The 72,089-nt window shown below is 38.8% G+C and overlaps 2 protein-coding genes across 2 annotated transcripts; both read right to left on the bottom strand.

Annotated features, from left to right (window-relative positions):
• Nucleotides 1-36,366: 36,366 nt before the first annotated feature.
• On the bottom strand, nt 36,367-38,845 carry LOC145130560 (uncharacterized). Its single transcript, XM_079065337.1, has 2 exons — nt 37,445-38,845; nt 36,367-37,257 (listed from the first exon to the last, which is right to left on the bottom strand). Exons 1-2 carry the CDS (start codon nt 38,843-38,845, stop codon nt 36,367-36,369), a joined length of 2,292 nt encoding a protein of 763 aa, XP_078921463.1.
• A 20,681-nt stretch (nt 38,846-59,526) lies between these two features.
• LOC145132145 (disease resistance protein Roq1-like) lies at nt 59,527-65,413 on the bottom strand. Its single transcript, XM_079066821.1, has 5 exons — nt 64,684-65,413; nt 63,101-64,184; nt 62,340-62,549; nt 60,588-61,379; nt 59,527-60,500 (listed from the first exon to the last, which is right to left on the bottom strand). The coding sequence occupies exons 1-5, from the start codon at nt 65,307-65,309 to the stop codon at nt 59,955-59,957; spliced, it is 3,258 nt and encodes a 1,085-aa protein (XP_078922947.1). The 5' UTR covers nt 65,310-65,413; the 3' UTR covers nt 59,527-59,954.
• Nucleotides 65,414-72,089: the final 6,676 nt, after the last annotated feature.

The following is a 72,089-nucleotide window of genomic DNA, read 5'->3' as shown; positions in this document are numbered from 1 at the left end:
TTTAATTAAACATTTAATTGGCTATTTATTAAAATCCATAAGAGTTAATTGAACTTATTCAAAAAACATCAAGATGCTAAATCAAATTAAAACTATTTAATTAATTTTAAGTTATGAACCCATGAGTTGAATTTTTGAAAACTTTTAAAATTACTAGGGTTTCTATGAATTCAATGTTTCTTAATTGAGACTTTTCAACTTTTAAAACTTGAGGGCAAGTTTTGTAATTCTTGAAAAACTTTTGAACTCCATAACTTAAGGAGTTAATTTGTTTTATGAAGATGAGACTTTTCAAGTTCCATAACTTATGGAACTCTTCAAAAACATTAAAATCAATTTAAGTAATATTTATTTGTAACTCCTTAAAAAAAACTTTTTGAGTTCCAAATTTGATGACAAAATTTGTAACTCCTTAAAACATTTAGATCAAACATTAAACTAATAAAACAATCATATAATTTTATCTTTTATTAAATTGATCTAATTTTCAACTCTTGTAGCACACGATTCAAATTTTACAAATAATTACGTTTTCACAAAAAAAAGTAATTATATTAAAATTTTGGCAATTATCATGTTTTTGGATAGGGATAATCATTACCATATCAACAAAATCAGAATTTATGAACCAAAACATTTTGTGGTAATGATCCTAATCCAAAATAGACCACAAACTCGAAAAATCTGTAGTTTGGCTGCTCAACTCGACGAGTGCAATATCCAACTCGACGAGTTGACGAACATAAGAGCCAACTCGTCGAGTCCACTCATGGGACTCGTTGAGTCTATCAAACAAAATGCAACTTTAATAATTTTTCAACTTTGAAAATCAAACATTTGCATCAATATAATAGAAAACTACCCATGGCAATGATATCACTGTTCGGTCTTATGTACTAGAACATTCCTATGGTGCACATACAATCCTAATACTTTAGATCTAAGTTTTCTCTAATTATACATGCAATAAAATTTCCAAAGCATGAAGCCTACAACTAGCATACAATTCTGACATATAAATCATAAAGTAAGTTAGAAAGTTGCCTCTTTGTTGTAGCTTGTAGGAATTGGTCTTTCAAGAGCCTAGCACCTGATGTGTGATGCTTCAAATATCTTATAACAAACCAAGAACAAGAGGAGGAACTTGAGAGAGAGTTATGGAGACACAAAAATCATGCAAGGCCTATTAGACTCACTAGTGCACATTTTTGGCTTAGGGGTTACATTTATATAGTGTGTAATCCAAGAGTTAAACCCTAATCCACTTCCTTGGGCCTTAATCCAATAATCCATATGATAATCCCTTTGGACTAACTTAGTCCATTACTAATCAATATGGATCATTAGCCCAAACTATATATATATATATATATATATATATATATATATATATATATATATATATATATATATATATATATGTATTACTGATTTACTTAATTAGTCCCCGTTAATTTAATTAGTCTCTTTTGATCACTAAATTAATACCAAATTAATTCTTGATCAATACTAATTAAATAATATGATCTCTCAATTAATATATTATACTTATAATATGTTAATGAAGCACATTAACCTATTTCTCAAATATCCATCCTATCAAATTGTTCCAGAGTGTTACAACCTAAATGGACCATGCTTGTATCGGGTCAAGTACATACCAATTATAGTTATGGGCTTAGACACCAAATCCAACACCAAGGCCACTACCCCTTCCCGACCCTTGTTACTGTTTCTGCCGTTTCTTCCTCAGTAGTAGGAGGTGTCAGACATGCCCTCGATGTTCGGTGGTGGATCTATGTTACCGACAGTGGTTCCAGAAGTTTCGACAGTTCGACGGAGATTGAGAGAAGAGCAGTTGGGTATTGATAGGATTTTCTGGTTTTTTTATAAACAAGCTTAGATCGGGCTTCATAAGACATTGGTAAAGGAATGGTTTGTTGAATTAGTGTATCAACATTATCATAATTGAAGTTTAGGTTGGTGACCAATTGTTGAACCACACTATGTTCGTAGACTAGCGATCCGACTGTTAGCCCATATATTTATGGGCTCCTTTTTATCTAGACCATTAGCCTTAGGGTTAGGGTTTTACTACTTATTCTAGTTCTTGTATTGTAGCCTAATATAGTTTTCCAGTGAACATCAATCTTTTCCACTCTTCCAGTTTGAATATTGTTCAAGTAATATGGTATCAGAGCTAAGATTTGATATGTTGTTAGAGGGATTTATAGTAGTCATTTGTGTTGATCGAAATTTTTGAGGGTTATTATAGCGTATTCTTTTGACATTGCTGGTCTGCTATTGCTGTTCGTTTGCTGTTTGTTTTCTGCTTGTCTGATTTGTTGCTTCCACTGGTTTGTTGTTGTTCTTGGTCTCTGTTTTCTTGTCTATTGTTGTTGTTGCTATTGTTGTTTTTATATATCTCTTGCAAACATGACTAGAAATGATGATTCCCTTCAATCAATCAATACTCCATTAGATGGAAAGAATTACACGTATTGGATCTATTTTATGAAGAACTTCCTTAGTGGGAAGAATATGGGGCTATGTAAATAGGGTTAAAGCAAAACCATCAATGCCTCAAGCTAAAAATTTTGATTTGTTGTTTGACACTTGGGAGACTAATAGCTCCAAGGTTATTAATTGGATAATAACTTTGTTACACAATCTATTGGTATGCAAGTGGCTAAATATGACACAACAAAGGAAGTTTGGAATAATTTGGAGAGACTGTATACTCAATCCAACTTTGCTAAACAGTATCAGTTAGGGTATACCATTCATTCCCTTCAATAAAATGATATGAGTATTCAAGATTTCTATGTTGCTATATCTGATTTGTGGGATCAATTGGCCCTTACTGAAGTAAGAGTCTCTCTAAGAAACACACAAAATGCCCTTCAACAAAATGATATGAGTATTCAAGATTTCCATCTTTGCTAAACAGTATCAGTTAGAGTATGACACTCGTACCCTTCAACAAAATGATATGAGTATTCAAGATTTCTATGCTACCATGTCTGATTTGTGGGATCAATTAGCCCTTACTGAATCTAAAGAATTAAAAGATTTTGAGCCTTATATTGCTAGGAGGGAAGAAAAACGCTTGATTCAGTTTTTGATGGCGTGACATTCTGATTTTGAAGGTCTTCAGGGAATGATTCTTCATTGTCCCCCTCTTCCCTCAGTGGATTTTGTTATTTATTAGTTGATTGTAGAAAAGACTCGTATTAAGTCTCATGCGGATAAAGGGTCTAAAGTAATTACTCCTACTTCCACTCATGTTGTGTTTGTTGTTCCCACTAATCAGTCTTGACAAGCTCTAAGGGTTGGTTATGATGAGTGTGCCTTCTGTAAACATAAAAATAATTAGAAAGCTCAGTGTCCATTGTTAATTAACAAGAGTAAATATGGTCAGAATCAGTCGGGACAACAACATAGATCTGGTCAGTAGAAGTTTCAACCACGTTCTTATGGTGATCCTCTATGGACACCTCGCTCTCCACAGTTTGCTGTTGCTGCTATGCCTCCAATTGACACAAAATCTATTGGCAATATGCCACCATTTGCATTGGATCCCAAGGTTTTTGAGAGCTTTAGATAATATTTGGCCTCCAATCCTACTTCTATGTCTGCATCTATGTCTTATTCTGGTCCCATTTCATTGGGTACTTCAGGTATACCTTCATCTTCGTGGATTTTAGATTCTGGTGTAACCCATCACATGTCTCCTTATTTGTCATCATTTACTTCTTTTTCATACATGTCATATATCTCTGTTATGTCTTCTAGTGATACATATATGACATAGTAGGGTGCTGGGTCTGTTTCTATCCCTTATATTTCTTTCCCTGATGTTTATTACATTCCCAAACTCACTCTAAATCTTGCTTCGGTCAGTCAATTATGTAAGTCTGGTAATTGTGTGTTCTTTTCTGATTCAATATGTGTTATACAAGACCAACACACCCAGAAGGTGATTGGGATCGCTCGTAGGGTGGGGGAACTTTATGTCTTGGAGGTTCTCAAAGTGTCTGTCGTTGCTGCCTCCAACATTGATTTGTCTTCTTTTCTTTTGAGTCTGTTGTCGTCTCTGTTTTATATTTGGCATTCTCGTTTGGGACATGTGTCTGTATCACGTTTACAATTTCTAGCATCTAGTGGTCTTTTGGGTCCTTTGAACACTTGTGATATTTCTGATTGTAGTGGTTGTACATAGGCAAAATTCTCTGCTTTACCTTTCAGTAAAAGTATGTCTTGTTCTATTGCTTATTTTGATATTATTCATTCTAATGTGTGGAGTCCTGCACCAATATCCACAAAGGGTGGGTTGACATATTATGTATCTTTAATAGATGATTATACACACTATATTTGGGTTTATCTTATTAAACACAAATCTGATTTCCTTGGCATTTATAACAATTTTAGAGCTCTTGTTAAAACTCAACATTCAGCTATGATAAAATTCTTAGGTGTGACTTAGGGGGTGAATATACCTCTAGGGCTTTTACTTAGTTACTTGCTTCTGATGGTACCATACACCAGTCGTCGTGTATTGGCACTCCCCCAAAAAACGGTGTGGCAGAACAGAAACACCGTCATATTGTTGAAACAACCCGCTCATTGCTCTTGTCTGCGCAGGTCCTTAGTACCTTTTGGGGAGAAGCAATCTTAACTACTGTTTATGTGATTAACAGTATCCATACTTTATTGAATTCAGGAGTATCTCCTTTTGAGAAGCTATATGGTCATCTACCAGACTACTCTGCTCTACGAGTCTTTGGATGTACTTGTTTTATTCTTCGTTCTCATGTTGAGAGGAACAAGTAAGGACCGAAATCTGCTATTTGTGTCTTTTTGGGGTATGGTGTTGGACGGAAAGGATATCATTGCTATGATCATGTGAGTCATAAGTTATATGTTTCCCGACATTTCACTTTTTTTGGAACATATTCCTTTATACTCGATTCCTGCTACAGCCTAAAATGTAACAAAGTCAGATATTCTGCATATTTATGCTTTTGATGTGGATATAGAGGCTCGAGATTCATCTATGCCATCTGATTCTCCAGTTCATGCCACGCCCACGTCTTCAGAGAGTTCTTCATGTAACATTCCATTTGAAATTTAGTTAAATAAGTAAATAAATAATAAACCTTAAACCTCGAGATGTAAATTATAGTTTTAAATTATTTTATTGGAGCCCTAAGTCCATAATGATTTAGCAGGGTGTTGGTTCCGGGAGTTAAGTGAAGGGTCCAGTTAATGGTTTGGTCTAGGCTTTCATTGTATTTTGTTCAGTATGAGTCTGTAATACATTTTGTGAGTTGTTTATGTGTTTACGGTCAGAAAGTGTGTTTACGGCCGTAAACACGTTTACGGCCGTAAACCCAGTTTGCGGTCCTGTCTAGTATATATAGTGGAGGTGTAGGTCTATGTGTTTTTGTTGATGCCATTGAGTTTACAGATCGTTCCATCGAGTTGTACCTGACGTTTTTCTGAATATAAACGTGTGCAAGCTCGATTTCTTCTCTTCTTCTTCTTCTTCTATTGTGATTGTTTGTTGCTTGATCATTGGTAAAGATCCTTTTCAGGACCTCACAATTGGTATCAGAGCAAAAACCGGTGTCAAAGCTTCATTCAATCGAGATTTGGGCTGCTTAAACTGACATTCTTATCGTTTGAGATTGGTTTTAGTGTTTTCGTGTTAAAGGAACTGAATCTACTGCAAAAATGTGTTTTTGAAGACCTTCTGGGAGTTTACTGCCAACCGTAAACCCTGTTTACGGTTGTAAACTCAAGATCTTGAACAACCGTAAACTGTGAATCTTCAACAACCGTAAACTAAGCTTCATTAATCGTAAACGCTTAAACCGTAAACGTACAAACCGTAAACAGCTCAACCGTAAACTCAGTTTACGGTCGTAAACAGCTCAACCGTAAACCCAGTTTACGGTCGTAAACAGCCCAACCGTAAACCAAGTTTACGGTCGTAAACTCTTCAACCATAAACACAGTTTACGGTCGTAATCTCATCAACATCAACCGTAAACACTTTTGTGACTTTAATTTGCTTTAATTTCAAATGGAATCTCAAAGTCAAAATCATTTTCACGAACTTGATATTGTCATGGGCACTACTACGCGTATTCCAAGATTAATGTCTATAGATGGTTTTCCTGAGTGGAAGTACAAAATTGAAAAATACATTAAAATGAAGGATTTCAAAGTCTGGAGAAGCATTCTTAGAGGCCCTGTTAGAATCACTATGACAGTCGGAGGCCAAGTGATTGACAAGGCTGTTGAAAACTACATTGATGAGGAGTTTGAGAAAGTTGAAGAGCAGGAAAGGGCTTTAGCCACTCTAACCATGGCATTATCTCTTGATATTGCTCAAGGTTTCCAAGAGTATACTTCAGCTAAGGATTTGTGGGAAGCCCTAATTGAGGTATATGAGGGCAATGAAGATATGAAGGAGAGTCGCCAGGACATGTTGAGACAAAAGTTCAATATGTTCAACTACATTCCTTGAGAGACTCTTGAGGCTCAGCTGCAGCGGTTCACAACTCTCACCACTGACATGAACATATCTGGGATTTTCTTGACCAAGTCAGAGATTAACAAGAAGCTTCTGAATGCTCTTCCCAGATCATGGGACATGAATGTTGCTGTGATTAAGAAGACCAAGGATCTAAATCGCCTCACTCTTGCTGAAATCATGGCGATCATCAAAGCTTGTGATATTGATGACAAACAGAGAGAAATAAACCATGTGAACTCGTACTCTACTGCAAATCTTGGAATCTCATCCAACAATGCTCTCTCATCAATCATGACTTCCTCAGGTCAAGCTTTTGCTGCTCAACAACCTCAGATTCAAACCTTTGCTGCTGCATCATCCATTCCTCACTCTCAAAGCCATCCATTTGTCACTCCACAAGCTGTTCCCCATCCAAATGTGCCAGTTGTAGCCTCTTCCTCAAACACGAAAGACACTGATGAAAATCTGGCTCTAGCCACTGGGCTTGTTAACTACTACAATGCTTTTGTAGCTGGAGAGCTTCCACCTTAGCTGTCATTTGCTGACCTGGATCAGATTCATCCTGAAGACGTGGAAGAGATGGACATCACATGGCTGATTGCTATGGCTGTTTTCAGGGCCAAGCAGTTTGCTAAGAAGACAGGGAAGAGCAACTGGGGCATGAATACTGACAAGAAGGTGGGATTCAACAAGGGCATGCTGCGATGTTTCAACTGCCACGAGCCGGGTCATTTTGCTCGTGAGTGTCCAAAGCCAGATTGTAGGACGAACAACAACAGGACGATGGTTGCAGTGGGAAACAACCGTGCAGGTGCTGCGGTTAATGGTGAAACTGCTATGGTCGCTCAATCTTTTGACTGGGAGGACCAGATTCAGGCTTTGAATATTTCAGGGCCAGAAAATGCTCACCTAGCTCAGATTGATGATGCTTCCTTGAAGAATGATGCAGCTGATCCCGAAGCAGAAATGATAGAGCTGCAGTTTGCTCTGATGGTGTCTTCTACTTCCGAGCCCAGGAAAAGTGAGGGACAGTTGCGGAGGAATGTCGTCCGTCCTTGGTACGTCGACAGCGGCTGCTCCCGACATATGACATGAGACATCTCCCAATTGAGCAACATTCAATCTTTTAATGGGGGGTATGTTTCCTTCGTGGGCGGAGATGGTGGCAAGATCACTCAAAGAGGAACCGTTACAAATGGAGTGCTAAGCTTTGAAAATGTCAACTTTGCTCCCGAGTTAAAGCACAACTTGTTGAGTGTTTCCCAAATTTGTGACAAAGGCTATTCTACCCATTTTATCGATAAAGAATGCATGATTCTCAAGCCAGACATTGTCATCCCGGAAGAGTGGATTCTCGTCAAATCTAAGCGGGATGGGAATGCTTACATTATTGACATGAACAGTAACATCCCTGAACAAGTCACTTGCCTATTTTCAAAAGTATCCGAATAAAACGCAATGTTGTGGCATCGACGACTCGGTCATGCTAACGCGAAAAACCTGAATCGCCTTGCTAAGAATGAGATGGTCTGAGGCTTACCTGTCAGAGACTTTATTACATTTGAGAAGTGTGTGTCCTGTGCCCAAGGAAAACATCATAGAAAACCACACATGCCTAAGCAAGTCAACTCAATCAGTCAGGTGCTCCAATTGTTGCATATGGACTTATTTGGTCCGGTCAACGTCCTGAGCATCAACAGAAGCTCTTACTGTCTAGTTGTGATCGATGATTTCTCTCGTTTCACATGGGTCTTCTTCTTATCCAACAAAGCGGGGGTTGCTGATCTGATAAAGAAGTTCATTGTGATGATTGAGAACCAAACCAACAACCAGGTGAAGGCGCTTCGTACTGACAATGGAACTGAGTTCAAGAATGCGGTTCTTGACCATTTTTGCGCAAAAAAGGGGATCGTGCGTCAATACAGCTCTGCTCACACGCCTCAACAAAACGGTGTTGCTGAAAGGAGAAATAGAACGTTAAAAGACGCTGCAAGGACAATGCTTTGTGATTCTAAATTACCTGTTTTCTTTTGGGCGGAGGCGATTAACACTGCTTGCTACGTGCATAATCGTGTTCTAATCAACAAAGCTCAGATGAAGACACCGTGCAAGATTCTCTATGGACACAAGCCTTCAGTCAGCCATTTCCGTGTATTTGGCTGCCCTTGCACCCTTCTTCACCTGGAATCCAACCCTAAATTCAATGCCAAAGTCGATGATTGTTACTTTATAGGATATGCTGCGCGCACCGTGTATAGGGTTTACAACAAGAAGACTAAGCAGATTGTCGAATCCTATGACGTGCACTGGTTGGAGGAGAATGAAACAGACGCTCGAGTGGGTCCTGACTGGTTATTTGATTACACATCACTTTTTAAATCCTTAAATGTGTCTTCAGATGGATCAAATGGATCCTCTTCTGGTTCGAAGATTGTTTCTGTAGACAAAGACGAAGAAGTTGTCTACAGACCTCCAATGGTTGAGGGAGAGTCCTCTGCTCCATCTGAGGGAGAATCCTCTGCTCCACCTGAGGGGGAGTCATCTGATCGACTTGATAGTCCAGAGTCCAAAGTTCAAAATGGAACTCCTGATGCTGATGCTACACCTCTTACCCCTATTGAAAGAGAGTTCATGTCTAGAGATGCTTCCGCTGTCAATCCAACTTTTATGGAACTACTCTTTCCTGAAGAAATTGCTAATGAGTTTGTAGCAGATTCATCCAATGTGGATCAATCAGCAAATGATGGAGGTTTCAACATTCACACTCTTCCTGTTTCACTCAATGATATCAGCCAAGACATACCTTCAAAAATTCAACGCGATCATCCGATCGATAACGTCATTGGCCAGCTGGGTGACGGAGTTAAAACTAGAAGTCAGAGTGGAGATGTCAATGCATGTCTCTATTCTTGCTTTATATCTCAAATAGAGCCCAAGAACGTTGACATGGCTTTGAATGAGCCCAGCTGGGTAGATGCGATGCATGAAGAGCTAAATCAGTTTGAAAAGCTCGGGGTTTGGAAATTGGTTGAGTTACCAAAGGGCAAAAGGTCTCTTGACACGCGTTGGGTCTATCGTAACAAGCAGGACGATTCTGGTGTAATAGTGCGCAATAAAGCAAGGTTGGTGGTTCGTGGGTTTCGACAAGTTGAGGGTCTTGATTATACTGAGGTTTATGCTCCCGTGGCTCGATTGGAGGCTATTCGTATCTTTCTCGCATATGCTTCCTACATGAACTTCACGGTCTACCAAATGGATGTCAAGACTGCCTTCTTGTATGGCAAGGTGAAGGAAGAAATTTATGTTGATCAACCCCCTGGGTTCGTTAACTCAAAGTTTCCTAATCATGTCTACAAGTTGGACAAGGTGTTGTATGGGTTACATCAAGCTCCTCGAGCATGGTATGCGACTCTAACAAAGCACTTGCTCGAGCATGGATACTCTCGCGACACTATTGATCAAACTTTATTCATCAAGCATGTTGGTAATGATCAGATTCTAGTCCAGATCTACGTTGACGACATTATCTTCGGGTCTACCAGTCCACAGCTTTGCAAAGAGTTTGAAGGCGTGATGAAAAAGCGGTTTGAGATGAGTTCACTGGGTGAAATGACCATGTTTCTGGGGCTTCAGGTAAAACAAAATTCAACCGGAATCCTGCTAAATCAAGCTAAGTATGTGGAGGATATTCTTGAGAAGTTCGAGTTTGAAGACGCAAAACCTGCATCGACACCAATGGCTGAAAGACCCCTGCTAAATCCAGATATTGATGGCGAATCTGTAGATCAGACACACTACAGATCGATGATCGGATCGTTGATGTATCTTACTGCAAGTCGTCCCGACATCATGTTTGCAGTTTGTCAATGCGCTCGCTATCAGGCTAATCCTAAACTTTCACATCTTATTGCTGTCAAAAGGATTTTTCGGTATATCAAAGGCAACCCAAAATTGGGTCTTTGGTATCCGAAGAATTCTGAATTTGATTTATATGCTTTTGCTGACAGTAATTATGGAGGCTGTGAGCTTGACAGGAAATCAACATCAGGAGGGTGCCAATTCCTTGGAGATAGGCTGGTGTCGTGGCAGTGCAAGAAACAGCATACCGTCTCTACCTCAACAGCAGAAGCGGAATACGTTGCTGCATCTGCCTACTGTTCTCAAGTTATCTGGATCCAACATCAGCTGTTGGACTACGGTTTGAATTATCTAGAAACCCCAATTCACTGTGATAATGAGGCCGCAATTCAGATTACTAAAAATCCTGTCCAACATTCCAAAACCAAGCACATTGATATCAAAATTCATTTTATCAGAGATTGTTACGAGCGCTCGCTCATCCGGCTAGAACAGGTTCCCACTGCCAATAATGTGGCGGATCTGTTCACCAAGCCTTTTAACAAAGCTCGATTCGATGTGCTTGTGAGATTTTTGAAAATGATTCGTTTTGAGGATTAAATTTTTGTTATTGATTAGGTTAGGTTAAATTTGCGCATTTTAGTGATTTCATTCTCACCCATGCACAAATTTAGGGGGAGAAATAAACAAAAACCAAACAAAAATTAAAAAAATTAAAAATCCAAAAACATCTTGTTTCTGTTTTATTTTTTTTCAGAAAACATTCAAAAATCCAAAAACATTAAAAAATTCAGAAAAATCAAAAATATTGTCGCTTACAGTTTTGCTTGTTGATGTAGTACTGGGAAGTGATATTATCAAGTGATAAGAGGCAATCTGAGTCTGCGTAACGTACCCAAAGTTGAAGGGTCTATGCTCTGGGTTTGATGCGTTGGTAGGCACGAAAGATTCTAAATGGACATGACTAGGCAGAGTTGAACTTAAGGAATTCATAGACTTGACAAATCTTGACCTAGTTAGATCCGTTTAGCCTGACAATACGACGCTTGGATAGGTTGAGCAGGGAGATATATATGGGAATCTACTGGTCACATTAAAGAACCTGTACTTGGAACCGTGGATTAACTTTTCCTCGATGTGCGGATTCTGTCCTTAATTCCGGTATTGATGGGGTGACTGGTGAATTCCGATAAATTAGGTCTGTAGAAAATTGTTTTCTCTCTATCTATCTGTTAGTCATATGTTGCTTCCTTTGCGTGATCGAGAGATCTGACCTGGCCTGTAACATATGCAACTCTATTTCTCTGCATCCTCTATCTATGCAATTCTTTCTATCTGTTAGCCATATACTGTCTCCTTTGCGTGACTCACAATCCGACCTGGTACACAGTATATGCACCATTCTACTTCTCAATCCCTCTAAAAACTTCAGTTAGTCATATGTTTCACCCTTTGCGTGATTGGAAGAGATCCGACCTGGGTGTATAGCATATGCATTCTAAATCTATCTTCTCTCTTAATGATTGTCTGCTCACCCGATGTAAGGAGTATTCTGGAAGTTCTTGATTACTGGAGCATATCAGGAAGCGGGAACCATGTTCTAGTACAATTAATTGAATAGTTACAGATTGTCTATAGATCTCGCTGCTCAATTTAGGTGGACAACAATATCCCTGGTCGTCGTCAGCTGAGTGGTCCTTAAGAAATATTATCTAGGAACTTAGGATCACTCTGTCTTATAACTAATAGTATGTCCTAATTCTGTCACAATTTTTCGTGTTTAAGTGGACAACAATACCGGCGATCGACCAGACAAAGACGTGAAGATAGAAGGTACCGACAAGTGGATTAAGGCTGTCTAACAACTTTGATCCCAGTATCACAAGATAATTTTCAGTGATTTTTGAGATAACTTTTGTCTGTGTTTATTCCTATTTTATTTTTATTTTTATTTTATTTTATTTTTATAATTGTCAAAAATTTAATTTTTAAATCTTTTAATTCTTAAATTTTAGAAATTAGTTTATTTTATTTTTAGTTTAATTTTAATTTTACTTTTATTTTAATATCCTCAAAAAGTTTTATTTTTGAAAATTTAATCGGGATTTGGACTGTGCCTTACACTGTGTGGGAGACAGGTAAATGTCAAGGGAGGTATAAAAGGTGGAGTTTACTGCTGTAAACCCTTTCCACCTCCCATTTCTCCCTTTACAGCCACAAACTCTCTCTACTCTCTCTCATCCTCGAAAACTTTTTGCGAGATTTTGAAAAATCAGTTAGTCCACTTCGAAGGTATGCTAAAACCGACTGAGGATATGTGTTCTTTTCATCGATTCGACTAAAACTGGAGGATTAATCGAGGTTTTACTGATCGTCGGCGTTTATGGTTTGGGGAGGGTTTACGGTCTGAGCTTACGACCGTAAACTGTCTGGGCTTACGGTCTGGACGTTTACGACCGTAAACTCCTTTTGAGTTTACGACCGTAAACTCAGTTTACGGTCAGGTGACCACTACAATGGGTTTACGGCCGTAAACCCAATTTGGACCGTAAACTCATGTTTGACCAATACTGACCGTAAACTCATTCTGAACCGTAAACTCAATTTTTGACCTTGTTTGACCGTAAACTCCAAATTTTTGATCAAAATAATTTTTTAAGGCCAAAATAAAATTGATTAATTAAGAAAACTTAAAGCTTTAATTGTTTAAATACTTTGTTTTCTTACTTGGCCTGGTTTAGTGCAGAACAATGGCAAGTCTTAAGTTTGCTGACATGCATAACCTGACAATTGTATTGGATGACCCTCCTACTGCTCATGGAGATTTCAGGTCAATGATATACAGACTGAGAGAATGCTGCCTGGCCTGTGCCATCACTGTGAATCCAGTCATCTATCAGAAAAATGTGAAGGAGTTCTGGCAGACTGCTAAGATGACATCAGACAAAGGAGTGGTTTCCATTAAAGCTATGGTGAAAGGATGCAAGATTACTATCAATGAGCAGTTCATCAGAGAAACATTGCTGATCAATGATCAACCCGATTTTCCTACTGAAATTGGGATTGATGATGTACAAAAGATTCTCAAGAAGATGGGGTATGAAGGCATTTACCCTCCCACGGTGAAAAAGCTTCTGCCACCCTACTGGAGATTTTTGGCGCATGTGTTCGTGAGCTGTATCTCGGCCAGGAGATCAGGTGCTGATGAAATGTCGCTCAGGAACACAGGGGCAATTGTTTCACTGGCTGCTGGCATCAAATTCAACTTCTCAAAGTTTATACTGGATGAGTTCTTGGTAAACATCAACGCTATAAGCCGGGAGACCAGGGATGCATTCTTGCTGTACCCTAGGTTTATTCAGATGTTTATTGACACTCAATTTCCTGAGATGGTCAAAGAAGGAGACACACTGGATATAAAGTCATTAGGCCCACACACGATTGGTCTCATCAAGCAGAATCGAAAGGGCAAAGTCGTCTTCCAAGGCTTACATCCTCTCGTGAAATTCGGAAAATTTGCTGAGATAAATGAATCTTCCGAATCTCATGGAACGTCTGACAAGGTGTCATCTGAGCCTACCTCCTCTGAGAGAGTCATTTCAGAAGATGATGTCATTACTGTGTTCGATCGTGCTGAAGAAGAAGAAACTCCTGCTACTCATGCTCAAGTAGCTGAAGAACATGAGCTGACATCTGTTCACATTCAAAGTAATTTTAATGAGGAGTCTCCAAGGGGTAGAACAGAATCTGAGATGTATGAAGACCTTGATCTTACCGGTTTCGATAACGATGAGATCCCTCTCAACTTCGATAGCAATGAAGACTTCATGACCGGTGTAAACCTCAACACGCTGCTTGACAATATCAATGAAGTTGCTCATCCAATAACGGAGATAAGGGAAAAAGAAGACGTTCTCGAAGCCACGCCTCCTCCTACCAATCCAACGGCGGAAATAGCAATTCCTATGGTGACAGTGTCAGGGATTCCTCCCCTTGATGTTGTTTTACCTACATCTGAGCCATTGGAAAGTGATCACCCAACCACACAGGCCTCTCAACCTCCAACAAAAAGACGAAGACTTGACCCTAGACAGGGAATTCTTGACTCGGGTATACTTCAAAGTTTTACAGCTCCACCAACAACAACTCCTGTTATCGTTTCATCTGAACCCGTAAGTGAAGGTCCTAGCACCTTCCATGAAGCTGGTGGCTCTTCCTTCCCCACATGTTTCTCTCCTCCCCGGCCAGACCATGATGCTGCTTCTGTGAGGCTAGCCAGGTTTTTGGCCGAAGAACAATTCACAACGCCTCCCTCACGTGGCAAAGGAATTTCTATTGGGGGTGGCAGCTCAGGAGAAGAGAATCCTTCAATATTTGGACTTCAGAAGGAGATTGATGCTCTGAATCAGAAAAATATTGATTTAGATCAAAAAAATATTGAGCTGGATATCAAGGTCGCAGACCTTCAGACCGAAAATGCAAAGCTCAACATTCAAGTTGCCGAACTTATCGAAGATAAAGCTCTGAAGACAAAGCAAATTACTGATCTTCAGACGCATTTCGGATTGTTAACCGCCAGCTACTACGATCTTAAGAAGAAGCTGGAAGAAGATTTTGGCGACAAATTCAAGTCATCCGTTGACGAGCCAAAGATCTATCTTCCTGATCAAGATACTCCCATAGTTCCACAACCTACAAGAACGACCACCGTTGTTAACCGTTTTGAAAAAGAACCAGCTCAGGCTCCAAGTATAGTGGCATTGAAACGTGCTAAATTGGCCAATTCAGCTGAAAAGGGTCAATTACTATTCAAAAGGAGCGCAGATCATAATGCTCCCTGGGATCAATCAAAGATCACCATTACGGATCTGGGCGGACATCGTTTCAGGGACGTTTATGGTGATAGGCCAGGAATCATTTCGTGGGGATTCCATGACACTATGAATATGTGGATGGTGAGAAGAAAGAGCGGCAATACTGAATTATACAAAGATGCTCACGATTTTCATTCCTTTACTAGGATTGATCTTACGGAGCTGTCTAAAGCTCCTTTCTCAAATCCATCAAACAATCCCAGGGCGACTCAGTTCAAATCATTTTTGGAAGATCAAGTAGCTAAGGGCTTCCCTTCAATGAAGACTGCAGAGTCTATTATCAAGATTTACCCTAACGTTATTGATCCCAAAACAAGTCAGCCACTTCGGTCAGTGATGTGGCCCGCTACTGCTCAAGTAAAGCAGATCCCCGTTCTTCAAAATTATCCAGATGGATCTCTTGCATCCATGCAATACTGGGTGTTTGATGAATCTGCTGCTGCTGCTGTCATCAAGCTTAAATACGATTGTATCCGCTTGTATGATAAGAGGGATTTGCTTCAATTTGGCAAATGGGACATACATAAGCTCTTCATTCATCAAATCAAGGTGGCTGAATACTTTTTTGAGCCCGTTGCAAAGGAATACACTTCGATGGTTGCGGAGATTATCGAGAAGGAGATGTGGAACGGAGCTATGGGAAAATCTAATGTGCTGGTGGTCGACAAAAGCTGAGTCCAAGCTAGCACCAAACCAAGGGGGCGATTGAAGGGTCCAGTTAATGGTTTGGTCTAGGCTTTCATTGTATTTTGTTCAGTATGAGTCTGTAATACATTTTGTGAGTTTTTATGTGTTTACGCTCAAAAAGTGTGTTTACGGTCGTAAACACGTTTACGGCCGTAAACCCAGTTTGCGGTCCTGTCTAGTATATATAGTGGAGGTGTAGGTCTATGTGTTTTTGTTGATGCCATTGAGTTTACAGATCGTTCCATCGATTTGTACCTGACGTTTTTCTGAATATAAACGTGTGCAAGCTCGATTTCTTCTCTTCTTCTTCTTCTATTGTGATTGTTTGTTGCTTGATCATTGGTAAAGATCCTTTTCAGGACCTCACATTAAGCGTCATAATTTTAGATTTGGGGGTTAAAGTGTAATTTTCGTGGTAGTTTCGTAAAGATTTTCAGAGGTCAGGGGAGGTTTGGTAAATATTGGAGTTAATTTGAAAAAGATTTTAGTGGGGAGGGCCAAACTTGGAAAATTTAGCATATGTTTGAAAGAGCACGAGACTAAACCCACTGCCCTTCCTCTTCTCGTTCTCATTAGAATCCAACCTTAACCCTAGCCACACTTCTTCAGCCGCCGCCACTTTCGGAGCCTTCTCAGCCGCCACTGCCTTGCCGAGTCCGACTTCCTCCCTACCCTCTGCTACCTTGTCGTCCAACGCCATCGTCATATCCCCTGCTACTGCCAGTGATGTCGTGAACTGCCGGAAGAACCACCAAGAACGAAGATGAGGCTGTGAACGTCAAAGTATAGGTCCTGATCGACCGGAAAGCTCTCGGTATGGCTTAACTACAACTCATCTCTCCTCTCCTTCATTTCTTTCTGTGAGTATGAGGTCGGGCACGCCATTTTCTACCGCCACAATCTGTTGGCACCGGTTCTGTTTTATTCCAACGACTCCAGCAACCTAGTGGGTGGCTGAGTGTATATGTGTTTCACGTGTATGCGTTGTTTTTAGCATTCATGATGTTGTGTGGGTGTATCTCGACCGGAAATCAAAGAAAGCCCATCACCATCGTCGTAAGGTGGTGATTGCCACCTCCTGCCACCGCCAACCACCGTGTTAGGTGGTTGTGTACATATATGTGTGTGTGTGTTTTGGTATGGGATTGTTCATGTAGGGATTAGTGCATGAATTCTTGGAAAAAATCGCCACCACCACTGCCGTGAGGTGGTGGCTGCCGCTGTAGACCGCCGTCGACCATCACCGCCCGAGGTGGCAGTGGGTGGTGCTCTGCCTAGTGAAACCCTAATTAACCTAAAAGCTTAACTGTATATGTAGTTGGCATGTATTTGGTTTGGAAGGGTTTAGAAAACCCTAATCTTGGAGACTTTTTCTTTGGACCTGCCGGGACTCGCATTTTGGACTGTTAGTTGGAATTATGAGTGATGCCCGATCACGTTGAATGATTGATCTAGTAGAGTGAAGGACTTAATGGATTAAGTCCTTAATGGGTTAAGTAAGAACACTTAACCCTAATCTTCATTTTATGTGAAAACCCTAATTATGTTTGCGTTCTTTGTTGGGCCATCTGAGAAAGAAGTGTATGGACTATGATATTTGGAAGGGCCTTAGGGTAAGGCCCATATAAGGAGTTTGGGACCAATTTGGAAAATTAGGCCATGGTTGATTATTTGACTTTTGGTCCTTAGGAGTATGAGTTTGGGCCTTGGACTTGGACCAAGCTAGAGTAGGGGTACAATGGTCTTTTTACCCCAAGTGTGGATTTATGGTTATGCATCGAAACCCAGTTGTTAATTGGGTTTATTTCGATGTTGACAGTTCGCGAATCTATCAGCCAGCAGCCAGGGATCGTCTGTGTGACTCAGTAGTGCGAGGTGATTTTCCCTACTGGGTTTAACAGGTCGAAGGCACCATGGCCGGCCCGTGGTTTGTTATGCTTAGTATGCTTGTTGTCTACGTGACTCTTGCACGTGTTATGTATTATATGTATGTGAGTGTGGGCGGGGCCCGTATCTCATCATTATTCGAGTGTGGGCGGGGCCCGTATCTCATCATTAGCTGAGTGTGGACAGGGCCCGTATCTCATCATTACTTGAGTGTGGTTATTGGGATGTTTGGTAGGTTGTTATACTTGTTGCTTGTGTGATACTTGTATGTGTTTGTTTATGTATGTGGGTGTGTGTGGGGCCCGTTATGTGAGTGTGGGCGGGGCCCGTATCACATTGTTATGTGAGTGTGGGCGGGGACCGTATCTCATTGTTATGTGAGTGTGGGCGGGGCCCGTTATGCGAGTGTGGGTGTGGCCTGTATCTCACTGATATGCGAGTGTGAGCCGGGCCCGTATCTCATTATTGTATGATGTGAATGGTTTGTGGTATCTTGGGGAACTACTGTTTTCAGTTTATGTTTCAGATACTTCGGTTTTCAAAAAGAAGAGCCCGGGATGATTGCAGAGCACACACCATATGTTTTCCGCCTTGAATGTTTTACTCTGATTTTACAGAAATTGTTACAGTGGTTTTATGTATATGTTTGGATGTCATTAACAAATACTGTTTTATCTATTATTAAAAATGGAGTTTTTGGGACCATATTTTAGGTATGTTACAAGTTGGTATCAGAGCCTTAGTTTGAGGTATTCGGGCACACTCTCGGGTGTGTTGAACTCAAACTCTGGATTTGGTAAGGTTTTCGAAAAGAAATACATTTACTTAAGAAAAGAGTTTTCTAAAACAAGAAAAGGGTGTGGTGCATGCAATCGATCGAGGTCAAGTAAGTTTCACCAAAATACCCATACATGTTATATGTTATGCTTTGATCTGTGAATCTGTTGAAACGCATGCCAGTTAGGGCTAAGGATCTGCTCAGTTTTTGCATGTTAGAATGCTAAGAGAGATGCCTTTGTATGTCTATTGTATGAGCTTGTAGACTTGCAGGCTAGTTCTGATTAGCTAGTGATAGGTTGGCCTGATATGTGATGCCTGGTAGTCTAGGAAACATGTGATGCTGGGTTGGGTATGCGTAAGGCAATCAATAGAGGGAGTGGGAGCTCCTAGTATATGTTGTAGTAGGTTGGATTGGAGTGATAATACACGAATGCTGCTTGCTTTGTGCTTTATGGAACTCGTAAGTGATGTGAGTTAGCTATTGAGTGAATATGTCAAGTCACATATGGCAAAGGTTGGATAATCTCAGAGTGATGGATTTGACCCTATTACGCAGCTCTTGTTTGAGTCTAACCGTTGTAGGGATGAGACTGGTACTTGAAGGATTATCTAAGCTTTGTTGCATGTTATTGTGTTCATGAGGTAGCTAACTGACATTATGAGGAGTTCTTCATCAGCTGATGGCAGGGTGAGGTCGAGAACCTAGGAAAGCCTAGGGTTTGCTTCAGTAGGATTTGGTGTGTTGGTTAGCAAGTGTTGTTGTTTGGATTTGAGAAGGTGACTTAGGCCCTGTTTGATACTCGTCTGACTGAGTCAAGTCAGACATTTTTGGCTGACTCGGTCAGCTGTAGCTGTTTGATAACCCTTCTGACTAAGAAATTGAGGTCTGACCCGGTAAGTGAGAAGGAATCGGCTGACTGAGAAAGGAAGACGTCTAATTCCACTTGTGCCCTTGTGTGTATATCCCTGTACGCGTAGGAAGCATCGATCCAACACCCCTTTTGCATCTCGTTCGTAATAGGCTTACAGAATCGATCATCCAACACCCCCTTTGCTTTCTTAAAATCAATCACAGAATCGATGGACTGCCTCTTTCCACTTCGGTTCGAATTTAATTGCAGGTATGTTTCCCCTTCTCTTTTGCGTTTATATCTCCAGCAGTAGTAAGAAATTAACCATCTGAAATCACTTCCATTCATCTTCTCGCAATCAATCAACCATCTGAAATCATATCAGAATCCATATGCTCCTATGTTCTCATTTTTCTTTTGTATCTGCTAGTTGAGTAAGGAAGAAAGAAAAAAAGACATTGATTTTTTCTTGTGGGTAATTTCCTCTCTCTATGCTGCTTCTCTCCTAATCTCTCTAATTTTGCTGCAGGAGTGGTGCTATGTACATTTAAAACATTCGATGGATACACTTGGATTTTTTTTGACTACAATAGAAAGTTGTGCTATACTCAAGTCTAGATGCTCCCTCTGTTACTATTAAGCCCTTGAGATATATCATTATTTGTAAATGGCAAGGATGTGTTGTTGGTAGTTTAAAGTGGCTACAATTGATGTTTCTTTCACAAGGTTGGTGGTAATTCTCTTGCTTTGGATAATTTTGCCCTTACACAAGTTTTATCCAGAAAGGCCTTTTGCTCCCCTGTTTAGTATAGAGTTTTGTTATATTAGTTTGATGTGGTCATGATGTTGAATCTGGTTTTTATTTGTCTGTTTGTTTTTTTGTACTCCTTTGAGTGATTGCTCAATGAAACCAATCCACCAAATAGAATATGTATGTATTTTGATGTGGTCACAGAATGAATCATATGATAAAATTTTGTTTATTTCAGCTATTTTTTTTAGTTTACATATCAGTTACAGTTAAAATTTTTGAATGATGGTATTTGTTCCTTAATTGTAATCTAAACACTCAAAACCAACAAGCTTAAATATTCGATTATCATAATTCTAGATTGCATGCTGATGTTCCCTTTGTTCAAAACTTGGGGTTCTGTAAAAGCATATTGTAAGACATCCGAGTGTTATTCTAGATCCTGAACCAAATAAGCAATGCTCTCTCTGTTTGAAAATAAGTTGGATTAGGTTTATGCTTCGGTTTTCACTTACATAAGTTCTACTTCTGATACAGAAAACAATCTTCTAATTCTACATTGTAAAATTTCACATTTCTTGGTTAATTGGCGGTCAACTAATAATGCTTCATTTTTCACTTCCAAGGATGGCATCAGAGCTTTGGAATCAGCCATTCCATCTTTTGGTGATTCCGTTTGTAAGGGTATAATTTCTTGAATCTTATCAACATGGTTTCAAGGGCATTTCAGCTATGAGGATTAGGAGGACATTTACGTCTTTTTCATAGACGAGAGATCGAGAGATCAAAAATTGCAATTTTGTTCCAGCCCCAGTCCCAGGCAGTACACCTGGTTCTATCATGTCCTGTCTTGCATAACAAACAAGGCCTTAAAGCATTAGTAGACAAAAAGATTTGTTAGTGAGTTCATAATCTTTCTTTAAATGAATAGATTGATTAGATATTTTTTATTATGCTGGAAGTTATATTATTATTATTATTATTATTATTATTATTATTATTATTATTATTATTATTATTATTATTATTATTATTATTATTATAAAGAGTACAAGGGTAAAATGGTCATTTTGCATCAGTCAGCACATTCAGTCAGATGTACAATCAAACAGCATGATTTCTTACTCAGTCAGAATTTATTATTCAGACAGATCTTTCCCACTCAGCACTTTCTCAGTCAGCAACTATCAAACGGCCCCTTAGAGGATTCGGGAGGATTCTTGAGAAAAGTATGGATAGGTGTGGAAGGTAGTATTGGGCTCATACTACTGAAAGCACAGGATCCATACTCGAATCGAGAAGAGTCTTGGAGAATCTAGGAAGCCTGTGGGATGAGGATTACTGGGTATAATCAGATCTTTTGCACGTCGTTTCGGTATAGTGATGAGCACTCAAGAATGAGATTCAGATTTTGTTTTCAGCCTAGGAGCAGGTACTGAGTCGGCCGATGCGCGGTAATGGGAGTTCATCTCATCGGGTATTACTTGTGGTGTTTCGGATTGGACCTTGGTGGTCTTGGGTTTCAGTTAATGAAGGGATTTTGGAGCCCTTGGATGATTACCTTGGGCCGAGATTATTGAAGGGCAGTTAGGGGGCTCATCTGGAGCCCAAAGCTTGTGGATCCCTAGAATCCTTCAGGAAGGAGGATCCTATTGTTAGTTCCTGTCATTGGGATCGAAAGGTAGTTTTCACCATGTTCTCAGGATGGTTGAGGTAGCTCAGGAGGAGGTGATCAGGATTCCTTTAGATGTTTGTAGGTATGTTATCTTCTGCTTCTTCATTGTGGATATCGGGAATTTGTATTGCTTTGGAATTTTGATTGGGTTTGAATAAGTTATATCTCGGGTTGGTTCACTGCTATTGTCTGTTTTATTAAGGATTGTTATATGTCATTCTGGATGCCGAGAAGTCTTCGTGGAATCTTTAGAGGGTCGTATATTGACTAGTGGGTTTCAGGGTGTTCCGTTGTTTATCCTGGTCCTTGTCAGGATCAATTCTGGGGTGTTGCTTGGAGGACCTTTGGTCAGAGTTAGCAAGATAGTTCTCCAATTGAGTTAGGGTTCAGTGGTTCTATCAATTGTTCAAGTATGATCGACAGTTGCCTATGGAAGAACTTTGGAGTTTAAGGCACTACCGTTGCTAGGAAATTAACGGTAGTAGGAAGATGGTGGTGTCAGTTGTGGGAGTTGTTTAATCATTGGATGTGTCAAGGGAATTGTATTTTCGCATGGACTTAAGTCGGTTTATGTTAAGGGATCCCTGGAGGATAGAAATTAGAGTGTATGTTCATCAGTGCATGGGAAAGGTTGTGGTTTTCAGTCGCCAACATAAGAATTTAAGGAATTGGTATGGTGTCATGGAAAGTGATTTGGAAAATCGTACTGGATAAGATTTCATGAGTATTCTTTAGGATTTCAATAAGTGGGCGATCATTGAGTCTGGATAACAATGGTACGTTAGTATTGATTAGTGCAGGACGTAGACAGTTCCTGCTATATGAGGTTGATGGGTTGGGAACCCATCAGGTTTAAGGAATGAGAGAGCTTCGTCGAATCCAAGTGGCGGAGAATCGATCAGAATATGTGAGATTTGGATCGAGTGTGGAACTAGGACAAGTTTCGCATACTAGTCACGAAGAGAGACGAATCAAGTGGCCGTTTGGACTGAAGTTGTGTAAGTGGGAGTTTAGGGAACTTCCAGTAGCTGGTCGGTGTCTCCTTGTTATGCATAGAAGGTTTGCGAAGGGATCCTGGTCGAGGGTTGTGTTAGAGCCTCGTTGCTTGTTCTTGTTTGATGAAGGCTATGGGGTTCAAAGTATGACTTGAACACCTGAGTGATTTCATTAGAATGCGGGTTCGATTCAGGACATCTGGGGTTGAGATGGTTTGGCAGTGATGAAAACAGGGGTGGTAATCATGGTTGGTTAGAAGTGTTATGAGACTGGGATGGGATCGCATCATTTATCAGTTGAGGTAGCCTATCAATAAAGTGGCCACGAGTTTAGAAGGGGGATTAGTTCGCGTTGTAGGAACGAGGGACGAGATTGTCAAGGTACATTTCCCTGTTTTAGATTGAGGACCATTGGGGTCCGAGGTAGAGCTGGGCCTGTGTAACCCTAGATGGGTGGCACTCATGGGCAAGGCCACTTCGTGGTATAAGTTTGGGTGGGACCCGTGGGCAAGGACCGTGTGTTTATGGCAATGCAGGTGGGACCTAGTAGAGACCGCTGGGTCGAGGTATTGGATCCTGGATTTTAGGATTGAGTGTGTGGTTAGTATGTAGTGCAGAGGGATGCTTGGGCTAGGTAGCCTTGTTTATGGACTCTTGGGAACCTGGTAGTTGGATCAGGTGCGAGACTGGTAGTCTCAGCGTTGGTTAGGGAACCTTTATATCTCAGTCTAGTGAGGGGTTGTCATGAATCAGACAGTGTAGGGTGAAATGCAAGTGCAGGTCTGTGGATCTCGGTTATGAGTTGAGTATCGGGTTGGTCTATGGGTAAGATCTCGAGTTGGGTAACGTGAGTGATTTGTGCAGAATTTTCGTTTCCATGGGTTGAGGATCGGGGTATCAGGTGCCGAGGGCATCGATCAAAGGGTTCTAGGGTAATAAATGGATTCAGTTTTGATGATAAATCAAGATCTTGTGTTGTGACTTGGAATGGTTCTATTGGTAAAGGGCATCAAGTTAAGTCAAGGCGGTATTATTGATTTGGAATTCGAGTGTGGAGTAGCATGTTACTTTGAGGGGATGTTTGGTCACTTGCAGATGGGTTTGGATAATCTCAGAGTAAATGACTTGATCCTGTTGCGCAGCTCTCGTTTGAGTCTAAACGCTGCAGGGACGAGTCTCCTACTTCAAGGATTATCTGAGCCTTGGTCAAGTATGTAGTGACATAAGAACATGGTTTGGCATGCGGAATTAAAGTTTGCACAATGAACATGGTGATTTGGGTGTTCAAGAGATGTATTGATTGTATATGGTGTTACACAAAAAGGATCTAGATCTAGACTACATAAATAACACACACTTACACACTCACTTTTACATCTCTCAAGCACACCTCTACAAGTGGACTAAACCCACCTTATATAGAGGTGTTTACATGTATCTCTCTCACTCTCTATCTCTTATGTGTCACAAGGCTAATACTCCACATGCAAGTGGGTTTTACAAAAGTCAAACATTACAAAGTCATTCAAGGAAAACTTTGTACCCCAACATTCTCCCCCTCAAAGTTAGGAATGAATGACCCACTTCAAATCTTCCAATATCGAGCAACTACACGATCCGAGCCTCAAGGGTGACACATGTCGAAACGAACTTCAATATTCAATTCTTCCATGATTCTTCAATTTGGGCTCTAGGATGTGAAACCATACAAACCGAGCATCAACGAATGATCACGAGCATCTCAAACTCCAAATTGATCACCAAAAGTTAAGCATAAAGCACACCCCAAAAATCTTCAATAAAACCAAAACCCATTTCGAATACATCACTTCCGAACTTCCAATTTCATCATTTCGTATACTTCAAAAATCAAGGTCACTTCGATCTTCAAATCCGCGTAATATGAAAAATTCAAGTTCGAATTTCCATATAAAACTTCTCCCCCTTTTTATAATCGAAATTTGATTATAAAACTCCCAAGGAAAAAGAACGTGCTCTATTCGGAATTTTTCGTGTCAAAACTCCCCTTTAACATGTGGCATAAACTTTGTGCTTCAATCCGAAAAATCCAAAAATTATTGAATTTTTAGCTTCGTTCACGGACCGCCTTTGACAAAATTTCTCAAAAATGGGTAGAAATTGTCAATTTCAAAATTCTGCAGTGACCCGGTGCGCCCAAAACAGCAAAATATGTAAAACTCTCCCCCTTTTTCAAAGTTGGGTAGAAAGCGTCAATTTGCACAAACTGCAGGGGCTTGAAATGCATTTTCTACAATTTTCAGCAAAAACAGTCCTTTTTCGAAAATGGGTATGAACCGCCAAACATTCGAAGCCTCAGGGACTATTTTCGAAAATTCTGCCCTTTGTGTTCCAAACATACGAAGAGTTGTCCCAAATATTCGAAGCTTCAGAAAATTTTCGAATTTGGGTGAAAAGTGTCAAACATTCGAAACTTCAATTAATTGTTGAGGTTGCCAAATATTCGAAGGTTCAGGGACTGTTTTTGAAAATTCTGCTTTTTGATCAAAACATACGAAGACTTGATCAATCATACGAAGGGTTGAACCATTTATGCCACTTCATTAAAAGAGCAGGGACCAAAATTGTAACTGTTTGTTTTCTTCTTCCATTCATACGAAATTACAGCACCCTTCGTATGAAATTAACCAACACCCTTCGTATGAAATTAAACCATTTTCTCTCTCCTCTTTGCATGTTCATCTGCCCATTTTCTCTCTCCTCTTCGTATGTTCATCTTCCCCAATTAAACGAAAAATCTCAACATACGAAGCATACGAAGCCTACCCAATGAACAGTAATGAACAGTAACTTCTTAGCCATTCATCCAACCTCTGAATCGACCCATCGTATCCAAAAACAGGGACCCTTCGTACATTCACCCAGTTCTTCCCAAATCAAAATTATCGATCATCAAGAACAAACACATGAACTCCAAAAACTTCAAGGCTTCGTCTGTTTGATTGAAACCAAAATCGTCGTCGATTTAACGAAGCATCAAAATCTTCGTTTAAACCACCGACTCCAAATAATCATTCTCACAGTTCTTCGTTCCTTACAGTTCTTCGTTAGCAAGCTTTTTATCAATCGTTCCCAAAAATTCGTTATTATCCTGTTCATTCCCAAATCATCGACCACACTTGAACCCTTCGTAAATCAATCCTTCAATTCTCAATTCTCATTCCCAATCGATACCCATAAACAAACGAACATTGACCCTTCGTTCTTCATTACTCAGCAACAAGTCTCAAAATCAACGATTCTTGACCTAACTCACGATCGATTTCAAATTAACGAACATAGTCTTCAACTTAACCATTCGAAATCCAATCGACACCAAGAAATAAACTTTCTTTCGCACATCACATTTTGACATCAAAACAATCGATCGGTCAACAGAGAAATTCTTCAAGCATATGAAAAACTCTAACTCCAAAATACACCACAGATCGAAAATACCATCCACACATCGAAACTGATATCAACACAAGATTCGCTTTTGCAAAAAATTCGATTCCCAAAACAATCCAAAACATTCAATTCTCAGATTTTTTAATCACTTCATTCAAATCGATTTTGACTTTTGGAGGGTTGACTTGATGCGATTCATTTATGTGATGCGAGATTCAACATTTCGTCATCCAGACATATCTCAAATCGATTCAATAAACAATCAATCGACCATTGATACAACATCGACATCAACATTGACAATAAAGACTTTGATTTTTAGACTTAGATCTGAACAAAATCGATTTATGTTATATAACAAATCTCATATGAAATCGATGTTACAACTTCAGATTAACAATCAGATACAATCTAATTACCGAATTGAGTGAACGAGAATAAAAACATAAGAACAATCGGGATCAACAACTGAGTGCGTATATCTGTGAGACATCGTATGACGACAAGAATAAATTACAAATAACCGACTTTAGTTTGAAAGGATTTAATAAGGTATTGGGCTCACAACAATGGATCAATTATATGAACAGTATTTATCGAGAATTGGATTTGAATTGCATTTATCAAATTGTGGGCTCAATTGAATGGTATTGGATCAGATCATGAATTTAAACAAAAGAATGATGTATTTGGGCTCAAATATGGTTATGAATAGTATCAATCGAAATTTGATCTTAATTATGAACATGAACAGTGACAAACAAAGGAAATTGGACTTCAATTTGGATCAATGAATAGTAATTTCGTGATTTTGAGACAATGAATTTAATTTTGAAGTTTGATCTAAAAAAAAATTAATTGGATCTTCGAAGGAGCTTTAAAACAAATTCGATCCAATTGAGTCAAAACGATCAAGAATCAAGAACGCAATGCACGAATTCAATGAAATTAAGAGAGATCATAGAGAGAGACTCACCAAAATTGTTCAAATTGCGACAAAAATTGCCAAACCGAGAATCGTTCTTCAAAAATCACCTTGATCTTGAAGACCTGCTCTGATACCAATTGTAGTGACATAAGAACATGGTTTGGCATGCGGAGTTAAAGTTTGCACAATGAACATGGTGATTTGGGTGTTCAAGAGATATATTGATTGTATATGGTGTTACACAAAAAGGATCTAGATCTAGACTACATAAATAACACACACTTACACACTCACTTTTACATCTCTCAAGCACACCTCTACAAGTGGACTAAACCCACCTTATATAGAGGTGTTTACATGTCTCTCTCTCTCACTCTCTATCTCTTATGTGTCACAAGGCTAATACTCCACATGCAAGTGGGTTTTACGAAAGTCAAACATTACAAAGTCATTCAAGCAAAACTTTGTACCCCAACAAAGTATACATGATCTGCAGGGATAATTGGTCGGTGAATCTGTTCCTAATGGGAATCTCTAATATCAGAAGTTGAGTAGTCAGTTGGGAAATTAATGGGTTGGATTCAACAGTGGGTCAGTATGGGCGGTCTGTCAGGGAGTCAGACCATCTCAAAACTTCAGATTTTAGATTGAGTAAATGTGTTTATGTTGCAAGGAATTCGTTCACCTTCGGGTTGTGGAGCCCTGCGAGGGTTGCTTGTGGTTGCCTTGGGAAGGTTGGGGTATCGTCGGGGTTGTGGTCGTGTTGGAAATGGTAAGGAATGATTTCGAGGACGAAATCTAATTTAATTGGGGGAGAATTGTAACATTCCGTTTAAAATTTAATTAAATAAGTAAATAAATAATAAACCTTAAACCCCGAGATGTAAATTATAGTTTTAAATTATTTTATTGGAGCCTAAATCCATAATAATTTAGCAGGGTGTTGGTTCCGGGAGTTAAACGTCATAATTTTAGATTTGTGGGTTAAAGTGTAATTTTCGGGGTGGTTTCGTAAAGATTTTCAGAGGGCAGGGGAGGTTTGGCAAATATTGGAGTTAAGTTGAAAAAGATTTTAGTGGGGAGGGCCAAACTTGGAATATTTAGCATATGTTTGAAAGAGCATGGGTGTTAAAACCGCTGTCGTACACGATTTAAACAAATAAAAGTATAAGATAAACTGCTTTATTGCACCAACAGGTAGTACAGGTAAGCAGGGTCGAATCCTCAGGGACACGTCCTAATATTTACACCTCTTTGCGTAAGGTGTGAACTGATTCTTGGTGAATGCAATAAACATAAAATAAAGGGGGGTTTTGTTTTTGAAAATTAAACTAACAGAGATTGAAAATGACAAGAAAATGACTAAATTTAAAGTGATGAAAATTCAAATGAGAGAAAGCAATTTCAGTTTCGCGGTGACACCCCTAATCATATAATTAATCTTCAACACAATAATTGACTATGCACTTGTTTAAACTGGCACTAAAGTTCATTAACAAGCTCTAATGACCTTTGTTACAAAAATCGTTTAATCAAAATAAGTTCTTTAAATTAAACCTAACTTTTTACTGAATTAACCAAACAAGCTCTTGATTAACAAAGAAAAGTCGCATTAGACACAGTGTAATTCCCAGTAAAGTTCAATACCTCTCATAAGCTCGGAGGCGTTAGAACTTGTTTGATCAATTCATATCAGACTTAACCCTAATCTAAGAATTAATCTAATACTTGTCACTTTTTACTAATTAGTCTAGACAATTACGGATCTAAACAATTAGATGACTAGAATGATTTACAAGCAATTTAAGTGGCCAACAGAAACTGAAATCAAAATCAGACATTCAATTTAACACATAATTGATCAAACTAAACAGTAATCATAGTCAACATAGTGCTTAATGATTAATCATACGAAAAGGTTACATCTTGCGAAACTGAAATCTGAGTTTTTAGCCGGACATGGCTAAAAACGGATTACAAATAGCGGAAATAGAGTCTAAACGATAAATCTTACTAAACTACGACTAAAGATCGAATCGTTTCCTTTAGATCTGCGTTCTTCACTTGAAAACCTCTGAAAATCGCCTCTGAATCGCAAGGAATCGCCAATTAGGGTTACTGGAAGAGTATCAGGCTGTATTTATACGTCTAGCTGTCAAAACACCATACCTGCGATCGCAAGGGGTATACCTGCGATCGCATGTATCACCCAAAAGTGCGTCACGAGATTTTTTAATGAAGTACGTTGCTATTTCGACGCAAATTGACCAACCTGCGATCGCAAGGACTGTACCTGCGATCGCAAGTATCTCTTTTTCTCTACTGATACATTTTTTTGGCTCGACAAATCCTCGAAGGCAACCTGCGATCAAACCTGCGATCGCAAGGACATACCTGCGATCGCAAGGATAGAAGATACGATCGCAAGTTGCTTCTTTTGGCTCTTTTGATCGTCGTTCCTCCTTCCAAGCAGTTTTTGATCATTTCACGGTATCCTTCCTTGGTCTAGACTCCAATTAAGCTCCTAAGCATCCATGAACGCATCCCGAACTTGCGCAATCATCCATGTGCTCCAAATGGTCCTGAAAAATCATAACAAACGTGAGCAGTACGGGCATTCTTCAAAATAATCATGAAACACGAAATACATAAGAATAATCGGTAATTAGTTGGCTTTTTATAATGAAATACGTAGGAAATTGTGCTAAAAGATGCATATAAAATGCATCTAACAAACCTCCCCAAGCTTACACCTTACTTGCCCTCAAGTAAGGAAACGATAACTTAGGAAACAGAATTGGGGCTAAAGGCAATAGCGGAACAACCTAGACACACGTTAACTAAAACAAAAACTTAAATAACAAGAACTACCAAAGCTAAACATAAAACATGCATGCAAAGATAAAGAAAATGAACAATGAACTAAAATGGTATGCAAATGAAAAACGAACAACTAAAATGAAACATGCTTCTCTTTTTTTTATAATTTTTTTATTTTTAAATTTTTTAAATTTTTTCTTTTCTTTTACGATCAGACTTTACATCGATACTGGGCTCCAATCACTAACACCAAAGCAACCATCCTGCTATCTTTCATGTATCACAGACTCCCAAGGTAAAGAAGACCACAAAACGATTTAACACAATAATCCAACTCTAGTTTTATTTAAACTTTGCACCTTAATTAGCTTTATGAGCGAAAATAACATAGTCCGGATCTCATGTCCTTAAGACTAGATGGCCAAGAATCAGAATCGACGCATCCTTAAGAACCCGCACGACCAAATCAGCTTTTGCCGAAGCAGCAAGGGCCAACCCCCGTAGGAGCCCGAGCTCTATGCTTTCACTTTTTCGAGAGCCACAAGTATCATATCACACAGTTCTTTATTTGCCAGATGTAACTTTGGAACGTCTTCTAACTTGATTGAACTTTGATTTACACTTCGTTTTGAACTTGATTTCTTCAATCTTTTTTTTTTGGAATTTCTTGAAGTTTCTTCAATTGAGCGCTTGAAATTCTTTGATTTGGGTACTAGATATAACGTTGTACCCTTTCTTCATTTTGACTGTGTGGATCTGATACTTAAGCTCTCTGTTACCACGAGGGTAATGCGTGTCAACAAATAGGGCCATGTTCTGTGAGTTCAGAGTTGCCGATAAAGATTCTTTTTAAACATTAATAAGCAAATCATCCTAGAGCTGTTATTACCGCCAAAAAAACGTTTCAGTACGCTATTTTTTTTATCTAAGGTCGGGGTCTCGAATCACGGTGTCTTGGGTCCCCTGGTTATGACAGCTGATTCTACACTTCCAATAACAATCAAGTCGCTTCGGATTTTTTTCATTTTCAATTTTCAATATCCCACTTTCATGGAGCTATCGTATGTAAAGATCGTCATCATCTCGTAAATTTTTTTTTTTCAAAATAAAAACTTTTTACAAAAAGATAGGAAATCCCCCCCCCCAAGCTTAAAATTAAGCAGTGTCCTCAATGCTTAGGGAGGAGTGGAAAACGACTACTCGGACGGGGGAGCATAGCGACGGAAGAACTGGTCGCGGAAATCGTCGAAATCGTCGCGCAGACCTAAGAGGTCGTCACGATAGTCGGTAACCTGAGTGCTATACTGCTGATAGTCAAGGCGAAGACCAGTCATCGTCTGCTGAAGGGAAGCATATCCCCACGGAGGTCAAGGTAATGCTGGTAAGTGAAAGGAGAGTTGGGGTGAGGGTGAGATGGCTGAGTGGGTGGGGGCTGATCCTGAAAGTCAGTCTGCATAGGATCAGGCTGGGTAAAGGATATAGGTGTGGCGTCTGCGTAGTCTGGGTGCTGAGTGGATGAAGATGGTCGATCAGACTGTGGATGCTGTTCCCTACGTGGGCGAGGGGGTGATTGGATGTTCGAAGGGAGCACCCACTCAGTCTCGCTAATGGGTTCAGCGAGAGCTATGACATGAGGTCCAGTGACCTTGAAACAAAGGGAGCGACCCAGCATCCAAACATACCCGCCTGGGGCAAGACGAAGCATGTGCATAGCCCTAAGGATCTGCAGGGTCAAACGGAAAGAATCACCCGCGAAAAAGGTGTACCCTGGAGGAGATGGCCCCGCGAGGGCGCGGGCAATGACAGAAATCAAACCACCACAGCGAATTGCACCGCGGGTGCGAAGGGATATAACTCTATGGAACCGTTTGATGATAACATCACCAAAATGCGGGCAGTGCGACCCGGTGATCATGCACCACAAAAGAAAAAGCTCGGCTTTGCCGGCTTTTGTAGTCTCAATCTGTGCATAAATGATATTGCATATAATTTTCAAAGTAATTTTGAGAACAGGGTGCATCATACTGGTCTGTACGGATGAGGTGGCATCATAAGACTGCAGACCGGTAATGGAGTACCAAAACTCGCGTACGTCGAAAGGGGGGGTGGGATGGGATAAACTGGTGATAGGGGTATGGAAGAAAGTACATAACTGGTCGACGTGAATAGTGTGAGGGGTGCTAAAAACACGAAAAGCTATGTTTCCCTCATGATTTACCGCACTAAGCGTAGCTAAAAACTCTCGGGTCAGTAGAGGACAAGTGGCAAAATCAGCAGATAATAGGCGCTCCCAGCCAATATTGGCAAAAAGAGCGTGAACACCATCATAAATATGGAGTTCCCGCATGAGTGTGCGGCTAGGGGCCCAGGCCTGTGGCATAATCTCACGGTCAAGGAGCCGCTGGTAACAGTCAAGTGCGGCCTGTGAACCTAAATCTACAGTGACATTGTCCACCTGGACTGTGTATGATGACTGTGGAGCGTCAACCTGTCTGCGTGAACGAGACGGTCGAGGGGGCATTTTTCAAGGTGAATTGGGACAAGGTAGGCACAATTTCCAGGTAAAAATAATAATGATATGAAAATAAGTATTTCTAACTACTCCCAAACGACCGCACAAATATATAACAAAAACAGAAAATCAGTGTCAGAACGAAAATACCTGACTGTGCGCTGAGCAGCAGTATATTTTTCGTGCCGAAATTTTTTTTGATTTTTGAAATTCCGTTTGGATGAATCTCTTCTGAATTGCGTCGTGAGCAAACGTTTCTACTTTTCGTGGCTTGCGGATGAGTAACGGAACGTAGATCTGAAAAAGAAACTCGCAAAAATTCAAATTTCAAAATGAATAAAATGAGATTTTTGGAGAATTTCAACCGTGAAAACATGATTTCGTTACCGTAAAGATGTTGTAGGAGTAAAATAGAAGAGATTGATACCTTTTTTTCTTGATTTGGACGAAAAACGAGCGATTTGGGTGTTTTTGGTGAAAGAACTCAAAAAATAAAGAATTTCAGAGAGTGTTTTTGAAATGTGGTGGTAACAAATGAGGCCTGCGATCATTATTTATAGGGAAACACAAACTTGCGACCGCAAGGGGAGGACCTGCGATCGCAGGTTAGTCAAATGCAGCCGTTGGCACGCATATCGAGGTTCTAACGGTCGGAAATGAAAGGAAAAATGATACCTGCGATCACAGGTCTGTTATTTACGTAAAAACTTGTCCCAAAAAACTTCGATGATGTGCTGCGACCCTAATCTACATAACCTGCGATCGCAAAGACTGGACTTGCGGTCGCAGGTGCCACCAAAACCTTATTTTTCAACTTTTTACAAAATCTCTCTGTTCCTTTTTATTTTAAAAACACGATTCAATTGAAAAGAAGCACCCTAAGAAGCTAAAAACACACGAAAATTAAAAACAAGTTGCAGAACTAAAATCAAAACAAATGCTCGGGTTGCCTCCCGGCAAGCTGCCCGTTTTTTACTGTCGTTGGCTCGACATTGTTACTTGGTTCCCTTAGTTGCGGTAAGTCGGGACTTCGACTACCTCCACTTCTTCATTTGTGACTTGGAACCCTTCGTAAAATGGTTTGAGACGATGACCATTCACCTTAAAGATTTTTCCTGTTTGTTCACTCTTAATTTCTATAGCACCATGATCAAACACGTTAGTAACAACAAAAGGCCCCACCCAACGAGACCTTAATTTACCAGAAATAAGTTTGAAACGAGAATGGTATAAGAGTACCTTTTGACCGGTAGTAAATGCCTTTCGCGAGATCATCTTATCATGAAACGCTTTCGTCTTCTCCTTATAGATTGCCTCGTTCTCGTAAGCATCATTCCTGATTTCTTCTAACTCTTGAATATCCAATCTTCTTTTCTTACCAGCCTCATCCATGCTCATATTCAGATTCTTGACAGCCCAATATGCTCGATGCTCCAATTCAACCGGTAATCAACAAGGTTTGCCAAAAACTATTCGATATGGTGACATACCGATAGAAGTCTTGTATGCTGTCCGGTGAGCCCATAACGCATCGTCCAATCGAATACTCCAATATTTCTTGACCGGATTGATGGTTTTCTCTATAATTCCCTTGATCTGTCTGTTTGAAGCTTCGGTCTGTCCATTGGTTTGCGGGTGATATGATGTGGATACCCGATGTGTGACACCATATTTCTTGAGGACAGCTTTGAGGGTGCGGTTGCAGAAATGCGTACCCCGATCACTAATAATGGCTTTTGGTGTCCCAAACCTAGCAAATATATTTGTTTTGACAAAATCAACCACAACCTTGGCATCATCGGTTCGCGTAGCTTTTGCCTCGACCCATTTGGACACGTAATCCACAGCAAGTAAGATGTACACAAACCCGAAAGAAGGCGGAAACGGACCCATGAAATCTATACCCCAAACGTCAAAGATTTCACATATTAAGATTGGAGTAAGTGGCATCTGATTACGAGATGTCAAAGACCCAGTCATTTGACATCTTTCACAGGTTTTGCAAAATAGGAAGGAGTCACGAAAAATATGAGGCCAATAAAAACCGCTGTCCAAGACCTTGCGTGCGGTTCGTTGCGGACCATAATGCCCTCCACAAGCTTCTGAATGACAGAAATTCAGGATTGACTTGACTTCATCTTGAGGTACACATCTTCTAATCACCTGATCAACACAGTGCTTCCATAAATACGGCTCGTCCCAAACATATCTTTTCGCCTCCTTCTTGATTTTATCTTTCTGGGCGCGGGTGAGATCTGAAGGGAGTTCTCTGGAGACCAAATAGTTCACAATATCAGCAAACCAAGGAGGGTTCTGAACAGCGAATAGATGCTCGTCAGGAAATGTTTCGCGGATCGGTGTCGGGTCTTCAGGTGGGGTGAGTCGGCTCAAGTGATCAGCTACCAAATTTTCTCTCCCACTTCTGTCCCTAATCTATATATCAAATTCCTGTAGCAGCAGAATCCATCTAATCAACATTGGCTTTGAGTCCTTTTTGGCAAGAAGGTAACGAATGGCTGCGTGATCCGAAAAGATTATGACTTTTGTGCCCAACAAATACTGTCTGAATTTTTCCAGTGCAAAAACAATTGACAGCAACTCTTTTTCAATGGTGGAGTAGTTTGCTTGCGCGATGTACAAAGTCTTTGATGCATAATATATAACGTGGGGGACCCGGTCTTTTCTCTGTCCTAGAACAGCTCCAACAGCAGTGTTACTGGCATCACACATTATCTCAAATGGTAAACTCCAATCTGGGGGCTGAATGATGGGGGCAGAAGTAAGAAGATTTTTCAGCACATCAAAAGCTTTCTTGCAATCTTCATTGAAGTCGAACTCAACATCTTTCTGCAATAACTGGCACATGGGAACTGATATCTTTGAAAAGTCTTTTATAAATATACTGTAAAACCCTGCATGGCCAAGAAAGGAACGCACTTCCCGAACATTCTTCGGGTAGGGTAAGCTCTTTATAACATCTATTTTTGCTTTATCGACTTCCAAACCTCTTTTTGAAACAATATGTCCTAGAATCAGACCTTGGTCAACCATAAAGTGACATTTTTCAAAATTTAAGACCAGGTCTGTTTCTATACATCTTTGTAAAATTTTTGTGAGGTTTTTTAGACAAATATCAAATGAGTCTCCATGGACGGTAAAATCATCCATGAAGACTTCTATGGTGTTTTCGACATACTCAGAAAATATACTAACCATACACCTTTGAAAGGTGGCAGGTGCGTTGCAGAGTCCAAATGGCATACGCCTATACACGAATGTCCCGAAAGGGCAGGTGAATGTCGTTTTCTCCTGGTCTTCTGAATCAACTGGAATCTGATGGAAACCTGAAAATCCATCTAAGCAGCAGTAATGGGATTTCCCAGCAAGTCTCTCTAGCATCGGATCTATGAATGGGAGAGGAAAATGATCTTTCCGGGTGGCTGCGTTTAATTTTCTGTAGTCAATACAAATGCGCCATCCGTTCTGAACCCGAGTCGGAACCAGCTCTCCTTCTTTGTTCTCTACCACTGTCACTCCAGCCCTCTTAGGAACAACTTGAACTGTGCTGACCCACTTGCTGTCAGAAATTGGGTATATCATCCCAGCATCCAGTAACTTCATAACTTCTTTTTTAACCACCTCCATCATTGGTGGGTTTAATCTGCATTGGGCTTCTCGCGATGGTTTATAATCCTCTTCCATCAGAATTTTGTGCATGCATAGAGATGGGCTGAGTCCTTTGATGTCTGCAATAGTCCACCCAATTGCGCTTTTATACTCCTTTAGAATTCTGATCAGCTCTAACTCTTCTTTTTCTGACAGCTTGTTGGATATGATAACTGGTAAAGTTTTTTTTTTCTCCAAGATATGCGTATTTCAGATGTTCTGGAAGTGTCTTCAGCTCCAAGATGGGGGCTTGCGCTACAGAAGGGAAAAGCTTGGAGTTAGAAATTGGTAATTTCAGAGTTTGGGTACCATACCTCAACTTTCTCTGCTGGTCCATATGAGCTGCCATTTCTTGAACCTCTCTATCAACCACATAATTTTCTAATATAACCTGAGCTGCATAAATAGACAAGTTTCTGTGGAGCACTAGTGCTAGTGACTCACGGTTAGCAATCTCAAAATATTCTGCAGTTAGTGGTTCAATTATATCAATAAAATTAAGGGCTGAAACATCATCAGGATAACGCATGGCATCATAAATATTGAAGTTGATAACTTTACCATCAAATTCCATTGAAAGGGTACCATCATAAACATCTATTTTGGTTCTGGCAGTTTTTAGAAATGGTCTCCCCAAAAGAATGGAACCTGAGTTTGGTGAGTCGTCATCTCCCATATCCAAAACATAGAAATCAGCTGGGAATATGAGTTCATTCACTTGAACCAAAACGTCTTCCAACACACCTTTTGGGTGCACCAGAGAACGATCAGCTAACTGAATGATAACTCCTGTTCTTTTTAAAGGCCCTACCCCGATAGTTTTATAAAGTGAGTATGGCAACACATTTATAGAAGCTCCTAAGTCCAATATAGCTCGCGGAACTGAGAGGTTCCCCAACTTGCAAGGAACAGTAAATACTCCTGGATCCTTACACTTTGGGGGTAACCTTTTTTGTAAAACAGCTGAAACGTTCTCGCTCTTTGACTGTTTCGTTGCCTTTTAATTTTCTTTTTGAAGTACACAACTCTTTTAAAAATTTAGCATATCGGGGTAGTTGTTTAATTGCATCTAGGAGGGGAATATTTACCTCAACCTTTCTAAAGAAATCCATAATCTCTTTATCTTCCTTTTCTTTTTTCGTGTTTTTCAGTCTTGAGGGAAAAGGAGGAGGGGTGATTTTCACTTCAGCTTCAGCAGGTCTATCCTTTTTCTGCACCTCTTCAGTTGCCTCAGATTCTTGCTCAACTACGATCTCTTCTTCCTCATCTTCTTTCTGATCTGGTCCTTTGTAGTTTTTACCACTTCTGAGGGTGACAGCACAAGCATTGTGCTTCGGGTTCTTCTCAGTCTGAGATGGGAATTTTCCTTGGGTTTGTGCTTCTAGTTTGCTCATGGAGTTCGCGAGTTGTGATACCTGCTGCTCCAGATTTTTGATATTGGACTTTGTTTCATTCTGGAAAGCTTGGGTACTGGTAGCAAGACTTTTAACTATGTCTTCCAAAGACATGCTGGAACTGCTAGCTTGTGACTGAACAGGTGGTTGCTGAAAATTGCTTTGGTGCTGATTCTGCTGAAAAGATTGTTGGAACCCCGGTGGAGCTTGGTATTGGTTTCTTTGCTGAAAGTTCTGTTGAGGTCTTGGCTGGAAATTGTTATTTTGAGGCCCTCCCCAAGCTTGGTTATTGCGATGTTGATCAAATGGCCTTTGCTGAAATCCTCCCACAGCCTGCACAGCTTCCGTATCTTCTTGAAGTAATGGGCACATATCAGTTGGGTGCCCGGTTTTGCAGCAAATCCCATAAGGTTTGACCTTTGGTTCAATACCTTTTTCTTTTGTCAACAAAAGGACAGCTTTAGTTAATTCTGAAATCTGGGATTCCAGGTGGGCGTTGCTCATCTCCTTGACTCCTCTTGGATGGTCTGGGTACCACTCTTCCTCAGTTGCTGAATGTTTTGATTCATTGGCCAGCTTCTCTATTAATGCCCTGATCTCTGTTGGTGTCATGTCTGAAAGTGACCCTCCACTAGATGCATTTATTAGTCGCCTCTCCATAGGTATCAATCCTTCACAGAAACACTGATACAACTGATAATCAGTAATGCCATGTTGTGGGCATCGGACTAACAGCTTCTTGAATTGCTCCCAATAAGTATGGAGAGCCTCTCTTTTGCCTTGCTTTATACTCAGAATCTCTCTGCGTAGATTTGACACCTTCGCCTCAGGAAAATATTTTTCTAGAAAAAGTTTGGCGAGTTCGTTCCAGCTCGTTATTGAACCAAAAGGGAGGTCATATAGCCATTCCTTTGCTGCATCTTGAACTGAGAAGGGGAATGCCCTTAATTTGATCTGGTCTTCAGTAACCGTATGGGGCTTCATTCCAGAACAGACGACATGGAATTCCTTGAGAAATTTGTGAGGATCTTCATTCTTAAGGCCTCGGAATGGGGGCAGCAAATGGATTAAACCAGATTTGAGCTCAAAGTTTTGAGCCTCTGGAAAGGTGATACACAAAGGTTGTTGGGTAACCTCTTGTGTGGCCCATTCTCGTAGAGTTTTTTCAGCATCTTCTCCGTTGTCACTCATGGTGAATTCTGTTTCAGTTTCAGAAGAGTCTGTGAGTTCGGGTTTGTCTGAAGGGGGTGGGGAGTAGGTTTTGAACGGACTGTTTAATTGGTGAGGTAGGTGGTGCTTTTGGGAAAGGTTGAAATGAGGTTTCAGATTCGTTACACAAGGGAGTGCCTTGTGGTGTGGGTGTTTTGGAATGTGAGGAGGGAAAGGCTGAGGTTCCTGCTTGTTGCTTCCGGAGTTCTGCCTCCTTCTTCAGCTTCCTAGCAGTCTTCTTAATCTCTGGATCAAAAACCAGATCACCTGTACGTGAAGATCTTGGCATAAAACTATTAGTGTTTTACCGTATCCCCAGCAATGGCGCCAATTTGTTAAAACCGCTGTCGTACACGATTTAAACAAATAAAAGTATAAGATAAACTGCTTAATTGCACCAACAGGTAGTACAGGTAAGCAGGGTCGAATCCTCAGGGACACGTCCTAATATTTACACCTCTTTGCGTAAGGTGTGAACTGATTCTTGGTGAATGCAATAAACATAAAATAAAGGGGGGTTTTGTTTTTGAAAATTAAACTAACAGAGATTGAAAATGACAAGAAAATGACTAAATTTAAAGTGATGAAAATTCAAATGAGAGAAAGCAATTTCAGTTTCGCGGTGACACCCCTAATCATATAATTAATCTTCAACACAATAATTGACTATGCACTTGTTTAAACTTGTACTAAAGTTCATTAACAAGCTCTAATGACCTTTGTTACAAAAATCGTTTAATCAAAATAAGTTCTTTAAATTAAACCTAACTTTTTACTGAATTAACCAAACAAGCTCTTGATTAACAAAGAAAAGTCGCATTAGACACAGTGTAATTCCCAGTAAAGTTCAATACCTCTCATAAGCTCGGAGGCGTTAGAACTTGTTTGATCAATTCATATCAGACTTAACCCTAATCTAAGAATTAATCTAATACTTGTCACTTTTTACTAATTAGTCTAGACAATTACGGATCTAAACAATTAGATGACTAGAATGATTTACAAGCAATTTAAGTGGCCAACAGAAACTGAAATCAAAATCAGACATTCAATTTAACACATAATTGATCAAACTAAACAGTAATCATAGTCAACATAGTGCTTAATGATTAATCATACGAAAAGGTTACATCTTGCGAAACTGAAATCTGAGTTTTTAGCCGGACATGGCTAAAAACGGATTACAAATAGCGGAAATAGAGTCTAAACGATAAATCTTACTAAACTACGACTAAAGATCGAATCGTTTCCTTTAGATCTGCGTTCTTCACTTGAAAACCTCTGAAAATCGCCTCTGAATCGCAAGGAATCGCCAATTAGGGTTACTGGAAGAGTATCAGGCTGTATTTATACGTCTAGCTGTCAAAACACCATACCTGCGATCGCATGTATCACCCAAAAGTGCGTCACGAGATTTTTTAATGAAGTACATTGCTATTTCGACGCAAATTGACCAACCAGCGATCGCAAGGACTGTCCTGCGATCGCAAGTATCTCTTTTTCTCTACTGATACATTTTTTTGGCTCGACAAATCCTCGAAGGCAACCTGCGATCGCAAGGACATACCTGCGATCGCAAGGATAGAAGATACGACCGCAAGTTGCTTCTTTTGGCTCTTTTGATCGTCGTTCCTCCTTCCAAGCAGTTCTTGATCATTTCACAGTATCCTTCCTTGGTCTAGACTCCAATTAAGCTCCTAAGCATCCACGAACGCATCCCGAACTTGCGCAATCATCCATGTGCTCCAAATGGTCCTGAAAAATCATAACAAACGTGAGCAGTACGGGCATTCTTCAAAATAATCATGAAACACAAAATACATAAAAATAATCGGGAATTAGTTGGCTTTTTATAATGAAATACGTAGGAAATTGTGCTAAAAGATGCATATAAAATGCATCTAACAATGGGACTAAACTCGCTGCCCTTCCCCCTCTCGTTCTCCTTAGCATCCAACCCTAACCCTAGCCACACTTCTTCATCCGCCACCACTTTCGGAGCCTTCTCAGCCGCCGCGTCCTTGCCGAGTCCAACTTCCTCCCTACCCTATGCTACCTTGTCGTCGAACGCCACCGTTACATCCCCTGCTGCTGCCAGTGACGTCGTGTACGACCGGAAGAACCACCAAGAATGAAGATGAGGCTGTGAACGTCGAAGTATAGGTCGTGATCGACCGGAAAGCTCTCGGTAAGGCTTAACTGCAACTCATCTCTCCTCTCCTTCATTCTTTCCTGTGAGTATTAGGTTGGGGATGCCGTTTTCTGCCGCCACGGTCCATTGTCGCCGTTTCTGTTTTATTCCGACGACTTCAGCCACCTAGTGGGTGGCTGAGTGTATATGTGTTTCACGTGTATGCGTTGTTTTTAGAATTCATGATGTTATATGGGTGTATCTCAGCCGAAAATCAAAGAAATGCCATCACCACCGCCGTAAGGTGGTGATTGCCACCTCCTGCCACCGCCATCCACCGCGTTAGGTGGTTGTGTGCATATATTGTTGGATTAGTGTCTAAGTCCATAACTATAATTGATATGACTTGACCCAACCCGACATGGTCCATTTGGGTTGCACTTCACCGGAACAATTTGTATGGATAGACTTATGAGAAAAAGGATATTTATGATTTATTAATATATTATAAGTTATAATATATTAATATAAAATCATATTATTTAATTAGTATTGATCAAGAATTAATTTGGAATTAATTTAGTGATCAAAAGAGGCTAATTAAATATGGACTCTTATATATATATATATATATATATATATATATATATATATATATATATATGGAATGGGCCAAGGTTTATTTAGGATGGGCTGAAAGTGTATGGAAGTCCATGGATAGTCCATGGAGCTTTTAACCCATGGATCCTATGTAAATGAAAGGTCATGGGTATTAGGGTTTACATGGATGTAAACCTAATCCTCCATAATATATAAAGGAGTCCTTGGCTCACAAAATTGACACTAGTGTGTGTGAAAGAAAAGGTGGCCGATTTTTGTGAGCTCCATATTCTCTCAAGTTCTTCCAAGTTGTTGATGGTGATTTGTGATTCCACTTGAGGCTTCCACACTGTTGGGGCTAAGCTCTTAAGGCTAGATACATCAAGACTTCAATCTCCACTATAATGTATGTTATCCTAACTAGTTTCATTTGTGGTATATGTCAATTGTATGCTAGTCATAGGTTTAATACCTTGGAAACACCATTGCATGTATAATTAGTGAAAACATAGATCCAAGGTATTTAGGGTTGAATGAACACCTTAGGAGTGTTAGAATGCTCAAAACCCAACAGTGGTATCAGAGCCTAGGCTTGTTTTCAATTATACTTGATGCAAATTGCTGAAAAAGCTGAAAAAAAAATCGATTTTCTGGCTGTCTGGGCACTGGACTCGCCGAGTCCACTGATGGACTCGCCGTGTCCACTGATGGACTCGCCGAGTCCATGAAGAAACTCATCCTACTCGTCGAGTAGGTTCATACACTCGACGAGTAGAAGCCCCTGACAGCATATTTTTTGACTTTTAAGGCTGAAATTGGACTAGAATCATTACCTTAAGCTGTTTTTGAACCTATAAACCTGTTTTTGATGTGGTAATGTTCATTCTAATCCAATTCAAAAGATAATTGTCAAAAGTTTCATGTTTTGTATTAGTTTAATGATTAGGCTAATTACATGAAAAATTGTTTGATTTGAATTGTCTTGTTCATATGAGTTTAATCAAGATTATGAATATTGCTAGACATGTTTGTGATAGTTGTTTTCAATCCAAATTAATCTAAAAGTTATTCATAATATGTGTTTTTGTAACTTATCCTCAAGTTATATGAAAAGTCACATTAAAGAAGGTTATTAAAACCATAGGTTAAGAAACTTGAAGAGTCTTTTCCTCATAAATAGTTTTATGAACTCCATAACTTGTCCTCAAGTTATGGATGTTCAAGAGTCTCTCCATTAAAAGTTTTAAAAACCTACATTAAACTCATATGTTATGAATATGAAAGGTTTTGAATAGTTTCAAAACTTGCCCTCAAGTTTTGGAATATGCAAAGTTACCTCCTCGTGTATACTTTAATTCCAAATTAAACCTTAGAATTTTAAAAGTTTAAAATTCAACCTTATACTATTATAATATTAAAACTTAATGGTTATATATATGTATAAGATAAAGTCAATCTTACCGTTAGTAGGCCTCATTCACGAAGCTGGTCTCTAAGGGGGGTATAAGGTTACTGCCTATAAAATGGCAGTTTAATGGGTGTCCACTCTCACCCACCGCTTCCTTGACTGGTGGAGGGTCGTTAGCCGAACGGGTAGGAAAGGACTATAATTCTCCCTTCATTAAAAGTATAATGATAAATACTAAGTAACCAAACACTTATAAATTCCTAATCTTAGTTACTTAGGAAAATGTGAAATGGTGCTAACCCATGAAATTACACTTTGCACCCTTGTTAAGTCGTTAGTGGAGCGTGTGTGGTTAACCGGCACACTAACATGGGACTGACAATGTGTGGCAAAGGGTGACTTAAGTTTTATCATAGATCGGTGGAGCGCGTGTGGTTAACCGACACATCGATTGGGTGATAAAATTAAGGGTACCAAGTCAATTTGCATGGTTATTCACACCTTGTTTGTGATCCTCGGCATCCCAGTCACAAACTTGAGAGGGTACAATCGAGATTTAAACATGCCATTGAAAGTTCAATGAATCTTAAAAGATCTAGGAGTTTCAAATCCAATTAAAACTTAATAATTTATTTTGTTTTTCATGGTGGAAATTGGTAAATCGTCATTTACCTACCTTCAAATATTTTGTAGCTTGGATTACGGCATCCCTCTTCCAAGTTATAAAATAGTTTGTTGGGTCCTAGCCTTAATATTTCATATTGGGTGTTATATTAAGCACTTTAAATCAACTAAACTTGAATTTCTCCCATTATAGATGTCTAGTTAAGACAACTATGGTCTTCTCAAATCTTTAGGAACAAGCTATCCTATTGAAGATGATATCCCACATGGCAATCAAGGTGAAAGATTAATCCTTTTGTTGTGCATTAATGGGACTGGAAATCATGCTTCACTTCCTCCACCTCCTCCAATTATTCTCCCTATCCCACAAGATCAAATACTTGAAAAGTTTAAGGTCACTCAATCCCTATTGGCAAGCCGGGAGAGTCGGGTGTCGAAGTCTCGAGGTAGCTGGCTGTTGACTTGGTTCTTCAGTCACACCCTGATGACAGATCAAGACATGACCCTTAATGATCTTACCTATTTTCTTGATACTGTTAAATCAGCAATGATTTGGGGCACTGGTAAAGCAAAATTTGATTGGAAGATCAACTTCCCAAACTTCCATGGACATTGACAATGGTAACATTAGAAGTCCAGAAAAGCTTTCTCTTCCCAATGGAAAGGGATCGGCCATGGTCAAGTCATTTGACCTAATAATAAAGAGAAAGGATAGGTTTGAGATAGTCTCATGTACCATTTCCAAGAGAGTCCATATGTTTCTTTCTCCAAAATAAGGGGCATTGGTTGCGAAGCTGCCAGATTTACCTAAAAAATCTGGTAAAGTCAAAAGTTTGACTCTACTTCAGGTAAAGTCCATTATCTAACTCTATTAAGTATCTTTTGGAGATTCCTAATACATAATGTAATATAATTACATTTTGATGTTTTAGAAAATCAAAGGAAGCTTAAAGAAAGAGTATGTTGATTCTGATCGTGAAAATGGTTCGGTGATCAGAATGTTGAGCAACTGCTTAAGAGTTACGATAATTTGCTTAGGGATAGATATCAACATAGTTTTCATATGTATTTGCATTGTAAGGATAAGATTTTTCCGCAAGTTTTAAAATAAAAAAAAGTTTTGATTTATTTATTTTAAGTATCCTTACAATGGCATTTGTGAAATATTGTTGTTTATATGTTTCCATTGAAAGCAATATTGGAAAATAAAATTTGATTCTTTCATTTATGGTAGTGTCATAATTTACCAAATAAGGAAAGATTCTCATCACCCAAGTTTCAGTTGGATAGAAACTTGGAATCATGCAAGTTGTGATGTGTGATGAATGAGAATTTTCATCTTTGGGAAATTAAGACTAAGACCTTGTTCACATGTATGTGTGAGTCGAGTGAAGGACTAAAGGATTGGGTACACTTGGTTGTGCGCTGATCAGGTTCACCACAAAGGTTAATACGATTATTCGTTATGATTTACTAAAGATTAGTAAACATGGTTATGCTTACAAGTTTAAGTGTAATTCTTAAACATTGGAAAAGTTTCAATGTATGGCAGAACGGATAAGAAGAATCAGATAAGGCAGAAAGAAAAAAGTTTCTCCAATCTGAAGAGATGGGAGAGTACTTGAGTATCTTGTTTTATGACTATCTTAGTGATTATGACACCTTAGTGCATTTGTTTGAGTAAGGAGAGGAATCATGAATTGTTGAAATGGTTAAATCAAAAGATAAATCATACTTCGTTCCAAAACAAGTCTTAGAGTCATACTCTAAGATTGTAACTTGAGTGACATAATTTTAAGAAAGGTTTCTAACACTTGTCAAATGTAAGAGTAACATGTTTCTTACTCTTATACATTTGAAATTGGAAAGTTGTGATGTTTTGGATAAAACAGAGACCAACTAAGACCAATTGTGAGAAGTGTTTATCTTGATAAGAATCCACACTAACTCTTGAATATTTGTTTTGTCAAGGAATGGTTCTTGACAAGAGAATCTCATATGTCAAGAGGAAAGTGGGAGTCTTAAAGATCTTGGAGAAGTTTCAAGGGCTAATCAAGAATAAAACCTATTGTTTAATCGCTAGCACACAACTTGAGGTTTGTAACCCATTGTGTTGAAATATTTCTGTTTTTGTGCCCATTCCAGTTTAAGTTGACTATGCTTGTGAGTTCTATAAGTTCTCAATTGTTTGCATAACAACCTGGAAGCATTGGTAGGCACTTGTGCCGCCGGGTGGCAAGAAAATGAGATTGGGCAAGTTCAGTCCATATGAGTTTGGATTTGTCACTAACCTTGTCTTATGATTATGGTTATGACAAATTCACATGGATAGGAACACTTACACCATAAAAAATCTAAGTGTCATAAGGTTTCTCTCCGATTCATGAAAATGATGGTGAGGAAACTCTTTCACTAAGTAGATTTTAAGTAGATAGCAATTGTGATATTTTCATTCTCAAAGTCATTAGTGGAGCGCGTGTAATTAACCGGCACACTAGCATGGACTTGTGAGAATGGCAGAAGGTCTAAACATTATGATTACGGCATCCCTCTTCATAATTGTTTAGACAAACATATGAGTTATCTAAGGAAAGGTGTATGATTTTGATAAAGTCTTATCAAAGCATCTCGTATCAGAAATCTGAACTTTGGTAAGAAAGTCAATAAAGTATTGATTTCAAGAAGTCCAGCTGATTTCTGGATACATGTCAGAGCTAGTGGGAGCATCAGTGTTATGCTAATAATCATCATGTTAGTGGGAGCATGATTATTATGTTAAGTGTTGCAAGTTAGCAATGTTAATTATAGAAAACAAAAGTTTCAATTCGGGTTTGAAAAGTTGTTTTGCTATAATTAAGGGAGAGGATTTTATACTTCATTCCAATTCTACAAGCTTAGATTGAGATTTTAATTAGCTTTAGTCAAGGATATATATGAATGTTATGTTGGAATGGTTCAACATAAGGAAATTCTATATATGTGGCGTTCTCAAAATTCGATTATGATTACGACATCCCTCTTCATAGTTCGAATTGTGAGAACATGGCAAATAAATTTTTTTATAGCATGAATCGTGTCCCATATGCTTCGGGTATAGGATCGATTACATCCATTCTAAATTTTCCAAATGCTTAGGGCATTAAGAGGGAAAAAGGAATAGAACCGGATATGACTAAAATGATTAAGCAATTGTCGAGGACAATCTGAGGTTTACCAAGGATTGGTTGCTCGTGGACAATTGGAAGTATAGTGTTAAACTTTGGAAAGGACCATATTGACATATTCTGAAAAGAGGCAACTCTTGTTTAGAAGTGATAGTCACAATGGTAATATGGAATTGTTTCCATAGGTGGAAGTTATTCTCTGAATCTGTGTAAGATTAGAAAACTTAATGCAAAGAAGGATGTTCAAAGGAATGTACTTTGAATATGAGACTTCGTTTCCATGGAATTGATCTCCATTGGAATACTTTGTAATGTCTGTTGCCAAGTCTTTGTGACTTTTATGCATAGTCATTACAAGAGAATCATTGCATATAAGTTTAGAATCTAACAGATTACAGTAAATGGCAAGAGTTTGGTATTCTTACATTTACAAAAGGGATTGGGATTGTGAATTGAGCATCATTGGAGTCATGTTCAATTGATCTATTTCACAAAAAGAAAGGACCATAGGTAAACATAGTATGCATGCTTGGTGCATGACATGACTATTGTTTCAATTCAAGTATTAAGTTGATAAATCGAAACAATGAATAATGAGTAATCAATATGGTGCTTAGATAAAAGGGTTTTTATTTACACTCAATAGTTTGGGGCCATATAGGATTAAGTATTATTATTGTGTTTCACTTTGCATGTTTTGACTTCCAGAATAACTAGGTCGTTCTTCCTGAATGACTAAGTTATTCAAACCATCCACAGTCGGTCATATGTTGGAAGTAGATATGAATCAAGACTGTCATGAATCTGGCTTGTAAGATTTGTCTATGGTGCATTAGACATAGCAATGGTTGCTACAACATTCATGAGTGCTCATAAGTTCTGAGTATTGGATTAAACCCACGCTCATTTGAATCACTTCATGGATTTTATCACGAGTGAATCATGAGACGATAATATCTTATATTCTTCAAACCTAGAGATATGAGTTGTTGACTATGAGTTGGTTATACATTGATTGCACGAAAACGCATTGGTAATTCGATGTTATAAAACGTGACTTTGTGTATGATTCAACAAGTAGTTAGTACAAGCATATGAGTCGAAGTTTATCCATTCCTTTTACCTCATAAGGGTAAAAGCGATATCTGTGGGCCCCTCGATGATTTAGTGATGACACCCCAAAGTGCTTGGCCAAGCCTGGACTGATTTGATTTGTTCAATTAGTCAGTTGTCATAAATCGAAAATCGGGAAACAACAAATGTACAGAGAGAATGATTATAATCCATGTCTCAGTCCATATGATATCTAGAATGGAGGAATATATGATCACTTATCTAATGGACGCGTCATTTGATTTGTTCAGAGTTCGACAGCGGCTTTAAGAGCTACGATTGCTAGTCGGGTTATGAAGTCGTATTTGCAATAATAGTTATTAGACTTATCCAAGTGGGAGACTGTTGGATTAGTGTCTAAGTCCATAACTATAATTGGTATGACTTGACCCGACCCGGCATGGTCCATTTGGGTTGCACTTCACCGGAACAATTTGTATGGATAGACTTATGAGAAAAAGGATATTTATGATTTATTAATATATTATAAGTTATAATATATTAATATGAAATCATATTATTTAATTAGTATTGATCAAGAATTAATTTGGAATTAATTTAGTGATCAAAAGAGGCTAATTAAATATGGACTCTTTTATATATATATATGGAATGGGCCAAAGTTTATTTAGGATGGGCTGAAAGTGTATGGAAGTCCATGGATAGTCCATGGAGCTTTTAACCCATGGATCCTATGTAAATGAAAGGTCATGGGTATTAGGGTTTACATGGATGTAACCCTAATCCTCCATAATATATAAAGGGGTCCTTGGCTCACAAAATTGACACTAGTGTGTGTGAAAGAAAAGGTGGCCGATTTTAGTGAGCTACATATTCTCTCAAGTTCTTCCAAGTTGTTGATGGTGATTTGTGATTCCACTTGAGGCTTCCACACTATTGGGGCTAAGCTCTTAAGGCTAGATACATCAAGACTTCAATCTCCACTATAAGGTATGTTATCCTAACTAGTTTCATTTGTGGTATATGTCAATTGTATGCTAGTCATAGGTTTAATACCTTGGAAACACCATTGCATGTATAATTAGTGAAAACATAGATACAAGGTATTTAGGGTTGCATGAACACCTTAGGAGTGTTAGAATGCTCAAAACCAAACATATATATGTGTCTGTTTTGGTGTGGGGTTGTTCATGTCGGGCTTAGTGCATGAATTCTTAGTAAAAATCGTCACCACCGCCTCAGTGAGGTGGTGGCTGCCGCTGTAGACCGCCGTTGACCACCACCACCCGAGTTGGCAGTGGGTGGTGCCCGGCCTAGTGAAACTCTAATTAACCTAAGAACAGAACTGTGGATCTAGTTGGCATGTATTTGGGTTGGAAACCCTAATCAGGGTTTATAAAACCCTAATCTTTGAGACTTTTGCTTTGGACCTGGCCAGGACCCGCATTTTGGACTGTTATATGGAATTATGAGTGATGACCGATCACGTTGAATGATTGATCTAGTAGAGTGATAGACTTAATGGATTAAGTCCTTAATGAGTTAAGTAAGAACACTTAACCCTAATCGTCAATTTATGTGAAAACCCTAATTATGTTTGGGTTCTTGTTGGGCCATCTGAGAAACAAGTGTATGGACTATGATATTTGGAAGGGCCTTAGGGTAAGGCCCATATAAGGGGTTTGGGCCCAATTTGGAAATTTGGGCCATAATTGGGCCTTGGTTGATTATTTGACTTTTGGGCATTCGGAGTATGAGTTTGGGCCTTAGTCTTGGACCAAACTAGGGTAGGGGTATAATGGTCTTTTTACTCCAAGTGTGGATTTATGGTTATGCATCGAAACCTAGCTTGTTAGTTGGGTTTATTTCGATGTTAACAGTTCAGGAATCTATCAGCCATCAACCAGGGATCGTCTGTGTGATTCAGCAGTGCGAGGTGGGTTTCCCTACTGGGTTTAACGGGTCGAAGGCACCAAGGTTGGCTCGTGCTTTGTTATGCTTAATGCTTGTTGTCTACGTGACTCTTGCACGTGTTATGTATTATATGTATGTGAGTATGGGTGGGGCCCGTATCTCATCATTACTTAAGTGTGGTTATTGGGATGTTTGGTAGGTTGTTGTACTTGTTGTCTGGTGATACTTATATATGTTTGTTTATGTATGTGGGTGTGGGCAGAGCCCGTATCTCATTATTATTCGAGTGTGGGCGAGGCCCGTATCTCATTATTATTCGAGTGTGGGCGAGGCCCGTATCTCATTGGGCGGGGCCCGTATCTCATTGTTATGCGAGTGTGGGCGGGGATCGTATCTCGTTTGGGCGAGGCCCATTATGCGAGTGTGGGCGGGGCCCATATCTCATTATTGTATGATGTGAATGGTATGTGGTATCTTGGGGAACTTACTAAGCTTCGTGCTTACGGTTTTTAGTTTATGTTTCAGGTACTTCGGATTTCAAAAAAAAGAGCTCGGGATGTTTGCAGAGCACACACCATATGTTTTCTGCCTTGGATGTTTTACTCTGATTTTATAGAAATTAATACAGTGGTTTTATGTATATGTTTGGATGTCATTGACTTATACTGTTTTATCTATTATTAAAAATGGAATTTTTGGACCATATTTTATGTATGTTACACTTCTATTCCTCCTGTTCCTGAGTCCGCTCCTTTAACTGTTGAGATTGAAGACCCACCTCTACCACCCCTTAGGAGGTCTACTCGTCCTACCAAGTCCACCAAGCTTACAGATTTTTCTTACTTTACGTACTCAGGATCATTTGCTTCATTTATAGCCAACATCCATGTCACAACTAGCAGATTAGGGCTAAGATTCCTATCCATGTACAAGATAGTTTCCTTGTGTAACTATGCAACACTACGTTTAGTATAAATCAAACTTCAATGTTATCTAAGTTTGTTCATCCCAAAAATTGTGATTCAATTCGAAACCTCCATGTGTAAGCCCAAAACCTAATCCGATAAGCTAAGTTTATTCAACTTTGGGCCTTAGCCTAAGCTTTCTCGGCCCAAGCCCCTATTTGGGCCAAGGCACTCTTATTGGGCCCTGATGGGCTGATAACCTCTCAAATTGGTCCTTTTGGGCCGAAAACTCTCTTGTGGGCTCTAATGGGCCTAAACCCTCATTTAGACTTTATTTTGGGCCAAAAGTCATCCTTTGGGCCCTATTGGGCCTAAAACCTTATTTTTAGCATCACTGGGCCGCAATTCACTATTGGACTTCCTAATGGGCCGAAAACTTTTATCTAGTATTTTTTTGGGCCGTGAGACCCTTATTGGGCCTTATTGGGCCGTGAAAATTATTCTTAGAACATAATGGGCCAAAAACCTCTAATAGGTGTTATATTGGGCCGAAGACTCTTTCACTTAATCTCATGGGGTCAAAAACTCATATATGGGCCATAATGGGTCAAAAATCTCTTTTGGTCCCTCTCCTTAAACTGAAAACCTTTATTGGGCCAATTTCACACCTTTTGGGCCTATTATTGGACCGAAACCCTTCTTGGGCCCAAACCAAGCGAAATAACCTATATAGACCGAAAACCCTTGGTGGGCCTAAGGTGTTTTCGGCCACCCTTGAAAAACCGAACCCATTTTCCCTCTCCCCTATAATCTGATCGGTTTTTATAAAAAAAAAAAAAGAGAGAGAAATGTGGTGGACAAAAGGATTGCCACCACAACATTGAACACCATGTTCCCATGCAAATTGACCACCATGCATCAAGGTAAAGCAATATTGTCTAACATACTTCCATGCCCCATCTCTTCTCTCTCTTTCTCTTTAATCGACCAAAGCCTCATCCTTTCTCACCATTTTCATTTCAAAAATTCACTCTCACCTCATAATTCTCTCAAGCATCCATTACTCTCTCAAGAAGATTTCGAGTTCCTCATCAACCAAGAACGATTTCTAAGCTCCTAGGTAAGTTCATGTTGAACTTATTTGCTTTGTTTCAAGTTCACATTAAAAATCCTTCCTCTTACAACTCCATTTCGTGTATATGCTCCTTAGAACCTCCATGACTTCGAAAGTTCCCTCAAGGAAGCAAGCTAGGACCGAAAACCTTCTCCATCTTCCTCTACAAACCAAAAAATCCCCAAGGTGAGCTTCATACCCCTTATTTTCGAGTCTTCTTCTTTTGGGGGAGGATACAAGTCTAGTTTTGTGTAAAAGCGTTGTATATGTGCATGTATTTGTGTGTATGTATGTTTAGGTGTGATGAAATGTTGATATTACATGCTTATACTACAAGAACTCAAGATTTTGTTAAATCTCAAGTTGTTGGAAAATAGTTAACTTGGTATTTTGTTAAAAATGAAAACTAGTTACTAGGTGAAAAATGGTTTCACTTGATGTATGTTAAAAATCACAAAAAATATGTCCAAGAATATGTTAAAACAAATTTTTGGTTATCAAAGTTTGAAAAATGAATAAATATGAAAATGTACACTCAAAATGGTAATTTTTGAATATGTAAATTTTTGCTACAAATACTTGTAAAATGGGCCGTATATGGATATTTTGGTAAAAATAGGCCATTTATGAATATTTTGGTAAACATGTGCCATTTATGAATATTTTGGGTAAAAATGGGCCGTATATGGATATTTTAGTAAAAATGGGCCATTTATGAATATTTTGGTAATAATGGGCCGCATATGGATATTTTGGTAAGAATGGGTCATTTATGACCATTTCGGTAAAAATGGGCTATTTTTGGCAATTATAGTAAAAATGGGCTATTTTTGGAAATTATAGTAAAAATGGGTTATCTTTGGCAATTATAGTAAAATTGGGCTATTTTTGGCAAATATAGTAAAAATGGACTGTTTTGGCAATTATAGTAAAAATAGGATATTTTTGGCAATTATAGTAAAAATGGGCTATTTTGACATTTATAGTAAAAATGGGCTATTTTTGACAACCATGGTAAAAATGGACTATTATTGACAATTATGGTAAAAATCATAATTAGTTCCAACTTTAAATATCTATAAAAAGAGTTTTATAAATAAATCTACCAAAATGGTGACTAAACCTATTTTTATGACACATAAGTTGCACGTCATAATCTGTCTATCGTTAAGGTTTTAATCACTTCTAGCGAACTGTGTAAAATTACGACAAGAATTATTGCATGTCATAAACTGCAGTCGTAAATATACACTAGTAACGTTATTTATAATATTAAATAATGAGATTCAATGTTTGCGTAAATTCTATTAAGGCTCTTGTGAGACACTCCTTCACCGTACCTATTCTAGTGTACACCGTAAGTCCTGTAGTTATAACCAGAGTCTCCTGGAGGGAGAACGTGATATTGTGTATAGATCTATATGGGGTTGACGCCCCCACACCTGAGCTGTTCGCTACAGCTAGACAAGCCAGTCTAGGGTGACAAATATCTTAATAGAAACCGACGCCTGAAGAACGTCAAGACAGGCGCATTAGTCATATTAGTATGGTTATAACGACTCACATAGAGAATAACAAAATTACATTAAAATTTACGCGGAATATACACTCTACTCGTTTTATAGACTATCAAACTATGTGTGTCTATTTTGTAACCAATCTCACCACTCCGGTCTTAGGATTTTAAGACCACAACTTAATGAATAACAGAAAATATAGGATTTTTTGCGAACACTCTCAAACTAATTTCAAACAAGGAAAACAAAGAGCACACATACAAATATACATTATTTGAAACAAGACTCACAAACTATTTTTACAAAAAATATTGGATTTTCTGGAGTTACAAACTATTACAAAGTTTTCATATAAATATGATTATGAACTCACCAACATTCTATGTTGATGCTTTTCAAAACGACTTGTATTCTCAGGAACACAGTGAGTAGGTCTTTTCAACTATGGACTTTGGATAGCTATTGCATTTTTTAATTATCATACATTATGTTATTTTGGATGTATTTTCATGAAAAAAAACAAAATTGTAAGCAATGCATGTTGGTATCTTTAATGTATGATGATGATGGTTGCTACGTTTCATTCATATTCAATTCTTATGATATTACAAGATGAAGTCACCCATCCCCGGACGTTTACGCCATCCTGGTTCGGGGGTGTGACAATCCATCATCTGTCGCAATTTGAATCGTATAGAGAAGTTGTTTTGGATCCACTTTGGCATAATCAGGAACTCGCTGCTCTTTATCAGACTCATACATGGGATTTGGTTTCCCTTCCTCCTGGTAAACATGTGATTGGTTGTCATTGGGTGTATAAGATAAAAACAAAGTCTGATGGGTCCGTTGAGCAGTACAAGACCAGACTTGTGGCAAAAGGGTATTCCTAACAATACGGTTTTGACTATGAGGAGACTTTTTCCCTAGTGGCAAATTTGAAGATAGTTTGTACTATGATTATGGTTGCATCCGTCTGATAGTGTAAGATCTTTCAAATGGATGCAAAGAATTCCTATTTGAATGGACCTCAAAGAAAAGGTTTATATGTCTCCTCCCCCAGGTGTTCACCACCAGCCGGGTGAAGTTTTTCGGCTTCGCAAAGCCTTATATCGTCTCAAGCAAGCACCTCATGCTTGGTTTGAGAAATTCTCGACAGTAGTTACCTCTCTTGGATTTTTCCAGAGCAATCATGATTTGGCTTTGTTTATCAGATGTACGAGTGCAAGACGAACTCTTTTGTCCTTCTATGTGGATGACATGATTATTACTGGTGATGACCATGGTGGTATTGAGTCTTTGAAGCATGATCTATAAAGGTGCACACAAAAACTAGTTTCACTATTACAAATCGGATCCGATCTGAATTCGGTTTCGGTCAAATATAGTTTTGACCAAACTGGATCGGATTAAACCGGTGACCGGATCCAAACCAGTTTGACATTTCAGACTCAAACTTGGATTTACCACCGGATTACAAACCGGATTCTACGAAAATCGGTTCCTAAACTGCCTAAAAACCACTAAAAACCGGCTCAAAGCGGTTTAAAATCATATTCAGGTTGTTGACCGGATCAGATCGGATTTTGACCGGATCCGAATCTGATTTGACTGGATCGGATTGTTGAACGGACCGGATCGGATCAGATCCTGAATTTGTGCATCTCTAATGATCTAGCTCATCGATTTGCTATGAAGGATTTGGGCTTGCTACATTATTTCTTGGGTATTGAGGCAACTCAATCTAAGAAAGGGTATCTTCTTTCTCAGTCTAAATACATCTTTGACTTGTTTACACGGGCGTGTCTCTCTGACAACCGCACTGCATATACTCCTTTTGAAACCAATGCACGTTACACTCCTAGTGATGGTGCCCCTTTGCTAGATCCGAATCTTTACCAGACTATTGTGGGGAGTATGGTTTATCTTACAGTTACTCGCCCAGATATAGCTCATGTTATACATGTCGTCAATTTGTTACTGATCTTACTTCTGTTCATTGGGGAGCTGTACTCTGCATTTTGTGATATCTTCGTGGCACTCCGTTTAAGACCCTTTGTTTCCTTCATTATGGTCTCTAAAGTTACGTGCCTATAGTGACGTTGATTGCGATGACGATCGTTACGATCGTAAATGCACCACTGGATTTTGTGTGTTTCTTGGATAGTCTCTTATTTCAATGAAGACCAAGAAATAACTGGCCGTTAATGAAAAGATTTCTATGCTGTTGTGTCTCTAGATCTTACACGGAGGCTGAGTATCGGGCTATGGTTGTGACTACATGTGAGATTATCTGGTTATGATCACTTCTTGCAAATATGGGGGTTCACATTTCTCTGTCTACTCCTGTGCATTGTGATAACAAAAGTGCGATACAAATTACAAAGAATTATGTTTTCCATGAGCGGACTAAGCACATTGAGACTGACTGTCACTTCACCCATCATCACCTTCAACTCGGGACCATATCGCTTCCGTTTGGTCCATCAAACTTGCAGGTTTTTGATATTTTCATGAAGGTTCTGTCGGCGTCTTGGTTTCATTTTTAGTGTGACAAACTCTCAATGCTTATTGTTATGGCATTGTGAGTTTGAAAGGGGGGGGGGGTGTTAGCCCATATATTTATAGGCTCCTTTTTATCTAGCCCATTAGCCTTAGGGTTAGGGTTTTAGTATTTATTCTAGTTCTTGTATTATAGCCTAATAAAATTTTCCAATGAACATCAATCTTTTCTACTCTTACAATATGAATAATGTTCAAGTATGTAACATCCCATTTAAAAAATAATAATAAATAATAAAGCCGGAGCCCCGAGAAGTAATTTTATTATTATTATTTTATGTTGTTATAGCCAAAATCAAATAATAATTAACGGGGTGTTGGTTTCGGGAAGCCAAATGTCACGATTTAGAGTCTCGGGGGTTAAAGTGTAATTTCGGGATTTGTTTGAAAAGGATTTCAGTGGTTAGGGTGTGTTTGGCAAATATTATACCTAAATTGTAATGAATTATGAGAGATGGGGGTTAAAATGTAACTTCCGGACCAATTATGAATAGAATTCTGATGCTAGGGGCTGTTTGGCAATTTCTTTGGACTTGTGTTGAAAGGAATTTTAGAGTCAGGGGGCTGGAGTGTAAATTTTGGCCTTGCTTTGAAGGAAAATGTGAAGGGTGGGACTATTTGTGGCATTATGGAAAAATGCCTAAAGGCGTCGGGTATATAGGGAATAAACCCTAACCCTATCAACCATTATATGCAGCCGTCACCCTCCAACCTTATACCTCCCTCCAGCCGCCACCATTCACCTCTTCAATCTCCGACGCCGCTGCTACCTCTGACCACCAATGCCGGGAACAAGAACCGGTAGCGTGAGCCACCGAGCCGCCGCTGTAGTCGTTGCTGCTGCCTTGCGCAGTCGCTGATGAAGTCGGAACCGACGATCTCCGCCACCCCGCTCTACCTTTCTTCTTCTTCTTCTGCCTTCTGCCTCCAGCCGCACGCACGTCTCACGATGGTCGTCGACGTTTCTCCGACCACCGTAGCCTTACTGCGACGCTTCCGACGTTGCGTCGCTGCTATTCTCGTGGAAGACCAACCGTCGCCGGATGTTAATCTGTTGCGGCTGGCAGCCTCCCCGGTCATTGACGCCGCCACTGCCACTCCGTTGAAGACCAAGATTCGCCGCTTGCCACCGTGAAATAGTGGCTGAGTTCGAGGACTCATGAAGCTGAATTGTTTTTGGGTGTGTTTCCATTATTAGTGTGGTGTTATTTGGCCGGAACTCTCGAGAACAGCCACCACCACCACCGTGAGGTGGTGTCTGCCGCCATGCGCCACCGCCGGCCACCACAAGGTGGCTGTGTGTGTGTGATTAGTTTGTTTAGTGTGTTTATTTTGGGATTAGAGTTTGTAAAATGTAATCATGAATTGGAATAATGAAAAAAGAACCCTAACCACCACCGTGAGGTGGTGGCTGCCGCCACCGGCCGCCGTTTCGGGTGGCGGTGTGCCTCGTTGATGTTGTGATTCGTTTGGGATGCATGAAACCCTAGTGGGCCTAATGAGGCCATAATGGGCCCAAGGAAACCCTAATTGACCTAATAAAACACTTAACCCTAATCATCATTTCATGTGAAAATCCTAATCTCACTCGGGCCTTGAATTGGGCCATTCTTTTGGGCTTTGGTAATTGGGTTATTAATGGGCCATCCAAGAACAAGCAACTAGACTAGAATAATTTAATGGGCTTTAGGGTAAGGCCCATATGAGGGTTTGTGCCAAATTTGGAAAATTGGGCCGTAGATGGGCCATAATTTGGGCCTTGATGATTATATGATATTGGGCCATTGGAAATGCCAAATGTTTGGACCGGACTAAGTAGTTGGGCCTTTAATTATGACCATGTAAAGGTTTGGGCCCAATTTAGAAAATTGGGCCATATGTTGGGCTTTGGCCCATTACTTGACTTTTGGGCCTTTGGAGTGTGAGTTGGACCTTGAGCTTGGAACCCAATTATTAATTGAGTTTTGTTTGATGTTGGCAGTTCGGGAATCTGTCAACCAGTAGCTGAAGTTTCATCCGCAAGACTTTAGCAGTGCCAGGTGAGTTATCCTCACTATATCAACATGGTCTAGGGCACCAAGGCCGGCCCTTATATGGATTGTATTCGGATTATTGCATGTTATGCTTACTGATTTACATCCTGGTAGTTAGGATGGTGATATGCTATGCTTTAGTGACCCGGTTGGGTTGGTATCATGATATATAGGATGATGCTATGTTAGTGACCTGTTAGGTCGATATCTTGAGTATAGGATTGTTGTTATGCTTTGTGATCTGTTAGATCGGTTTGACTGTTATATATATACATGCTAGTGTTATATGATATCTATGTACATATGATTGTCCTGGTTATAGGATGATGTTATGTTAGTAACCAATTAGGTCTGTATCCCGGTTATTGGGATGTTGCTATGATTGGTGATATGTTAGATCGGTTTGACTGTTATATGAAATGAGCTAGCGTATGATATTTATGTGCACATGTTTGTTTGGTTGGGGGTTGGGTTGAGGCGGTCCTGCTTTGTGCTGTAGGCCAACATACCTAGGGCGGTCCGGATAAACTGAAGGCCCTGCAAAGGGATTCAGTCAGGCCGAAGGCATGACGAGCGATCCGGATAGGCTGTAGGCCCTGCGAGGCGGTCCAGACGTGCCGAAGGCTCGGAGAGCAGTCCAGATAGACTGAAGGCCTGCGAGGCGGTCCAGTCAGGCTGACGGCTCATTATGCATGTTGTTCTGTATTTGTTATATGATATGGTTATATTTGTATGACGTTAGTATTTTGGGGGAACTCACTAAGCTTTGTGCTTACAGTTTCAGTTTATTGTTTCAGGTACTTCAGATATCTCGGCAAGGCGAATGTGTGACCGTACACATCCTCGTGTTTTGGACTTATGGTTTCTGGGATACTCTGATATTAAACTAATTTGAAAACATTTTGTAATAACTAATGACTTTTGGATGTTTGAAAAAGTTTTAAATTGGTTTGATTTTTTATGGGTGTTACAAAGTATCACCAACATTAACAAGTTGATAAGAGATGGCCTTTAATTCTTGAGAGTATGCGGAGATGTGAGGAAAACATCAAGTTTCATGTTGCTGAATTGGTGTTCTAAGTAGCGAGCTCGATAATTCGTGTTGTCTTAGAAAGTACCTGCAAGTATTTCCCACACTTGTTTGGCAGTGGCTTCGTGATGTAGAACTGTGTGAAAAGGAGATCATTCGAAATAGTGTCATACATCCATTGAAGTATAATGGCATCAAGGTATGGAGTCGTGGGGGGTTTGAAGGAATGATGTGATCAAATACCGCACGACAATGAATTTTGAAAAGTGTAGCCCGTGGAGTATATTGCCCTTTTTCCATCCTCAAAGTGATTGAGATGAGATTCTTTATGTTTGAGACCGACAACAAGGCGTATTTTGTTCTTAGAAGCCATTCAAAGGAAGGGAAGAAGAGATTAATAATGAAAGGAGAAGGAAGAAATTAGGGTAATTAGAGTTGGGAGGAGGGTGCCTTGATTAGCAAGGAAATAGAGAGAGAAGAGAGAGTGTCGTGTGACTGCCCGGTCGAAAAGGATGTCGAGAAGAAAAGAGACATCAGAGAAGAACATGACCGGAGGGGTAGGGCTAGAGATCGGCGTGACACCATGAAAGTCATAGAAAACTTTGATGCCTCTCTTTAATCAATGAGGTATAAATACATGAACAATGATTTCTATATGGAAAGTATTGCTAGCCTACGACTTATCTACATACATAAATACATGATAATAAATATCTAGTCTAATAACTTTAAACCGTTCCGGTTGCCACCCCTATTGATCACTAGTTCCAAAGTCAGTGCCATAGTGGGCACCCCGATCACCGGACCCTCCCTATACCCATGTCTAGTGGGTGCTTTGCAATATCTCACATTTTCAAGGCCAGGCATAATTTACATCGTTCAACGAAACTATATGCTTATTTATGCATGCACCACTGGAACCACAATCCAATGTAATAAAACACATCCTATAGTACATAAAGAGCACTCTCAACCTCGGCCTAAATCTTTATCACTCAGCCCCGGATCAACTAATACCCTACGCCCGCGACGACTGGGGTGTTTGCCATATAATCTTGATAGAAGAATTTGGACCATCTTGGATAGTAAATGACGGTTCGCCATAATTGAGTTCCTGCTCGTAAAATTCTGAGAAGTCTGTTGCGAATTTTGTTGTTTGGACCTGAGCTTTAGATTTCCTAGGAACAAGCTTAGCTACAACATAACTGTCTATGTTTGTGTAAACTGAAATCATAGTGTAAGATGAGTTTGAAAATGCAGTGTGCCTCAATGAACCAAAGGAAACATATCCTACAAATGTCCTCATTCCATCAGATTCAGGCTCCACTTCATTTGACATAAGCCAAAATGGATAATAATTAATTACCCCCTGCTTGATAACTATATTAATTTTCGGAGAAATGTCTTCTGTGACCACACATATTAAGAACCCGCAAAAGTCACTGTACCAATCATCTGGAAAATGCAGTGTAAATGTGTTCCTCCTAAATAGTCTACTTTCAAATTCCTTTGGAATCTGACTTTCAAGAATGACAATGATAAAGTGATCCTGAATAGCATTTCCCTGCCATGGAAATCACATTCAATTATGATTCTTTTGGTAGGGTAAACATAACAAAGATTGAAATTCAAAAGGTATGTAGAGCCAAACCTGGAGCACGGAATGTAGTAATATGTCACCACCACAATTGTTCCCAAACTGAAGTGAGATGTTCCACAACCATTTACAGTTTGAAACATCTCCACAGGTTTCAAGTGATGTACAAGAATCAGCCAAAATAACAGCTATACTTGATGGCAGCTCTGACAATTCTACAAGGCCTTGGCAATATGACACGTTTAGCAGTTTGAGCCGAGGAAGTTTCAAGCGACTAAAACTTAATAGTGAAAAGTCATTTCCTCTTAGATTGAGTTCTTCCAAGTTGGGCAACTCCCAATCAGCAGAGAAAATTTCTTCATCTCCCAAACTGCAAAAGCTTAGATCCAACTTTCTTATGTCCTTGAAAAAAAACTGCAACCCTATGTGGTTCATGTTGTCATGCAAACAAGGCTTCATGTTGTTACGAGGTAAACAAGGCTCCTCTAAACAACATTCCATAGAGGATTCAACTTCTTTCCCACTATTATCCAAATCAAGATTCCCTAAATTATCAATGTTCTGCTTCTGGATCTCTGAGATATTAAAAAGTTTGGGGCAGCTTGAGAATTCAAGGGTCTTAAGTTTCTTTGGTTGGGTAATGGGTGGAAACATCTCAAGACGGGGACAGTGTGCTATACGTAAGAAAACAAGTCTTTCCAAGCGTCCAATTGATGGATGAATCTCTTCTAAATAGAAACACCTAGTAAGGATGAATCTTTCAAGATTTGGAAGTCCACAAAAATCTGGTGTCACGATTAGGTTATGAAAACTCCAAAATTCAATGATCTTCAAATTTGGCAGAAACTGACGTATACAAGTTCAAACAAGTCAATATTGCAGGTATACTTACACACACACCCATATATATATATATATATATATATATATATATATATATATATATATATATATATATATATATATATATATATATATATATATATATATATGTCTCAGAGGATAAAAATGGACAAAAAAACTAAATCCTTCCATCTATAAATGGAAATCATTTGAATTATTGTTTAATTAACAATATAAAATTCACTTAATAAAAACAAAATAATAAAAGATTTTTGAACCTAAATGCATGATATCAATGTTTTATATGGTTATTAGTCAACAAAAATAATATTTAGATTGAAATCTTACCAAAATAATTATACAGCATTTATTTCAAAAAAAAAAAAAAAAAAAAAAAAAACAAACAAATTTTGGTCGTTATGTTGAGACAAAAGGATATTTATATGGAGGACGATCTTTACATACCATGGATGCAATGACTAATGTTTTCATATCATATCAAAGAAGTTATATTTTAATTACCAAGTTTATTCTTATTCATACAAACAATATTTACACAAAAAAAAGGTTCATGCTTTCAATACTCAATACTATAGCTAGTTATAAAAATATACTTCATCGTCTCATATTTATTGTACACTTTTGACTATTAAAGTTTTTATTATCAACTTTGACCTTAAATATTTTTATTTTAGTTATATACTACTGATTAAATTTATAACAATGAAAAGACATTTAAAATACATTCATTCATATATTTTGTATTAACTATTATATATCAAAAATAAAAATATTTAAGATCAAAGTTAAAGACTAAAGACTAAAGACTTCGAAAGTAGAAAGTAACAATAAATATGAGACGGAGGTAGTAGCTGAAATTGCTCAATGACAACATTTACTCAGATCGGACATTCATCATCCATCTTGTTTTCATCTTTTAATTAAAAATACAATAAGAATTACCTTATTACCCTCCCATAGTTGTTTTTGAAGGCCAGACCCCAATATTAGACAACAGAGCGTCCTTTGTGGAAAGTTACTAAGCAAATGAATTGCAATATCACATTGCCATTGAATCCACCTAAGGTTCTTCCCGTTTGCAACAAGTGGTAGATTATCCCCAAGTGGAAAAACAAAGAATCCAAGTCCGACTGCTTCAATCATATCAAGTTCCTATGATATAGGAACAAATTGTTTATATATATATATATATATATATATATATATATATATATATATATATAATTTTTTTTTTTTTTTTTTTTTTTTTTTTTGAGAGCTCAAAGATTCGTTAAAACTCAGAACTTCTTTGCGTGATTTTTTTTTTCAAAAAAAAAAAAAAAAAAAACGTTTGGAGATTCTTAGTCGCAGGTTTTTAAGCACTTTCGAAAAGAAATCAGAAACGTCTTTCAAAAATGTTCATACATGCATGTGCGCACATCTGAAATTTGCATATATGCACATTTTTAAAAGACATTTTTTGAAAAGAAATTCAGAGAATTAAATTCTTAACTAGTGATTGGTAGAAAAAATTGAAAAAAAAAATCAAGAATATAGTGTTGGAAAAGTTCTTAGGGTTTTACGAATATTTGAGTTGTCAATAGATCATAACTCTCTCTCTCTCTCTCTCTCTCTCTCTATATATATATATATATATATATATATATATATATATATATATATATATATATATATATATCATGCAAAGCTAGCTTAATTGTTACCGTCGTTGCATCCATAGAGCATATTTTTATAGCATCTTCCTTCTTCCAAACTCTACTATGCTTTTCAGGGTTGTTAGGGTGTTCCCCTCTAACAATGTGATGTCCCATTTCTTGCACCAGATCATGCATATCAAATTCTCCATCTTCTGAAATAGTTATGAGAGCCTTTTGTATCAACACCTTCACTCCTATAACAGGATGAAAACCACAAGCATCAAGTATCTCCATTGACTTTTCTTTGTTCTCCCACCTAAAAAAACAGGCAATATCAAGGAACAACTCTTTCTCAACCTTTGTAAGTCCATCAAAACTGAGTTTTAGCTTTCCCACAATATCATCATTTGGGATGTCTTTCAATCTGGCTAAAGCACTCTTCCACTCGTCAATATCTTTGTCACACAGGAAAGGACCAAGAACTGAAAGTGCTAATGGGAGCCCACCAACATAAGAAACCACTTCTTTTGAAAGCCGCTCGTAATCTTCCTTAGGTCTGTTATCTTGCGGTGAAAGCTTGCAAAAGAGCTTCATAGCCTCATCATTGTTTAATAAGCTAATATTATGCATCACATCTACTCTGTGTGCATTTAATAAATGCACATCTCTGGTTGTAATAATTATTCGGCTTCCTTCACCGAACCAATCATGTGACCCAGCTAATGCTTTTAATTGGTCGAGGTGATGGACATCATCTAGAACAATCAAGACCTTTCTACGGCGTAACCTATTATCTATCAAGGATCTTCCTCCTCCAACTTTGTTTACTTTCATTTCTGAAAGAATTTTTTTTTGCAACTTTTCCAGCCCATACCTGCTTGATTCCTCTCGATTATTTTTAATAAAGCAGCAACCATTAAACTTGCTAGAGATTTCTCTATAAACCGAAGATGCAAGAGTAGTCTTACCACCACCCCCAACCCCCCATATTCCAATCATGAGAAGACCGCCTGACTCAATTTGTAACTCTGATTTCAAACTTTGCCCTCGTACGGCCATTCCAATCAGGTTTTCATCTGCTCTTGAAGTTAGTGGATACAATTTCTGCGAAATTTCGACGACAATTTGTTTGATGCCTTGTGATTCATGCCTACACGATAGACGTACAAGGACAATTAATATATGCCCACATTAACAAAAGAGGTAATTGGTCTCATGTTCCATGCAATAAAGAAAACGGAGTCCTAATCACGTTTTATATTTTACATTTAATTAGAAAATGTAATGTCAATATCACAAGTACTTTGTAACAATTTTCTTGGGAATCATCAAATAGTTTCAAATATAAAAATGTAAAGAATGATGGATTTTTTGTTGTAGCTTGAAGCAAGGTGTTAATTATGGAATTAGAACTAGAACTTAATGAAGTCCATCATAACTTTATTTGAACCATAAACCTGGGTTTGAGATATACTTGAACTTACCAAACTGGTCAATTGATCTAGTTAAAGCCTCTCCTTTTTAAAGGTCATCAACACCATCAACAATAATTAAAACATTTATATAAAGAGCGTATAAGGTACAAGTATAAATATGTTGTAGAGCACACATCTAAGTATAAAAAGTGCAAAAACATTGAAGTAAATTACCCGTTGGCAATCTGCGTGGTTTCCCATCCAGAAATGTTACTTGCCTCCACAAGTGCTTTACTCCATGATTCAACCTTGGTCTTGTGCTCCAATTCCTGTTTGGCAGCAGCTTCTCTGTATTTTCGATTTTGCTTGAGCGGTGCAGAGAGCCATCCCCAAGGGTCATCAACAAATGCTTGTCCCCAAGATTTAATTCTGTTCTTGTTCTCCACCTCATGTGTGTCAAATGCTTCTTTGTATTTTCGTTTTTGTTTTCTCACTTCAGAGGGATCCACGTCATAAAATATGGGCATAACAGTTTGCCCTATCTCATTCCTGCATTTAATGATATGTGTAAGTTCATCCAAGCACCAGGTCGAATTTGCATAGTTTTTAGAGAACACGATGATGGCAATCTGCGATTCTCCAATAGCCTTCAACAGGGAAGGGCTGATCGATTCTCCCCGAGCAAGTGTTATGTCATCCTTGTAAGTGTAGATCCCCTGTTCTTCGAGAGCTGAGTAGAGATGATCCACAAAAGTCTTGCGAGTATCTTCCCCTCTAAAGCTAAGAAAAACATCATACTTCCATGACTTAGAAGAAGAAGAAAATTTCGGGGCGGAAGGAGAAGATGACGGAGATGCCATTGATGTGTTGATTTGTTAATCAGTGTATGTAGTTTGAGGCGCACATTAATGAAAAGATCCGTGCATATATAGAGAGGGATGTTAGTTTCCAGTTTCCACTCAACTTCCAATCATATAAAATCTCAAGAAATATCTTATCACTTGACTTCTTTGATTTGTTAAGATAGAATATATGTGGTGAGAGAGATAGGTGTGAATTTCCAATAAAATTCCATTTTAACAAAAACTGATAAAGAAACGTATCACTTGACATTTTCGGTATAAAGCGAGTTGATTTTACATTATTAATATGATCATTATAATCAATGATGTTTTTATTTCAACATAAAGTAATGTGCTTCGCAATTCTTACCAGTATCGTCATGGTAAATTTTTTTTTCCGGCAATATATAGCAAGTGCTTGCAATATTTTCATCAATTATTAAGCAATTTGCAACATAAAATTATAAAACAATACCGTAGCACAAGCTGTTGTCATTTCATCATCCACGCTATCTGCCATGGATACCAACATGATTTTGAATTTATTATAATTATTTAAGAGGTTAAATACCAAACCATTTACCTTTCTTTGTCCCGTAATATGCGGAAATTCCACTAGTAGCAGTTTTCTCTCTCTTTTAAAATCATGTGTTGCTGTCTGTGGGAGGAGAATCCAACAGACCTGTACCTTGTGCATTAGTAGCTTGTAACTCCTGTAATTCCTGCTTTAGTAGCTTGTACATCCTGCTATACTTTGACTTGGTTGTGTGGTTCATCTGAATTGACATAAAGTCTGAAGCAACTTATGTTTATTGTTTGTCATGTGGATGAGAAAAGCAAAATTGCTATTTGGATTTCTTCATTAAAAAAAGAAGTTTAAACACCATGATGAGTAAATCTTTTTTTTAAACAGAAATTTTTTTAATTGGAATATTGAAAACATTTTTTTTTGAAGTAGCATTACTTAATCAATATGTGGAAAGCAGCGCACAGAATGAAACTTTATATTAGAATATTGAGAAAAAAAAATATTATGAACAATAGACTTTTTAATAGGATTACAACAACAAATTATACTACAACGACCACCAAGGGGGATCCAATGTATATTGAGTGGGGTGTATGGCCCACTTGGATGTGGCCCCCATCATATCATATTTAATAGTTAGATATATAAAACTTTTTTTAATATAAACATTGAGGCCAACTAAATGACAGTCGGCTCCTTCACCGGTGAGGTTAGGCCTGACAATCGTGTTGTGTTTGAGTTGGCGGATCGTGGGTTGGCAGGTTGGTGGGTTAAAACATACCAACCAGAAAACGACCCATTTAATTATACAGGTCATGGGTTCACAGGTTGATGGGTTCGTGAGTCATATTTGGGTTCGTGTGTTCATGGGTCAAATTCCATAAATAAAATTGATAATTAAACATGAATAAATTTTTGATACCAACATATCCTAATTTTAGAAACTTAAGTGTTAAACATCCAAATGAAAATTAAAAACATTCATGGAAACATGTCCAAACTAAAACATTAATATAAACATAGATAAATTCAATCGCAGCGTCGACGTCGTTCGATAATGATTTAGTCGTTCATGTCGTCGTTCTCCGTGAGTTCGTTATGTCGTTCATCACAGAAGGGAGACCGGGAGAGGGCTTATTTGATTTTGTTTGTGAGATACTGAGATTATTTATGGCAAATGCCAAGTGTGTTGCAATGCAAATTAGCAAATGGTTACCCACGAGTCAAATGGTCAATGATATCGAGTATCATATCCTACTATAAAAAGTATAAACTGTATAGTGTATAATAGTTAATACATTTTAAAAATATATAATTTTTTTTTATTAAAGCTCTAAATGGGTTGGCAAATCAACACGTATATTTTTTGAGAAACACATATATGACCTGTTTAATAAACGGGTTGACGAGTTGAAAAACTCAACCCAAACCCGTTTATTTCGTGTTGTGTCGCTGGTCTTGTCGAGAATTGTCAGGCCTAGGCGAGGTACTTGGGGTAATATGAGTGATATTGTATCTGCAGCAGCTCTGCAACCCTCTCCAGTAGAAGAAGTGGACCAAACGGCTGCAGACTGTAATTAGAAGCGTGTTTGTTTTTTAGCATCTGCAGCAGCTCTGCAGACTGTTACAGATGTTAAAAAAATAAAATTAAACAATTTTATAAGCATAAAATAGTTTTTCAACACTGAAAATTTAATAATTCTAGTCTTAAAACATTGAAATAAAATTCATACAACCAAATTAGTCTTACAATAAAAACAATATGAAATAAAATTCATACAACCAAACTTTAATAATTCCCATTCCATATTTTGCGTCAACTGTTCAACAATTTCAGCCCCTAACTGGGTCATATATTCATAGTCCGCTGCAGTACCATGTGTTGGAATCTCATCTTCATTATCATTAACGGACACATTGTTATTTCGAACCAAGACATTTGGTTCATCATACCGTGCAAAATACTCATCACTCAATCCCTCCCTTCTTATAAAATTATGAAGCGCGAAACATGCAAGGGCAATGTTTCTTTGTGTAACCAACGAGAACGGTGCCATCCTCTTTAATATAGGGAATCGTGCTTTCAATACACCAAAAACACGCTCAATGACGTTCCGAAGTTTTGCATGTGCATGGTTAAATTTTTCTTTATTGGCTAATGCATGTCTTTAACTGAAATCTCCAAGCCAATACCTCACATTACGATACGGTGCCATAAAACCTCGAGTGTGCATACGCGGCATCACAAATATAATATTTATCTGTAAAAATGCCCAAAAAAACATGTAGTTTTCAAACTAAGATAAAGTTATTTAAATAACCATAAACTTACCTGATGGTGGAAACATGAATGGTGCGTGTAGATTTGCTAATGCTTCTAATAATATTCTAGAATCATGTGCTACTCCGTCCCAACCGGCCACAACAAACGTAAACATCATGTTGAAGTCACAAATTGCCAATACGTTTTGGTAACAATCACATTTTATCCTACTTCTATATAAATCTTGTTTTTTGCAAGGACAACAACATGTATCCAAGTGCCATCAAGTGCACCAACTGCTCCTTTGAAAACACGTCGTAGTCGGAATATTTGGATTCGGATTAAAAGAAGTTGGTACTATAATGTCGTGTGCGAAAAGCAACATCTTTTCCAACACTTCATAAAAAATTTATGAAATTTTTGCTTTGAGTGTGAAAATAAGTGAAAAAACGATGTGTGAGAACAAAAATAAATATATTTTTAATTCGTTTAGGATACTTCTACTAAAATGAATATATTTTTAATTCCAATTTTATAAACAAATGAGTAAATATAAAAATTATTGTTTTTATAAATATGTTTGTTGATTATTTATTAAAGTCATAGATCTCATGGACAAGTTATGTAAAAAACGATGTGTGAAAACAAAAATTAATAAGAATTAGTGAGAATGTATGAAAATGACGATATATGTGTGAGGTTGTCGACATCTTATTACTTAACAACTTATTCTTTTAGTAAAAACTAGGTTCAGATATTTCTAGCAACTATTGTGTGCGTGTATGCACCAATGAGAATTGAAGAAATAATAAATCATTAAATAAATCATGTAAATGTATTATAGTAATCTTTGCATATTTAATTATGGTAATTCATTAACTTCCTAAAACCTAGTCTTCTCCCCTCTTTATATTCAAACGATCAGCCTCAAAAATTTGTAGCCTCACCTCAACCGGCAACTTCATTGCCGCTCCTCTACCAGCCGACCATCACCGCCTCGAAATCAAAGCTTTCAGTTTCATCTTGCATTCCTGCACCACCTCTGTAACAACCGATGTACATCAAAACTATCACAACGACCTTATACCACCGAAGGATCAGATCAGCAACCCATCGCCTACAATCATCACAACGACCTCATCGGCTTCGTATTCCATCAGCGAAATCGGTGTATAGTTGCCGCCGGACACCAACATCATAGCCCTGGTATGTTCTTGAACTCAATTTCTAATTTTTAAACCTAATTTCTGATTTTACAATCAAATTTCTTTTGAGAATTGTGATGTTCGTTCTTTCCTATCATTTTTGATTTCCAAGGCTTATCAATTTTGAATTTGGAAAGGGTTAAGCACTTCATCGCAGCTACTCAATTCTTCTATTATTCCTTGTAATATTTGATTTCTGATTCTTCTACTTCTTGATTGCTTGCAATTCTTCCTCTGAAAGGGTTATAATCTAGCTTTTAAGGATTGAATCGTGTGATTACGAAATATATATGGATCTACGTTTCTTTTTAGTCGAATGATTAGGCTTTTTTTAAGTGTCATATAACGAAGAGTGGGTAGAACATAAGTGGGTTATAATGTGTATGACTACCCCAAGAAATCAAGAAAGCTTTCTTTCACTAAAATCCTAATTTTTACCTATGGTTTTTTCTAATTTTGTTTGCAGGTTTTCGAATTACATTTGTTTGAGCTGTTTGATAAGATGAATGGGGCTGAATTAGTTACTATCATTTCCACAACTGACAATCTTTTATAGGGTTGGGATAATGCTACAATTGCTAGTACTCAATTTGTTTCTCTTGGTTTTGAATCCAAATGAATTTCACTTGTCTTATCAAACTTATTGGGGTTCAAAAGCATGGAATCCAAGATTTAGAATTTCTATAACATGTTTCCTAATGAATATAGGAGCTATAGTTTACATAAAGAAGGAACTAGCTCTAGGAAGTACCATAGAAGGTCTTGTCGTTGCCATGTCACTAATATACTTCCTGTTGATTTCTGATTTCACTAATATACCCACTGTGCTCTCATTCTATAACATCCCAAAAATACAGTCCAAAATTTTCGTTTTAAACCATTAGTCAAATATAAAATCATAAATCATGTATCAAGTCACATATCAAAATAAATCAGAGTATAAACATCCCAGGCTAAACAAATGGTGTGTGCACTGCAACCTTCCCGAGCTCCTCTTTTAAAAACTGTGTACCTGAAACCAAAACTAAAAACCGTAAGCACGAAGCTTAGTGAGTCTCCCTAAACTACCACATACCATACACATAATCACGCTATTGAGAGATACGGCCCCCGCCCACACTCATGGAGATACGAGCCCCGCCTACACTCAGCTAACTAGGAGATACGGGCCCCGCCCACACTCCGCTGACTAGGAGATACGGGCCCCGCCCACACTCCGCTGACTAGGAGATACGGGCCCCGCCCACACTCAGCCAGTCATAATAATACATACAAGTACTACACAAACAACAAGTATCACTAAGCATATAAATCTGTACCATATCAGCTATCTATGAGATATGGGCCCCGCCCACACTCAGCTACTATGAGATACGGGCCCCGCCCACACTCTATAAAATACGGGCCCCGCCCACACTCACATTCCTAACAACACATGCAGGTATCACACAGACAACAAGTATAGCATTCCAATAATCTGACTCATATCTATACTCAGATAATAATGAGATACGGGCCCCGCCCACACTCAACTACTAACATATCACATATACGGGCCGGCCTTGGTGCCTTAGACTCGTTCCTACTGAAAGAGAACTCACCTCACACTGCTGAAGTCCCGCAGACGAAAACCCTAGCTGTTGGACGACAGATTCCCGAATCTGTCAATATCAAAATAACACCCAATTAATAATTAGGTTCTAACGCATATCCATAAATCCATGCTTGGGGTAAAAGACTACTTTACCCCTAACTTAGCTTGACTCAAGCCCAAGGCCAATCCAAAGGCCCACAGTCTACATGGTCTTCCCTTAAGGCCCGACCATTTAGTCCAGTCCAAACCTTTGGCATTCTAATGGCCCAACATCATATAACCATCAAGGCCCAAACTATGGCCCATCTATGGCCTAATTTTCCAAATTGGGCCCAAACCCTCTTATGGGCCTTACCCTAAATCCCATCTAAATATTCTAGTCCATATGATCATTCTTGAATAGCCCATTATTGGCCCAATCACCAAAGCCCAATATAAAGGCCCAACTTAAGGCCCAAGTGAAATTAGGGTTTCACATAAAATGACAATTAGGGTTAAGTGTTTCTCACTTAACCCATTAAGGACTTAACCCATTAAGTCCTTTACTCTACTAGATAAATGATATGGAATAATTTGGGCTTAATACACAATCCAATCCCAATGGCCTAAAGGTGGGTCCCAATAAGTCCAAGGCCCAAATACTCACAATTAGGGTTTTCTAAACCCTAATTAGGGTTTCCACCCAAACCTGATCCAATAGGACCAAAATTAATCTTTAAGCCCATTAGCGTTTTGCTAGGTCCATTAGGGTTTTGTTAGTGGGGCACCACCCACTACCACTTCGAGTAGTGGTGGTCAATGGCGGCTCACGGCGGCAGCCACCACCTTCTGGTGGTGGTTATGGTTCTTTTCATTACATCTTTTACTAATTAAAATTACAAGCTTTTAATCCACAAATAAACACACACACTAACTACTCTAACACACACACACACAGCCACTTTAGTGGTGGCCGGCGGTGGCTCGTGGTGGCGGTTCTTGATCTATCCGGCCAACAAACCCAATCATACATCACTAAAATAACACACATACGCCCTAACTGATTACAAAACAACCCTAGCCACCCACTTGGTGGCACATGGCGATGGCAGCCACCACCTCACGGTGGTGGCAGTGGTCAGTCCTTACGGTTCACAAAATCTCCGGCAGCAGCGAACCTGTGACGACGCAACAGGAACAAGGGAGGTGGCGGTGGCACCTTCACGAT

This window comes from Lactuca virosa, chromosome 8 (assembly GCF_052849685.1).
Source record: "Lactuca virosa cultivar CGN04683 chromosome 8, Lactuca_virosa_CGN04683_v6, whole genome shotgun sequence".
Classification (NCBI taxonomy): Eukaryota; Viridiplantae; Streptophyta; class Magnoliopsida; order Asterales; family Asteraceae; genus Lactuca; species Lactuca virosa.
This window is presented reverse-complemented; position numbering and strand designations above follow the sequence as displayed.

Bases quoted from the DNA above. Each gene is read 5' to 3' on its own strand.
- LOC145130560 (XM_079065337.1), bottom strand. From the start codon at position 38,845: ATGAGTGACAACGGAGAAGATGCTGAAAAAACTCTACGAGAATGGGCC. The intron at 37,258-37,444 runs GTGAAAATCACC...GAAAATTAAAAG, and splicing joins ATAGACCTGCTGAAGCTGAA to GCAACGAAACAGTCAAAGAG.
- LOC145132145 (XM_079066821.1), bottom strand. From the start codon at position 65,309: ATGGCATCTCCGTCATCTTCTCCTTCCGCCCCGAAATTTTCTTCTTCT. The intron at 64,185-64,683 runs GTAATTTACTTC...TCTATCGTGTAG, and splicing joins ACCACGCAGATTGCCAACGG to GCATGAATCACAAGGCATCA. The intron at 60,501-60,587 runs GTTTGGCTCTAC...TTTCCATGGCAG, and splicing joins TACTACATTCCGTGCTCCAG to GGAAATGCTATTCAGGATCA.